General features: G+C 38.8%; 1 protein-coding gene and 1 long non-coding RNA gene across 4 annotated transcripts; one reads left to right on the top strand and one right to left on the bottom strand.

Moving 5' to 3' along the window:
• Window positions 1-9,508: 9,508 nt before the first annotated feature.
• Window positions 9,509-58,381, bottom strand: LOC125267884 (leukemia inhibitory factor receptor). Of its 2 annotated transcripts, XM_048189924.1 has the most exons (16): window positions 58,093-58,381; window positions 57,939-57,974; window positions 57,507-57,563; window positions 55,076-55,178; window positions 54,777-54,940; window positions 54,397-54,545; window positions 52,899-53,031; window positions 52,500-52,597; window positions 44,988-45,198; window positions 44,653-44,832; window positions 18,780-18,908; window positions 17,476-17,622; window positions 12,870-13,013; window positions 12,604-12,697; window positions 12,438-12,519; window positions 9,509-10,781 (listed from the first exon to the last, which is right to left on the bottom strand). In XM_048189924.1, exons 1-16 carry the CDS (start codon window positions 58,127-58,129, stop codon window positions 10,176-10,178), a joined length of 2,370 nt encoding a protein of 789 aa, XP_048045881.1. In that variant the 5' UTR covers window positions 58,130-58,381; the 3' UTR covers window positions 9,509-10,175. The 2 variants fall into 2 exon arrangements, with proteins under 2 accessions (XP_048045881.1, XP_048045882.1); XM_048189925.1 differs by lacking the exons at window positions 55,076-55,178; window positions 57,507-57,563; window positions 57,939-57,974; window positions 58,093-58,381 and having other exon boundaries at window positions 54,782-54,915.
• On the top strand, window positions 14,349-16,461 carry LOC125267886. 2 transcript variants are annotated; one of them, XR_007184731.1, is made up of 7 exons: window positions 14,349-14,472; window positions 14,650-14,773; window positions 15,209-15,338; window positions 15,423-15,589; window positions 15,776-15,869; window positions 15,977-16,066; window positions 16,173-16,461. It is a non-coding gene; the product is annotated as an uncharacterized LOC125267886 (long non-coding RNA). The 2 variants fall into 2 exon arrangements; XR_007184730.1 differs by having other exon boundaries at window positions 14,349-14,773.
• Window positions 58,382-63,511: the final 5,130 nt, after the last annotated feature.

Genomic DNA, 63,511 nt, shown 5'->3' with positions numbered 1-63,511 from the left:
TAACAAATCATGCTATATGATATTCACAAAAAAGAAATTAAATTATGTAACAAGATTGGAATTATATAATGAAAATATAGAAAAAGTTAAAAATTTTAAATATTTGGGATTATGGTTGGATGAAAAATATTCATGGAGGAAGCATATTGAAAATATTGAAACAAAGTGTAAAAAAGTTTTAAATCTTATGAGATGTTTATCTGGCATGGAATGGGGAGCAGAAAGGGAAGCTCTTTTAAGTATATATAGGGCTCTGTTGAGATCAACGTTAGATTATGGATGCATGATATATGGAGCTGCAGCCAAAACTAATTTAGAGAAATTAGATAGAATACAACATAGAGCATTAAGAATTAGTATAGGTACAATGAAAACTACTCCTATTAATGCATTATTGGTGGAATGTAATGAAACTCCTCTAGACCTAAGACGGAATAAATTAGCCCTTGCTTATTGGTTACGAATACAGGATGAGAATCATTTTTCATCTTCAGTGATTAAAAAATGTTGGGAGTATGAGAAGACTATAGGTAAAGGATGCGGTTGGAACATATGTAAGAAAGCTGAAGAGTATGATATTAACAAATTAGAGTTTATTACAGAAAATATTATAAGTAGAATTCCACCATGGATATTTCCAGAGCCCATGGTTAACTTAGAATTAATTAAAAAGAAAAAGGAATGGTTAGAGAATGGAAAGGAAAATATTTGCAATTTAATACAAGACTACATGAGTAAAAAATATTATGGATATTTAGGAATTTTTACAGATGGCTCTAAAGATCCAGGTAATGGGCATGTAGGAGTGGGCATTGATATTCCAGAACTCAAAGTAAAGATCAATAAAAGAATATCCAATCATGTCTCTGTGTATACAGCTGAACTAGTGGCAGTTTCTCTGGGTTTACAATGGGTAGAGGAAGTTAAACCTGACAGAGTGATAATATATTCTGACTCAGCAGCTATATTACAGACTCTTATTACTAGTAAAACAACTAGAGAAGATATTTTAATAGAAATGTATACAGCATTGTTAAATTTAGAAAGATTGCAAATAGATGTTCAGTTTTGTTGGATACCTGCACATATAGGAATTTTAGGTAATGAGGAAGCTGATAAATTAGCAAAAAAAGCTCTAAATCTTACTGACAAAATTGAGATTTCTCTTGGAAAAAATGAAGGTAAAGCTATAATAAAAAGTAATATTGACAGAAAATGGCAAAAAACATGGGATTTAGACAATAAAGGAAGAGAATATTACAGAGTTCAAAAATCAATTAAAGTTAGAACATTTAATAGTAGAAATAGAAGAAAGGAAATAATTTATACGAGACTACGGTTGGGTCACACAAGACTTAATAATACATTATTTCTTATGAGTAAAATAAACTCAGATAAATGTGAGGTATGTAACTGTAAAGAAAATGTATGTTTTAATAAATTGTAGGAAATTTCCGGAAGAAAGGAGTAAATTTAAAGAATGTATTATTAAAATAGGGAGGGAATGGGATATAAGCAGGGGTGGAAATGGGGGGTAACGCGGGGGGACGGCGTCCCCGGAGTGAATTTCAAGGGGGGACGGCGTTCCAGTTCAAATTGGTTCGATTTTTTTTTTTTGTTTTTTTTTTTTAGAAATGAAGGGATTTCTGTATTTATTCACTCAATAGCCTACGAAAACGAAACCGATTCAGAGCAAAAACATAGCGCAATAAAATTGCATTATTAATAAAAAGATCGCAATCTGAATTCAAACACCCACGCGATCTTACTCAGTGCTCAAAGTGGGCCGGTACGCACCGGCACTTCAATCTGTAGCGTACCCACGCTTTGTCTTGCATACCGGCACTTCTCACATGTTGCCGGTACTCGATCTAACCACCACACCGAAACACAGAATCAGGCTGTTAATTAATTGTATATATCGCGCGTTCGGAGCTTTTATAAGCATGAGTGGCGCACCGCACGCGAATCACCGCAGGCGCGTTCACCAGCGCGCTCCAAAAGTGTGATAAGATTTGCGCGAGCCGTTCTTATGATAAAATAGAACGTTCTCAATAGAATTCAAAGGGGTTTCATTTGAATTCTATTCAGAATGTAGTAAAACTTTATGGAGAAAGTCATCATGATCTAAAAACAGCCAGTAAAAAGACTGATAAAAAAGAGGGGAAAACATGATGATGATCTTGCAAGCATTTTAAACTTCTCATGACCACCTTTACTAGAATTTATCACGTTCTATTGTATTTATTGTGGTACATTTTAACTAACTTGCTTGAAGAATTTAAAATATATAATCTATTAAGGCAATAGATTTAAAAAAGAGAGAAAAAAGTTAACATTGCCCTAAGCATGCAACGAGGAGCCATCAATGGTCTAGCTGTAATTATATCCTTATTGTAACAATTACAAGAACTACTTTTTCATAAGGCCAAGTACAAGTTAGAATCATGGATCTTCTTGAAGTATTGACTAAACTTTAGTTTTCCTCATGTGTAAAATGTGTTCTGCTAATATGACAGATATGCCCATTAGGAAAAACCTGGCTGTATTCCAAGAATCAACAAGTTCGGTATAAGAACATTTTAAATAGATAGTTTGACTTCCCATGGCACTTTGTAAACAAGTAATTGTTAACTATAGGCTGTTACTTTATTGCAGTTGTGTTATCAACCAACTTTGCATGTGTGGACCATTTTGCAAAAATAAAGCAACAAACAAATAAATAAACCTCACGAGGGAGCAAACCCAAACTCCTCGCAACCAAGGAAGACAACCAGTCCCCCATCCCAATTGGAAGTGAACAAAATCGAGTAAATTACCCTTTGAAAGTAACTTGATACTTCAAATAAAGATTGCATCAATTACATCGTTACACCAGTAGGTGGTGACAAATGATTGTTAAAAATGTATTCATCATTGAATCATTCATTACAAAGAATTGTTCAAAAACGTTGATTCATCTATGAAACAAGTGACATCTTTATAATCGAGTCATTGAATCATTTATTCAAACCGATTTTTATAAGATAATTCATTCAAAATAATTAATGTTTTTTTGTAAATAGACTGCAGCAGCTAACATGATGTCAGAATCAGTAAATTACATTTTTTTTTTTTTTTTTACATTCAGAATCATGGGAGAATTGTGAACACTGTTTAAAAAAAAATTATTCTCAATTTCCATAATCTTGCAGCTTACTGAGTAAAAATCAGCAGTTGAAATTATTTCAGCGAATATTAGAATAAAACTGCATGTTCAGGTAGCAATGTTTTTTTTGGGGTTTTTTTAAACTTCATGTCTATGGTAACATCCTCAAAAAGTTTTATAAAATGATAAACATCACATTTCAACCCTTTTAACCATTGTTTAAGAAAAGGGATGAGTGAATATTATTATGTTTACATTATTATCCAAATTATTTTGCTTTTTAGAATGCACATCAGCTTCCTTTTGCATTAAAACTGGATTCCCTTTTAAATGTGTAATTGTTGATTTTCAAAGTATACTAAACTGAGTGGTAGCGAAGACTATAGAATAACACTTAAAGGGACTTTGGTGGTAGCCATCCAAAACATTCAGTTTTTAACCTGAGGACAAATGTATTTAAAATGTTTGTGACATGTTCAATTCAGTCTGCACCACATATGCAAATTTCTAGACAATGTATCTTTAATTTGGCCAAAATCAAACAGGTTATTTTCTCCAAGCAAAGATTCTGTTGAATTAACATGTTTGTGCCACACACAATTCATAAATGTTGTTCATTGACCTTTCAATGTGCTTGCTTGATAATTAAGAAAATATTGTTTGAAGGAAACATGAAATAGGCCTGTTTAATGTTAGCATATTATATAATCGTATAATATTTTATATTTAAATATATCTAAAAAAAGTAATTGAAAAAAAATTCTTCCCATATAGAGTCCCCCCAGTGAATCTCAGCCATTTCCAGCCCTGGATATAAGTAGTATTTTAGGTATAGGAAATTCTCAAAGTGAAGTTGTTGAGGCATTAATGAAGTTTATGCAAGAAACAGGTATAGGTAAAAGAATTTAAAAAGATCATTGAAGCCATGAATTTACACACTCCAATATAGTAGGTGGCGGTATGCACCTTAACGATGGTCTGTAACCCGCCATAAAACTGAAAGAAGAAGAAGAAGATCGCCGATTAACTCACGAAGACACACTGAAAATGTCAGAAACCGTTCAGCCTTTTATGTTCAAACCTCAAACCAGAGCCGGACAATTATGGAGAGACTCAAGAAGAGTGGACAACATGTAGAATGCAACAGGACGTTTCTGAACGGTTAGTTGCTTCATTTTTGTAGCTGATGTGGGATACCTTAAAGCAGTGTTTCTCATATTTAACGGCTCTGGTGGGACCGTACTGTTTAAAAGTTTAATAGAGATGGGCACAAAAATGACCAAATTTCCTCCCGTTTGTCGTGCCCCACTTCCACTTGTCATGTCTCTATTCCCCACCAGTGGGGCGCGCCCCACCCTGTGAGAAACGCTGTCTTAAAGTCATTGATGTCATGATAATGTATAAACGTATAAAATCGCTCCCGTGGGAACTGTTGTAAGATGCTTACAGAGCCAGAGAATATATGCTGCATGAAGATAGAACAGGTATAGTTTAGTTTAATTACGGTTATTATAACTTATGTTGACATCTTGCTTTTATGACATGCTATTGCATTTTTGTTATGTGCTGTATTGCAATAACATGGCCTCACCCCTTTGTTGCGTGTTCTCGGAGGCTGGGTTTATAAAAATTTTAGGGTTAGTGATGTCACCAACCCGGGAAGAAGCTTGTTATAGTCCCTACCAGCTGTTTGTTGTAGTCCTTAAACGGAGAATTCTTAAAAGAATTTCTAAAAGAAAATGTCCCCCTTTGCTTTGAACTTTGAGCATCATAACTTTGCAGATGTTGTTTGTGCTCTAACAGCAACATTACACACTAACTCAAAGTGAAATCATAATGAACCACACCTTTCACCTTTTTGGTGAAATCTGAGAGGTTTTTTTTTTTTTTTTATCTCCCATAGAACGCAACATAAATTACCATATTCAAGGTCCAGAAAAGTTAGCCTGACTTCGTCATACTCATATTCTAGGCAGAATGTGAGTCTGATACTGCTCCATTGCACTTGAATTATGGGGCGTGTCTTAACCGAACCAGTAAAAAAAAAAAAACTCTGCACTCAATTGGATAGACCTACAACCAATCAGAGCAACGCAGTAAGTGACGTATGTTGAACTTGTACTTAAACTTTTGCCGAATCCCGTTGGAAGGACGGCAAACACATCTTTCCCATCGACAAATGCCTTGATTGCGGTTCTTTGTTCGTCTTTTAAAATTAATGCGCTGTCGATTTCTTTTATTACAGACGTGATAGCGGAATCTAAACATCTTACTTCTCCAGCTGCAGTCATCGTTGGTGAAAACCAATTCAACCCAAGCGCTCTTTGATGACGTGGGTGGTTACGTAACCGCAGATAGCCTGTCCATCATCGATTAAAGCCCGCCCTGGCAATTTGATTGGCTCGGCCTTCTGGGAGCCGAGCATAATTACTCCACAATGGATCGAGTCCAGACCGAACTTCCCGTCCAAAAAATGTTGTGGGTGGGGTTCGGGCTGGCACCCAGGCTACAGAAAAGTAGTAAAGACCTTGTTAAAATAGTAAACGTGACTACAGTGGTGCATCTTTAAAGTTATGAACTATTTTAACAATGTCTTTACTACTTTTCTGCACCTTGAATGTGGTAATTATGTACAGTAGCTTTCTATGGGGGATAAAAAAAAAAAAAAACTCTTGGATTTCATCAAAAATATCGTAATTTGTGGTCTTACGGGTGTGGAACGACATGAAGGTGAGTAATTCATGACAAACATTTTTGGGTGAACTAACCCTTTAAGTAGTATGTGTAACAGTCCTTATGAATTTAAAATATAAAACATGAAAAACGTGAATGCAGAGAATGATATATTATAAAAATATGTTTATTATACATTCACAGGAAATAAAAGAAAAAAATACATACAGTAAAAGTAAATGAGAATGAGTTTTATGCTCTAAAAAGTGCCATAAAAGTGGTCCATACCACTTGTTTGCTAAATTGCAAGTCATGTAATGGCTTTGTGTAAGAAATGGTCTAAAAGTTGGAATGAAATGGAAATACAATCTCTACTGTAAATACATTATTTTTATTTTATTTTTAACTATTTCATTTATATTACCTTTTTTTTCAAGCTTGCATTAAGATCTGCCTAAATCCAATCAACAACCAACAACCTCGTCCTGCATTTTTTTCTTTACAATAATCTGCTACACTTGATATGTCACAAATTACAATACAGATGAACTGTCACTGCTTCCGTTACATTGCAACTTTATTCACTGAAAATGTTCACATCGCTGATGTTTAAAACAAGACCCAGTGTTTGAATAACGCAACTACAAATAGTCTACAAACACAAGTTTTGAGAGTTATTGTGGAGGGACAGTTTATTTGATATAACTTTAAGTTTTTTTTAAACTGATCATATGGCTTCAGAACACTTAAAATATAATGCACAAGTACTGCAGTATGAACTGCTTTTATGGTGCTTTCTGGCATTTTGAAGTTTCACACTTTCAGGCCCCATTCACTTGCTCTCTATGAGAAAGAATAGCTAAGACATTACTCAAAATATATCTTTTTGTGTTTCACAAAAGGGAATTTTATACAGGTTTGAAACAACATGAAGATGATAAAATGTCAAATGTAGATTTTTGAGGTGAAATAATTTGAACCTCGTTTAGACTGTCAGTCCAAATCCAATTTTTGTGCATAACCTTGTGGAATCCAATCATATTTATCATGTGAACAGTAAAAAAAAACAAAACAAAAAAACACATTAATATGTGGTTTGAAATCCTATTCAAATCACATTTTTATAAGTCTTTAATTCTGACCACTCTTATCGGTTTTCGTAATTCGTATATTTAATTTTTTTTTTTTTGCTTAGGCACTTTGCTTTGTCACTTTCTCACGCCACATTAATACAGTAGCCTATGTCAGATGTTGTTGAAATACACTGAAAGTCGTTACAGAAATAAGGTTGCATTGTTGCGAAGTGCAGGTCGAGTGGAAAAATATATACTGCTAGTCGGCCTGGTGTAGGCCCTACACCTCTGATTTTTTTTAAACCGGCGGAGGCAGTAGCAGGAAATAAAGCCGCTACATTTCTGCTGCTGCCTCATAAGTGGTAGTTTGCTACACATTGTCATGTTGTAAGTTTTCTGTATTGAAAACCCCTCAATGTTGCTATTGTTTTTTGCTGTAGGTCTACCAACGCAACATAGCCATATACACCAAAGCAGATATTCCCAGAAAACGAAAGAGCACCACGGGACAAAAATAGGCAGTGCTGTGTAAATTACAAATTGTAGTCAGTTACTGAATGCAAATTACATGGGAAATTGTAGTTAATAACTTAACCTATTACATCCCAGGTGAAAAAAGTACATTTCTATAATGTACTTAAAGTGCTCTATTTTCGTGCACTAATTTTGTACTTAATATACTAAAAAAGTATAAAAAAGTATAAAAAAAGTATAAAAAGTCTTTAGTACTGCTTAAAGGTGCCATCGAACATTTTTTTACAAGATGTAATATAAGTCTAATGTGTCCCCTGAATGTGTCTGTGAAGTTGCAGCTCAAAATACCCCATAGATTTTTTTTTTTTATTAATTTTTTTAACTGCCTATTTTGAGGCATAATTAGAAATGCGCCGATTCAGGCTGCGGCCCCTTTAATTGCTCGCGCTCTCCGCCCCCTCTCGAGCTCTCGACTCTATCATTGCATAAACAGTTCACACAGCTAATATAACCCTAAAAATGGATCTTCAAAATGTTCGTCATGCAGCATGTCTAATCGAGTAAATATGGTATTTATTTGGATGTTTACATTTGATTCTGAATGAGTTTGATAGTGCTCCGTGGCTAACGGCTAATGCTACACTGTTGGAGAGATTTATAAAGAATGAAGTTGTGTTTATGAATTATACAGACTGCAAGTGTTTAAAAATGAAAATAGTGACGGCTCTTGTCTCCGTGAATACAGTAAGAAACGATGGTAACTTTAACCACATATAACAGTACATTAGCAACATGCTAACGAAACATTTAGAAAGACAATTTACAAATATCACTAAAAATATCATGTTATCATGGATCATGTCAGTTATTATCGCTCCATCTGCCATTTTTCGCTATTTTCCTTGCTTGCTTACCTAGTCTGATGATTCAGCTGTGCACAGATCCAGACGTTAATACTGGCTGCCCTTGTGTAATGGCTTGAACATGGGCTGGTATATGCAAATATTGGGGGCGTACACCCCGACTGTTACGTAACAGTCAGTGTTATGTTGAGATTCGCCTGTTCTTCGGAGGTCTTTTAAGCAAATGAGATTTATATAAGAAGGAGGAAACAATGGAGTTTGAGACTCACTGTATGTCATTTCCATGTACTGAACTCTTGTTATTTGACCATGCCAAGATAAATTAAATTTTCAATTCGATGGCACCTTTAAGATAATCTTAAGAACATCTAAGTGTGCTCAACTGTGCTGTTTTGAGACAGCATGAAATATGAAATAAAATGTGCTTTTAATATACTATCTCTGTATTTAAAAAAATGTATTTAGATACTACTTATAGTACATTTGAACCCATAGTGTACTACAAGTGGTAACTAAATACATTTTTTAAATACAGAGATAGTATATTAAAAGCACATTTAAGTTCATATTTCATGGCGTCTCAAAATAGCACAGTTGAGCACACTTAGATGTTCTTAAGATGATCTTAAGAAGTACTAAAGAAGAATTTTTAGTATATTAAGTACAAAATTAGTGCACGAAAATAGAGCACTTTAAGTACATTATAGAAATTTACTTTTTTTTTCACCTGGGATTACACATTTAAGGTAATATAATCTGATTACTTTTAGATTACTTTTTGGCCCAACTCTTTCATCATTGATTTGAATAGGATAATCTTGTTCCATATTAATATAAAAATACAAAGAGAAAGAAAATGTACTCCATTCCTTATCAACAACATGAAGTGCATAAGATATTTCATCAGGGTTTTCCAAACTGGGGTTTGTGAGGAACTATAGGGGGGTTTGTAAATGATAAAGCTAATAATTAATATTACATAAATTTAAAATAGTTTAATTTTAAATTAAAAGAAGCCTACACTAGTTCACTACGTATGACAACGGTTCAAATTGTTGAATAAAGTTGTTTTGTTTTTGTTTTGTTTTTGTGCACAAAAAGTATTCTCATCACTTCATAACATTAAGGTTGAACCTCTGCAGTCACATTGACTATTTTAACCATGTTTTTAACTACCTTTCTGGACGTCAAAAGGTGCAATGACGTTGCTGCCTATTTTTTAATCAGATACCCTCGGATTTCATCAAAAATATCTTAATTTGTGTTCTGAAGATAAACGGAGGTCTTACGGGTGTGGAATGACATGGGGGTGATTAATTAATGACAGAAATTTCATTTTTGAGTGAACTAACCCTTTAAAAGATAAAAAAAAATGGGAGAATCGATAAATATAAGTATAATTATGAATAATTTATTGACATTTTGTAAATATTATGTAATCAATAAAAAGTAACTGTAGTAATATAGTAAAAGTAATATAATCTAATTACAAGTATTTAATTTTTGGAATCTGATTATGTAATCCAGATTACAAATTATCAGTTACTACCCAGCACTGCAAATAGGATCTGAACAGTTGCAATACACAGTGTGGACAGTCAATCATTTAGATCAGATTCCAATTGGATACACAAATAAATGGATTTGGACTGACAGTGTGAATCTAGCCTTAGATGGAACAGCCCTTTTAAGGTACAGCTAGGGCTGTGTCATTGATGTAGGAGTGTCTGTCATGAACACTGGTGTTTCAGAATTAAAAGCCTTGGGTCCAATCCACTGCCATTAAAAGTGACAAATTCCATCTTTTATTGGAGGCGTTGAGTAGTGGCTAAAGTCAGGAGCAGGACAATGAATGTTGTACCCTTAAACGCAGCTTCACAACTCGGGTTGCAAGAAGAGTGATTGTCTTTGTAACTGTTCTGTAAATCACTGGATAAAAGCATTTCAGAGCACTGTGACTTCTGGGTTCAAAACTCCAGCACCATTACATGCCCCTGATGGGTTATTAGACTGTCTATTTCTTGCAAAACAGGACTGCCGAATATAATCCTTCTCTGGATGTACAGGAACAAATTCCTGATTCACTCTTTGGATGGATGGACTCTGAATCCCAGTCATAGTGACCTGCTGGAAGATCTCCATGGTGGTGTAATCACTCATGAAAACAACAGCAGGTTGGGATGCTGGGATGAAGTCCGATCGTGTCATGTTGGAGATGGTCAGTCTAGGTTCTTTGCTTTCTAAGCTTGTGACGTCATTGTCAACAGAAGTGCTCAGAGTTAAGTCTGTCTTAATGAAGTCCATAGGAAAGGTCTCTGTCGAAACAGACTCTCTGGTGGGGAATTGTGTTGGGGTGTCTAGGGGTGCGATCTCGTCTAGGATGTCCTCATCTTCACTGAGGAGGAGGATGGTGGGCTTAACACTAGTCTGAGAAAAGGGAGGACTGCTGAGAGGAGTCGCCTCCCTTTTGCTCTCAACAACACACACTGTACTGGAATCACATCCCTCACTCTCCTCTAACCTCTGTCTGTTCAGTGGCTCCAGGATACCCTGCAGGGAAAAAAACAGGAGAAAGTGACTAAAGGATGTAACTTGCACTGTTCAAACAGTAAGATTTGTTTTAAACAAAATTGATACTTTTATTCAGATAAAATACATTAATTTGTTCAAAAGTGACAGTAAAATCTTTTACATTGTTTTTACAAAAAAAAAAAAAAAAAACTGTTTAACTATGTTCATCAAAGAATTCTGGGGGGAAAGGTTTCACAGTTCCACAAAACTATTTAGCAGCACAATTATTTTATTAATAAATGTTTTTTGAGCACCATATCAGTATTTAAATAATTTATGAAGGATCATGTGATGGAATAAAATAGAAAAACTTTTTTTTTTAAGGTAATATTTCAAAATATTGCTGGTTTTACTGTATTTTTATCAAAAAAAAAAAAAAAAAAAAAATGCAGCCTTGGTGAGTATAAAAGACTTTTTTTCCCTTTAAATGAATGAAATTCTTGCCAATAAAAGTAGTTTGGCATAATCCTTGAGTATATATATTTTAACAAAACTGCTTCACAGCTTATTTAAACATATCTGTGTTAAAGGAACACTCCACTTTTTTTTTGAAAATAGGCTAATTTTCCAACTCCCCTAGAGTTAAATAGTTGAGTTACCGTTTTCGAATACATTCAGCCGATCTCCGCGTCTGGCGGTACCACTTTTAGCATAGTTCATTGAATCTGGTGAGACCAATAGCATCTTGCTCAAAAATGACCAAAGAGTTTTGATATTTGTCGTGTTCTTAGACCGACGGAAAATGAAAAGTTGCGATTTTCTAGGCCGATATGGCTAGGAACTATTCTCTCATTCCAGCATAGTAATCAAGGAACTTTGCGGCCGTACCATGGGTGCAGCAGGCGCAATGATATTACGCAGTGCCTGTTACCCCCTGCTTGCACGGGGAGCGTGCCTTGCAACCATGGAGATATTTGTGAGAGACGCTGCGTAATATCATACGCATGCGTAATAGCATAATATCAAAACTCTTTGGTCTAATCAGATGCTAACGGTCTAATCAGATTCAATGAACTATGCTAAGCTATGCTAAAAGTGGTACCGCCAGACCCAGAGATCAGATGAATGGTGAATGGTTTACCATTTGAAAGCGGTAAAACTCAACTGTTTAACTCTAGGGGAGTTGGAAAATGAGCCTATTTTAAAAAAAGTGGAGTGTTCCTTTAACATGAAATTTTTTATTAAACCTTTTTAATGAAAAGGTTAATTTAATAATATAATTAAAAATTACTTTTTGAGTTTTTGAAAAAGAATTATAAAACCTTTTTTGAAAATAATCATTAAGATGTGTTCATGTACAATGTATAGCTAAAGGAAATATGTTTTTACTGTTATTCTTTATGATTACACTAAATTATGTTTTTATTGTCATTACATTTAAACTTTTCATTTATAAAAGTTTTTTAAAATCTTGAAACAACATAAATAAAATACTCATTTGTTTGGACATGCATCATGGTAAAACAACATTCTCTGAAGTACCTTGGCATACCATATATAAACCATCCGAGGTCATCACTGTACTATGGTACTGCCTCAGTAGATTTTGTATACTCTATTATTTTTGTATGTACTTTTCCAAGACCGTAAAATATCAAAAAGTATTGTTTCATCATTATATTGTTTCTTGCTTACCAATTCATAGGCAATTTCAATTTTCTGAACAGCATTGCTGTTCTCAGGATTTGGTATGCTGGGCCACATCAGTTTCTTGGCTCTGTAAACATGCACATTGAGTTCTACATTAGTGATTTGTTATACAGTCACAGTCTTTCGGAAAGTGAAATTCATGCGTCTTTACCTGTGCAGAAGCCGACAGCTAAGGTGAACCGCTAGTAAAAGAATGATTATTCCCACAATCACCGCAGCTATAATGCTGCTCAAAGCCATAAATTCTGTCGAAATAAGGCATTTTATCAATACATATGTGACTATTTCAATCTATTTAATTAGAAAACAAACCTACTGACAGACAGACACATTCTCAGACGCATTTACTGAACAGATGTAAGGCAGAAACAGATACAGATGTAATGACAGACACAGTATCTCATGAAAAATATTCACCCGGCGGGTTTGTTTCAAAGTGTTTGAAATCACTGCGCTGTCCTTCTCCAGCTGCTGTAAATGCAGACAGCTGCACGCGGTACGCTCTGTTGCTTTCAAGATTCAGCAGCTCAAATCTGTTTATGCTGGGATCCACTTCCAAGGCTGAAAAAGTTAAACGTGATAGAAAACAGGCAAAAAACAGACTGCAGTTTTTTGTTTGTTTGTTTGTTTGTTTGTTTTAAATAACATTTATAACTGTATTATTGTGTAATTGAAGGGATAGTTCACCCAAAAATGAAAATTATCCCATGATTTGATCATCTGCTGGAAGCTTATTTGAATTGATAAAGTTTTAAATATGGATATATTTCTTACAAAATGCATCGCTTCACTTCAGAAGGCCTTTATCAACCCACTGGAGTAGTATGGATTACTTTTTTTTTTTTATGGATGGATGCATTATTTTTGACTTTAAAACGTGGCCCCCCGTTTACAACCATTATAAACCTTGGAGGACTAAGGCTATTGTTAAATATATCTCCTATTGTGTTCATCTGAAAGAATAATATACACCTAGGATGGCTTGAGGGTGAGTAAATCATTGGATAATTTTCATTTTTGGGTAAACTATCCCTTTAACTGATTCTCAAGAACTGGAAAAAAATTGATTGATTTGATTGATTGATTGATTGATTGATCTACCTCTCTTAAAGCATGGACTAATAAACCATGCTTTGGTACAATTCCAATTGCAATCACACATTTCATCAAAACATTTTCCAAATGATAATCAGTGAGCTGTTAACTTTGGAATCGCTGCAACCATATTGGCAGATCCTGTTATTGCGTTCAACTCATTGCAGCAGTTGAAGATACTTCTTACTTTGTGTTTCTTACAAAAAATAATAGCATACTACATCCCCATTTCCAGAAAGGTTGGGACATTTTGTAAAATATAATAAAATCAAGAATCTGTGATTTGTTCATTCCCTTAAACCAGGGGTCTCAGACTCAAATTGGCTGGGGGCCATTTCTGTGATTGACACCTCATAGGAGCGCCATTTTATCATTCAAGCGCAAGAAAGCGCAAATTTTCTGAAAATGTACTTTCCTTTGCATTATTTCTCATTTACTTCAAATTTCATTAGGCCTACTAAAGTATTTTCTATACCTATATTGATACTTAAACTGCTGTTTACATTTACCATACTAAATGTAAACAGTAGTGTCTCTCTCATTGTTACATACAGGATTAGTTTTTAACAGTTAGTGCAAATTTTTCCCTTACTTTATTTTAGCTTAAATAACATCAAAATCTTGCACTGAACAACACTGTACTGAACAAATGCAATCCCTGAATACATTTGTATGATATATGTATAATATCAAATCTATTTATAAGTAATGTAGCAATTCATTATTTTATACACTTTAAAACGCGCTTCACTGTGCGCGCTCAGGTGATTCATTCATGTTCACGTGCGTGGTGGTGGGAGGGGTCTCGTACCTGTGGTAGTGGGTGATATCCGCCATGTTTTTGCGGTTTGAAGCGGACGCGAGCAAAACAATGGATTATTTACCAAGAGATATTAATGTTTGAGGTCATTTAGACAACATTCTGGTAAGCATCGATACACATTTACATTTAGTATTTTACTTAGCAGACGCTTATAAAGGAACTTGCTAAAGTTAACTTCACGTGACTTCCGCGAACACGGCTTTCTTGGCTTGCCTGAAAACTTTCGGTATGCCACTACAGCTAATAAATGGACGAAATTGTTTTCATCTTTGATCCAAGCATTGTTATGTGGATCTCGAGTGTTTACTCTGCACTAAACTTTGACGAGCAACACTCCAATCTGCAAACAAAGATCTGAGGAAGAGGATGATGGCGGTCCTGCATTCACGAGGATAAAGAGCAGGTTTGTTTGTTTTTAGTTTCCACGCTCATATATTTATATAAATGCAATTGTAATAAGCAACAGTTGTTTTATTCCATGTTTCATCAAGAAGGTGAGTGAAGAGGATGTTTATACTGTCATAGAAGATCATTGTTTTCAAATAACCTCAATTAACTAAATACAAAAGCTAGTTACATAAGCTAGCTTCACTGATTTTTTTATGATGAGAATGTACTGCAATCCTGTGCATTATTATGTCTTAGATCATCTTCAGATGCTAAATGTAAGCGGATTTTACATTTACAGATGCTCATGACTGCTAAAACATGGACAACACAGTCACAGCTTTTGTTGCTACTAGCTGCTGCTTCACTCAGAATGTTAAGACGCACAGGAATTAGTGATTATTTCTCATAACATGCCATGAATTGCTATTAATATTTCTCTGTTTTGTAGTAATCAAGAGTGTTATCGCTGAAGAAATGGCAGATTTTAATTCTCAGACACCGAACAGTGCAATAACACCATGGACATCATCTTCTCTGACTGAACTAGCAAGGAGCTGTTGGAGCCAATGAGAAAGCTGGTAAGTTCAAGTAAAGTTTGGCACATTCAGTTAGACCATGTAACCTTTATTAATAGATACTTGTATACTATTTGCTCTTTACAGGTGGAATGTAAACCTGAGTAAATGCCACTACTTTAATGATTATTTCTAAGTTTACTGAGCGATGTAAACTGCTGTCATCCACATCACATCATTGCTCTGACCGATGTTACCTGAAGAATCCTTTCAGCGTGGCAGATATTCACAAGCGTCTGGAGCCAACTTAAAATGTAAGTAAAGCAAAACATTTTCTTTATTTTTTTTATTTTTTTATTTGATTTTGTAAGGATATGGTAACTTCTATTGAGTTGAAATGCAAGTTGCGTTATGTCTCCTCAGATAACTGCACTCAGACTTGACTTTCTCTTTTCTACATCCACTGTTGGTTATACACTTGTGTGTTTTTGGTTTTCTAGGTTTGTGCAAAGTTGCACCATATCACTGAAAACGGCACGCATCAACGAGATTTCAGAGACTCTGCGTGACATTTTAAATGTTTATGATCTTCAGGTGAGTTGAAATTTGTCAACACTAACTTCCTCCATCACTGTCTTCACTGTATATACAATTAAGTTGGCTTGCTTGTTTAACGTGTTAATTTTTGCTTGACTCTGAAGGGTGTGCATGATGTCAGCATGAAATGTAGCCCTCCGTGCTCTTCAGTGTACCTGTGTGAGGAGGACCCGCAATTCTTCAGGACTTGAAATGTAAGTATTCAATGCATTAACAGAATTGCTAGTTTTAGTGAATGTGTCTGTCAACTTTTAGTCTACTGAGTGAAACTTACAGTTGGACCCTCTATGCTTATTTCAGGAAGCGTTGGGAGAGCCAGACATAACTGATTTTGTCATTGTGGTCAACGAAAGCACAAGTCCATCAAGCACTGCAGTTGTGATAGAAGATGATCTTCAGTTTTATAATAAAAGACTAGTCTTCAAAAAAATATTCAATTATACAGCTAAAGGTCTATTTAATTAATTTATTTTTTAAGCTGTTGTTGTATAATTTTTCAAAATGTGGTAAATATTTACAATAATTGTATAACAACTGCTGTTATTTGATGTAATATAGTTTTGTAATTGTTTTGTAAATAAAATCTTTTCATGCCAACCAGATCAACTGAGTTCTTTACAAATGGACATATAATTGCTTTTCATAATAATGTGATGTTTGTATAGATTTAAGTAATGTTATTTATGTATTATAATTTATATAATTAAAATGTAAGTAAGCGTTTTGGCTGAGTATCAAATTTAAATTCTAGTCTGAAAATTTAGTCTTAACCCTATTCCTACCCCTAAACCTAACCCTACCCATAAGTTATCCCAAAAATCTGAGGGAAATGATCGATGAATAACTGATGTAGAAGCACCAATTCATGATTTTAAGCCTAAACTCAACATAATCTGTAAACTTGTCCCTCAAATCTGATTGGTTGATTTAAATGTTGTTCCAGGATCAACAAAAATGTTGACCCAGGAACATGTTGAACTCAGCAATATCAGGTTATGCGCGAGGGCACACAGGCATCCGGCCCGATCACAGCAGAAAGAAACGGGCCGAGTGGTAAGTCTCTGGCAGGCAAGAATCTAACAGGAACTGGCCCGAGTGTATTTTGCTATCTGGGAAGGCTTAGCTATATTGTTATTATTTGTTGCTAATTTAACAAGTTTTCTAATGGGTGATGAATTTGCGTGCCTTCAGATGCGTCACGCACTCGATGACTTGGTGTGTTTAGGTATGATTTGTGATATTCGCTGCTGCAGCACATATTTGGGAATGAATGGATAGTAAAATGTGGCGTTTCGTGCCATCGTGTGGGGTAGTAAATAGAGAACGTAATCGGGAATGTCACGCCAAAAGACTGTATTTTTCACAAGTCTCTGTCTTCAAGTCCAAGTCAAGTCTCGGGTATTTGTTCACGAGTCCAAGTCAAGTCTTGAGTCGTTTATTTTTGCGACTTAAGTGCGACTCGAGTCCAAGTTGCAGACTCGAGTTTCCATCTCTGCCATTAACCATTCAGACTGAATAGGCAGGCAAACCTGTGAACAAGTTCTCAAGAATCTCAGATAAGCATTTTATGATGGTGAATTATATAAAGCTGACTTCTACTCACGTATTTCATTATTGTCCTCTGTGTAGTAGATGTAGTAGCCTAATAAGAATCCTCGCAAGTCTTCCTCAGACACAGGACTCCACGTGATCACTGAGGAATGCTGGGTAATATTCAAAATGCTCACATTCCCAGGAGCACTAATAGGACCTGAAAGCCCAAAGTGCTTCAGTTCAGTCAGACATAAAGATACATCTGTTATCTAGAGCAGACCAGTTAAAAATGTAGATATTCTGCTGTGAATTTTCAGCACTTTAGCTTAATTTTTAGCTTGCACGTATTTCAGTAACACATATTTCTCAGCCAGAGAATTCACTGACTTCTTTTAGACTACAGATTAATGCTTTTCAAATAAACAATATTATTGCTTTTTAGATGTTAGCTTCTTAAAGGGTCATGAAACCCTAAACCAAATTTTCTGAGATTTTAACAGAGTTACGTGTGTTGTGGAACATCATAGAAGTCATAGAATGTTACTATCAGTTAGTTTCGAATTTAGGAGAAAAGTAGTTGATTTTAAACCTTTTTGTGCTATTTTCAACTTCCACAAAATGTGACGTTTTCTGGTACTATAGTACAGTGTGACTCATGACTGCGTATTCTTATCCTATAAGAAGATAAGTCACGACAGCGCACGCTTAATTATTCATGACAGCACATGTTGATTTCCTCTGACAGGCTTCAAACAGTGAGATCACATACAATAAGCATGAGATGCATTAATGGATTAAAAAAAAGTGTTTTAGCTTTTTAAGAGTTTCTGTATCACATAAGTTTTCTTCAATATCTGTCTTCGACACAAATGCGATTCATCCACACTGTGAGTGTAACCGGTCTTTATGGCTCTTTAACTGATCAAACGGCTTATGAAAACACTGCAAAATTATTCACAAAACTTATCAAAGATGCAACAGCGTGTTCATGTATGTATTCGATGCAGAGAACAAAATGCGAAGTGCTGTGTGTGAGAGAGAAATAAAACTGTCTGAATCAGAAGCCGTGTTGCTGTGTTGTCAGTCTCCCCTCATCCCCCTCCACTCCGCAGCTTAACCACGCCCACTTCTGTAGCATTTTTCAAAACTCTGGTGAGAAGTGACTGCTGCTGAAACAGGGGGTTTCATGACCCTTTAATTAGCATAACCAGCACAAAGTCCTTTGTCAATCAGATTAATAGGGATGTTTTGCTAGTGAACAGCACAGATATCCTGGTCAATCAACTACACTACCAGCTCTTACCAGTATATATCAGGCTGGATAAGTATTAGAAGTTCTATATTATTAGTAGTTTTATGAATATTTGGACTCACTTCCTTCACTCAAATAAGCTTGGGCTGTGCCATATGTCATCTCACTGTTGTTCACATTCTTCATGTTGCAGGTGTCCGCGTCTGGTCTGGTGTGCAGGAAGAAATAATATCTCGTATAGGGCTGAAAAACTACATTCAAAGAAAGACAAAAAATAATACAAATTAAGAACATTCTTGCAATTCGTAATGCTGTTAAAAAATAAAGCTCTTATTCACCCTCTTAATAAAGTTCTTTTTCAAAGCTCTTACAACAAATATGAAAGTATCTAATATGCTGGTAGTTGCCAAAAGTGATGTCCGGCCTAGGTAAATTGACATCTTCACCCTTTATTAAAACATTATTATAAATTTGTTAAAGATTTTGTAATCATATTATGCAGTTGTGCTTGGAGTCAATTGTTTTATTTGTGAAAACGCAATGAAACATGCCAAATTGTGCGGACATAATTTTTGGTCAAGGCTATCATGTTGTAGTAAATGTATGGTTTTCCTTTTTCTATGCATTTTTTTGTTTGTTTGCTTGTTTTTTGCCATATAATTTTGTCAGATAAATACTTTAACCAAGTTTAGTGTTTTGTTTTTTCTTCACATTTAAAAAAAAAAAAAATGCTTATTATATTAAAATATTTTGATGGTATAATCAGGGTCATAAAAAAACAAATATCCCCTCCGGACATCACTTCTGACCACTACTGTATATGTTGTAACACTCATTTGTGTCCAGACCAATACATTTATTAAAAAAGAATAATACGTATGAATTAATGTTAAATCTCTTCTATAAGGAATAAAATATTTTTTAATGTTATTTTTGGGGCTTATAATATCTTGGGGAAAAAGATTATGTAGTTTAGCATAATCAGTCTTTTATTATTTTATAATTATTACTATTATTATTGTTGATGATGATGCTGTTGTTTTAACAAATCAATGTTGTTCTTGGATATTAATATTTGATTTATTTTTTCACCCAATCTGTCACCAAATCTTCTCCTCTGCCAGTTCTGCCAGTCCTGTCTTTGTTTGTGTTGTGCTTGAGCACTTGTCCCTGTCTGTGTTTGTTTTGGCCATGTGCTCCTCTGTTCCTGCCTCCTTCTTTCCAATAGAGGGTATGCACGTGACGTCACCATCGACCCTTATGACTGCGGTCACGCCCACTGAGTGGCACAAAGACTGAGCGGCAGCATTGGTTTTCAGTGTGAATGCCACGAAAAACACACACAACACATCCAAAACGGGAAAGAGCTTTGACACAAAACCTGAGGTATATATTTAAAGACTGCCGAAAGTACAGAAAAAAAGAAGCAAATGGATCACTGCAATTCACAGAAACAGCTGGACTCCAGCAGAGAAACGTGTATTTGCCGTTATCATTTTGTGTCAAATTGTTGGATTTTGAGGTAAAATCATACTGTATATATTGTATTGCTATATATTGTGTTGACAACTCATCAATTAAATATTTACCATCTTATATTCTGCATAATTTGGTGTTTGTAAATAAACACTGACAAAAACTATACAAGTTTTAGGGCTGGACAATATGACGATATATATAACATTGATATATGTGATTACACGGATTTAAACCTACCTATATTGTAGTTATATAAAATATTCACAGGCAGATTTGCTTTATGTATTTCCCAGGCGTCAAAATCAGGCACATATAAATGTCAGGAAACACGATTCCTGGCTGCGTGTCAATATCCATGGATTAGGTTTATTTGACAAGTTGTAAGTAACACTTTTGAGTCCAACCTTTAGAGTAATCGTTAGATTTACTCAAGTTTTCGCAGTTTCCCTTATTAAATCCATTCATGCAGCAAGTTCTTTTAACACTCAGTCCAGTTGAGGGAGCGCGTTCCGGCGGGAAAATGATGTCGATGCATACCCTCTATTGCCAAGCCCTCTTGTTTAGTTGTTGATCTGTCCTCGTTAGTCTGAGTGTTGTCACCTGTTCCTCATGTTCTTTGCTCCCTTTATATTGTGCTCTCTTTCCCTCATGTTTTGCCAGTTTGTTACTCTTTATACTTTGTGCCACTTTGTACTTCGTAGTAGATATCTTGCTGCTAATGATGGTTCACAAGTGGTGATGCAAGTGGTTCACAAAAGGGTTAATTTCTCGAGGCTTCATTTGCTCACAATACCACCTGGTGGTCAAAGAGTGTAAAACAAGCAGATACATTACAGATAACCTGATGTGATCACATGATACACTCTATTTTGCGCCAGTTAAGACTTAGAAATAACGAAGAAAAAATCTATTTCCACATAGACTAATATATTTATTTGAATGTAATGTGTATTTTCTGGTTGTATATAATGATTGTATAACATAACTGTGTAATAAACGTATTGGCTTCAAATGAATGGGGCTATCAAATGTGTGTAAACAAATTCTTCGGTCATAATAGGCAGGAGGGGTGATATTATTATTCTAAAACCATTTTGAGGGGATCCCATGTGCTTATATATCTGTCAAAATTGAACCGCATCCTGAACCAGTCAGGCAGAAGTGAGGCTTCGAACGTAATCAATGACATCACTGATCTAAAACGATACAAGCCTCAATACGCACTTCACTTAAAGCTTCCGATTTCTCAACACACGCTCCGAAGCCTCGGCTCAGACCGTAACATCACTACTTGCTGCTAAAGTCTGTCGTGTTTATTGTAGAAGTTACTTATAGCTTTTATAATTGTAGTCGTGTCTTGATCTGCCTTGTTCCTGACCATCTGCTGTCTGCCTTGTCGTGTCTTGTCTTGCTGTGTCTCAAGTTTTGTCTAGTCCTGCCCAGCAAGCTGAGCTACCCTGGGGTGTGTTTTCCGAAAGCATTGTTAGCCAACTATGGTCGTAAGTCCCATTGAACTCTATTGGTAACGACGGAACTTGCGACCATAGTTCGCTTTGACCTGTGTAGTGCCTGTGAGACCACAAGTGACTATCTTGAGCTGTGTGTTCCTGCCTGGGCTAGGTTGTTTCTCTCCAGTCTTGCACTGCCTAACCATCTCTGCTCCCCGACCAGTGTTGCCAATTTAGCGATTTTCGTCAATAGATTTAGTGACTTCCCCGCCCCTTTGAGACTTTTTTTTTTTTTTTTTTTTCAAAAATCTAGGGACAAATCTAGCAACTTCTTGGACAAACCTTATCTAGATTCTTATTTTGCCCACTGATCTTCATATTTATATAGATCAATGTAGATCAATTTGCCATTATGATGTCATCTAGTGACATTTAGCTACCAGTTTTAGCTACTTTTAATTGAAAGCAGTTGGCAACACTGTCCCCAACCACGGCCATCCTGGGTTGGACTCAGCGGCTGCTGTCTCTCAGCCTGCCTGTCATCGTGCTTCATCCCTACCTACTGTTTGGACTGTGTTCGCTACCTCTCCCTCAATATCTTGTCTAACGTATTGTCTTGTCAATAAACCGCCCTCATAGGTCCCCTGACCAAATCAAAGTCACTTTGGTGTTGTCTTTAGCCCAGAACACACCGATTTTCTCAGTGTGTTCCACACCGTCAGCTGAAGTTGGTCCTTAACTGCTTTTTTCGCCTAATTCGACATGTTGAATCGGTGTCGGAGCTCGTCGGTCAGTCGGGCTGTCTGATCATTCTGATTGACTGTTCAGCTACTGCCACTTGCTGGTACGAAAAGGCATTTGTTCTTACGCAGGCGCAGAACAGACGTGCTACTTGGCTGTCGGGTGTCAAGCATCAGTTTGGTGTGTCAGGGCAATTTTGGTCTCTGTGTCCTTGGTTGCTATGGTGTCTTATTAGTTGATTGATACTTCCCACTTGTGCCTTATTTTAGCACTCAATATCTTGTAAATTTATGGGTAACCTGTGCCTATAGACTGAACACATAATACCCATACAAAAAAAATAAATAAATAATAAAAAAAAAAATATATATATATACATATAATGTTATATCTAGGTTCCAATGTAGTATTTAAACTGAAAAAAATGTATGTACATTTTGTTTTACATTTTGAGGTAAAGATGATGACATTCTAAGGATATCAAATCAGGCAGCCCAGGTGTCTGAGACATTAACCATTTGTCTTTATGCACTTCCTGACCATTGGGCAGGTTCCCAAGTTAAAGGTGAATGCTAAGCTCAAGGCACAGCTGTGCTTTTGTCTCTATGATAATGTGAATGTATGGGCGTTACTGTCAGGCTGATTGGATTAGCACCTATGCATTTGAATGACACTGTTATGCTGATGAGATCAGGGCTGGAGAAATTCCGGTAACAGGCTGATTCCTGTACTGCATTTGCATGCTGTACTGCATTTGCAAGGTATAAACTCTACTGTGCTGAGTTATAGTCAGACTTGGATGACTGCAGCGACGCACAGCGAGTCCTCAATGAAGAGTAATTTCTGTAAGAAAGAGCTCAACGTCTCCTGGTCTCTGCTTCGACGTGGAAAAAGGTTCCTACAGTTTTGGTGCCATGACCTGGATAGAGCTCCTCACCTGAATCCAGACTGAAATTTCAAGCTCAACAAAGATCTTACTTCTTCCAGACAGAATTTTTCTATACAACCAAGGGTTGGTGAGTGCCAGTCTATTCAAAAAGAAGAAAGCCTTTAAGGCCAGTACAAATTTGTTATCCTCTGCGCTGTCAGAGAAGAGTAAACAGACAGCTGTAGGGTTTGGTTAACTAAGTTATCCTCTAATACATTTTCTTTTAGAGATGAAGGTTATCCTCTGTTCAGGCAGGGAAGATTAGCATTACATGCTAATATTTGTTATCTTCTGTTACGGCAGGGAAGAATTGGTTATCCTCTGTTCAGGCAGGGAAGATTAACATTACCCTCTGTTTATGCAGAGAAGAATTGGTTACCCTCTGTTTCGGCAGGGAAGCTTGGTGTAAAGTACTAGTAATTTGTGTTATCCTCTGCTTTACCAAGGAAAGTTAACAATAGTTGATCTGTGATAAGTGTACCCACTGTTGATAAGAGAAGTTTTAGTGTTTTGATTGTGTGGTAACAAAGAAACTCGCAAAATGTTTAGAAAGAATGCTAGATTGATACCCACAACCAAAAAAAGTTGGTCTTGCGACTCCTTTGAGGTCAGATAGCGAATTCAAATCACTGTTAGGAGTGCAAATCACCCTAATAGTCACTGAGAAAGTTAGACAAGAACTAACTCAGAAATATGAGATCCATCCAGACAAGACTTGGTCTGTAGATGAGTGTAAAAAGATACTAGGAGCATGTATTCGCAAGAACAATGTGAAAGGCATTATCTGCTGCCACAGAGAATTTGGTTTAGTGCTAGCTACACAACAGTCTCAGTGTAACTCAGAGCTAGAGGAACAGACAAAGAGCTCTGTCCTAGAGTATCCTCTTTGACTGAGAAATGGAACCGCATCAAAGCTGCAGCAGAAACTGATGTGGATGAAGTTGGTCAGCCTGATAACACTTATCCTGACTTACAAGCATTCTTTGAAACAGTTTGAAACAGCCATCCAATCAGTAACTGATGTGCCTGTAGATTCAGCAAAGGTATGTGGTGCTAGGAGATCTCAGGGAATTGAGGGAATTGAAAGTGTTCCTCCCAACTCTTCTGTTGTCCAAGTACAAACTGTTGCCAAAACGCTAGGACCTAAAGATATAGAGAGACTATCCCAGAGCTTACCCTCAGCACACACACATTTTTGTGAATTTAGAAGAGCACTGATCAGCAAAATGCGTCTCTACGTCATGTCGTTAGCAGAAGTCACATAGCTGATGTCTCTAACTGAATCTGAATTCAGCAGTTTTGAGTCTGCCGTTACTTCTGAATTAAAACATGCCAGTAAAGGCAATTTGAGAGAAGGTGTTTTGAAAATTCTAAACGATATCATGGGACCCAAAATAATCTGGTCCAGAATCACTAACTGTGCAAAGGAAAGAAGAAACTGTGAGGGAATACACTAGATGACAAGGGACCCCTAGTCCGCATCTGGTCAGATGGCCTTGTAGCCGAGTACAGAAAAGCCTTACCATTCCTAGATCTAACTTGGTCTAACAGAACTCTCAGAAGTAACCTAGACAGGTTAGCTACACAGGATCGAGCTGCTTCAGTCCAAGCTATACCTCTGCCTACTAACATTAAAACACTCCGATCATTTTAGGAACAGCAGGTTACTGTGGACCTTAGATTGAAAACTATGCCTCGATTGCTCAGCTGCTCTATGACTTCTTGAAAGGCTAGGTTAAAGATTCTGATACTGTTTGTATGGAAAAAAATTAATCTCAAAGCTTTTAATGATTTGAAGAGAGCACTATGTCAAGCACCAGCATTAGGAATTGCACAATCTGATAGGCCTTTTGTGCTTTATGTCCATGAACACTTAGGCTTTATGACTGCATGTCTAATGCAAGATCACGGGGGAAGTTTACACCCAATTCATTACTATTCTGGTAAACTTGACAGAGTCACTCAAGGTATGGGCCCATGTCTTAGAGCAGTGCAGGCAGTTCATTTAGCTCTTCAGGCTTCATCAGGAATGGTGTTAGGACAGACTGTAAACATGAGATGCCCTCATGCAGTGTCCGCATTAATGAATCAAGTCACTTATGACACCTCCTCATGTTGGGGAAATTGGTTAACAACCCTCACAGCCCTGAACATTGTTTTACACCATGCATCAGTCACGAACCCATCCTCATGTATGATGTCTGCAATGACTGAAGTTGTGTTAGAGGATGAAGGAGAAATGACTTACGATTGTGTTACACTTACATACGTACTGTAGCATATGCACACGTATCAGGATAATCAATAAACTTTGGAATGTTCAGAACGCTTTTAGCATCCTGGACTGGGTTGTAAAACCTCATCGCGGCTCTGAACAGATCTGCCAAAGATGAGCCCACTTGACACTTTTGTGGACCTGCGAGGGTAAACAGAAAAGTGCAACTTCCTCACTTTGGTGACTTCAAAAGGAGCAGCCCCCCCAGAGACTGACCAGATCCACATTCCAACACCCCACACACACAGGGACACACAAAAACACACACAGAGACACATACAGAAACACACAAACACAGCTTAATGACTGTATATGTAAAATACCACTATGCCAACGGATACCCATCCTGTATTTTGAAGCGTATGCATGTTTCCTAGTGTTTAAATGAGTGTATTTGTGCTAGTGTGCATTTTAATTATAGTATTTTTGTCTGTAAACCATAACTTCTTTTCTTTGTCTTTCTGACCTATCGAGTTTGATCTCGTTTTAAAGCTCCGGACTCGAGCTATTCATTGAGACATGTCACAAAACGGACAAATGCATTTTTCTATGTGTTTAATGATCCTGTGAAGAACGTACTACATCTCGAAATCCGATCTGCTAGCCATTAAGTATGCAAATTCAGCTAGGAGACCAAACAAAGGAACTTTGCCCGCCAAATAGTGCTGCACATCTATTGGTCGCTACAATTCAGGAGGTATGTTAGCTTGGGTTTCCATAAAAACAACGACACACACCTTCCTCTTCGCTTCTTCTCTCTTCTCCTGGTGTGTTCCCGACGGCCCTGAATCATTCGTGGGGTTCTCCCGATTGTCTCACTCGTCTCTCTCGGTTCGCCTCCGGTGACCACGCGCTGCCATCGCGCTCAGCTTCGGGACCGCCAGCTTCCAGCGAAACTCACTCTCAAGTCCTCAGTTCAAACCTTCCCACGGAACGGAAGAAGCCAACGAACTGCACCAGCGCTAAACTGAAATTCGACACGCCCAACCAATGCAAGTATACTGCCGTTTCTCAATCTTAGATGATGAAACTGATTTCCGTGCTGGCCTCAAGGACTGTTTTGTAAGTTTGCTACTTGCCTTCTCTCTTTCCTTCTCTACGTCCACTCTTGTACATATGTGTGTATATTCTTGTATATATATTTAGACGTATAACCTCAGTATTCGTAGTTTGCATATATTAAACACTTAATTCATGCTCGATTGTTCTGTTTGTTCTTTCAACTGAAGACCAAGTCACTTTAACGTTTTCCGATCGTTTTATGCTTTGATGCTATAATAGGAATATTCTCTTCGCCAGAGAATAACTCAGTTTATAATATTCTGTGAGGGGCTTAGTTTGCTGGACAAACGAACAGTTTCTCTAAATAATTATTAAACCAGAACTAATCATATATGTAATTGATTATAATTCGTTGTAATTGATTCACAATATATGTTTAATTCCCCGTTGGGTCGATATAGGAATCATAATTTATTCATAAAGCTTTATGAATTATTATATTCATATTTCATCCATAAATTGATTAATAACTGTACGAACCGCTACATTCGTTACATTTATTTGGTGGAGAATTCGCGAGCAACGTTTTAAACTTGGTTTTTGGTAAAAGAGCAATGTAGAATAATTTGTGTGTGATTTAATGTACATGCGCGCTTTAATTAGTGAGAAGACGCACGGGTCCTCACTCTACGCACCGTTAACAAGCTGCTGTTTGTGTCTAAAAACACTGCAGGCCTAGCCTTGGTTGACCGTGAAATAACTGCAGTTCATTAATATTCAGACTCGTATGCAAGAGGGCGACAGTCTTTTGCAAATACAGTTTAATATTAATTTCCGCTTGAATAAACGAATTGAATCGTGTTCAGCGAGTTTTGAGAGTCGTGGCGAGATTCCTGCGATCCCTCTTTCAAGGCCTTATTAATCTGCCACTATTAAATCTGAATTACTTGTGTCGTCCAAATAATTCACAATAGTTGGCGCTCCTTGGTACATGCGTTGGTTTAGCTACCCAACCCACGTGACCGTTACAAATCTAATCGGAAAAGCAGTTCATCTGATTTATCGATTGATGTGTAAAATTTGGAGCTATATCAACATCCTGATCCAATGTTGATTTGTAACCCGCGGCGAAGGAATCCCGCAAGCGTTACATGTTCGTGTGCACTAAGTCTGCACAAAACTTTGGGACTGATTCCCAAAGTTGTGTACTCGCGATAAGGAGTGCATGTTTAGTGTCCAGTGAATTGGCACCAAAGAATCCGCGAGATTCTATAGTGTAATCGTGATCGTGCAGTTAAAACAGCATAAGGGTCAGAACCCCACAAGCGCGTTGGTTTTTATATCACGAATTAAAGAAAGGGGATGCAGTAACTCTGACCTGACGCCAGAGGGCAGTCCGCTCAGGTTTGGCACCCCTCCCTACTTATTGGTTGTGTGGACTCATGGACGCCACCGCGTGGACGTTCTGAGTTAAAGCCGCTCCATACTTTGAACTGAAATTATCTCCAAATTATCTTTTGCTTCTCTATACTGCGGGGAGTTGTAAAGGTAATTTGCTTTTGGTGGTTATGCTTTCCAATCGTTGTTGGAATGTGTTTTACTGATTTAAATTTAATTTAAACACATTTAAATTTTTAATTTAAATTAAGTTTCCCTTCCAACAAGAGAATTCACTTTCTGAGAGTGCGCCCCCTGGTGGACACTGCCAGATAAGTCAATTCTCTTTTCCCTTGTATTCTTTTCCTGTATTCACAGATCTACTCTATTTTATTTTATTTTATTTTATTCTACTTTGTTTTATTTCATCTATTCCCTTTTTGTCTTTTCTCTCTCTTTCTCTCAAGTTATTTCGTTATTTTTACTTTGGAAATTCATTCCCTTTTATTAATTAATGTTTTATTTTATTCACTCTTAGTTCTGGGTCCTGTTTGTTATTGGCTGGCAATAACATTCACGCACACCCAAGCCTCCCCTATTTCATACACTTATTTTAAATTTAATTAAATAACATTTAATTGAATTTTAAAATTAAGTAGTGTCAATCAGTTGGCATTTTGCTCATCAACAAGCAATTCTCTTTAGGAAAAATCACAAATAGGGAAGGCTTTCTCCTTTCTTTTTTTTCCCATTCTGTTATTCTATGCACTCATTTAAATTTGATTGAAAAAGATTTCATTCAAATTTGAATCAAGTGCATCTGAATTATCCTCGTTGCTTTCTCTTTTCCCATTCTGCTATTCTGCGCACTCGTTTAATGCAAATTTGAATCAAGTGCATCTGAACTATTTTGTTTTTCTTTACCCCCTTTTGCTCATTTCATTTCTAGTTTAACTAGTTCATTCTGACTGTCATTTTAGGCTCATTTTCTTTCGTCATACACACTTAATTATTTAAATTTGGTTTAAACAAGATTTAAACTGAGATTTAAATTTACAATTAAGCTGTGTTTGGGTGACCACTTGTGTATTTGCAGATAAGGCCCTTCACCGCCTGGTGGTGAGTTGACGGTCGCCCCAGTGAGTTCCAGTGAGTGGAGCTGCCTGGCCTGGCGGATCTTGCACTAACTGTGTGTGAATCGGGGACATTCTGACCTCGTATCACGGGCAACACGCAAGGACATCAGCGAGTTGTGTATCAGGTACAGGGAGGCAACGAGCCCAGATTGACTACAAACGGCAATTTTGTTTAATTTCCCTGCTCAGGCTTCTGCACGACAGAACCGCCCGTTTGGAGTAACTGCCCGTAAAGGGGACAGACTCTGAGTTCAGGGAAAACTCAATTCTGACCGGTCACGCTGGCCGTTGGCGCAATTACCTTACCGAAGTGCGCAATTGTGCTGATGTTCCCTGTTTGAGAGGTTGCACCGTGTTACAAAGGGGACAGGTGGCCACGGACACCGCAGTCGAGTGTTTGAACGTCGAGGAAAGGTTGTCTGCCATTGAGTTCTTGTCTGAGCACCCACAATTCACCTAGGCCTAAATTAGTGACATACAGTCACTTCACCTAATTGAAAGCCACAGAATATTACATATTCTTCGATTATTCAGGTGCGGGCCAACCCCTATACTCTTGATCCATACCATCCCTCTAGGTTTTATGACACAACAGTGCACTCGCCTGGCCCCGTCATAAACCCAGCTGTGATAGGAAGTTTAAGTTCACTTCTCCCCTCTAGCCTTCCTGTTTTATTTTATTGTTTTATCCTCTCTATTTGTTTACCGGTCTATTTCATTTAACTGCATCCATCCTGTTCTGTTCTGTTTTGCTTTTCTACTGTGTTTGTTTCTTTCAGTTCATGTAAAAGCAGAGCCTGTGAGAGCCATCACGGAAAACTGAGTAATAGATAGACGACCGAGCAGCGAGAGTCATCAAAGGACTCTTAGGGCTACCGCCTGTCAAATTCTTTGTTTAAATCCGGCACTCACCCACACAAATTGACCCGCGTGGTCCTTTTGGCTATTGACAATTAAGGGTCTAGCCTACATTCCACTAACTGTCTGCACCAGTGAACTGGAACCAAACCAAAGAATTATATAATCATGCATTATTATAAGTCGTTAGTTCTGCGCGTGCTTGCATTGGTTCTGTTTGTGCTGTCTTTCTCTCGCCAACAGCAAGCTAACGTGTTCAGAGCAGCCAGCCCCAGCACCCACGGGGACCGACTCAAGACCTGGTTGGACTCCCTGACAGCACGTTTCTGCCCAACGCCGCTGTGGATCCCCAGCACCCAAGCAACGAGCAGCTGGACGACAACCTGAAACGACTGATGGCCCACGATCCGACGCCGAGCTACAAAGAATGGGCGACAGTCATCCGAGCCATCGCCCACAACCTCAAGCTCCAGGCGGAGGACGCCCGGAGGAATCAGGCCCAGATTCATCGTCACCATGATCAGCGACTCGTCGAGACCCAGGACCAGCGTTGGACAGCGGATGAATCCAAACCCGAGCTGCAGGAGGAGCTGCAAAGACTTCAAAAAGCCCTTGCAGAGCTCCACCTGGAGGTGGAGCATAGAGAACTGACTGAAAAACTCCAACACAGCGAAGCTCCCCTAGCCAAAGCAGAGACTAAGCCGAAAGACAGACACACTAAATCCCTGACCTGTGAAAATCATCGTAAACAGGCCCAGAAAGGAGTTATGGCTCCGAAACAACAAAGAGACTATGTGAATGAACTTGACACTGGTTACAGAGAGCTGAAAAGTGGCATGGGAGGGGAAACACACATCACCGGGTTTCCCCTAACCAGTCAAGAAGCCCTAATTCCAAATGGGGTTAAAAGTCCACTGCCCAAAACGTCCAGCGGCCAGGAAACTTTGCCAGCAGCTGTCACATCCAACTGCCAGCACCTGCAACAGGCTCTGATCCAAAAGCTTTCTGACCCTGCATCAGATCAAGGGCTCCCTGCTGCCACGGACCTAAAACGGGGCAGACTGAAAAACCCATACACTTGCTACAGCCGACTGCAAATGGCCTACTTCAGAGCACGTGGTCAGCCAGCAATGGAGGAAGATTTCACCTTCAACACTCTGTTTCTCCGAGAACTGCACCCTGCGGTGAGTGATCATCTGGCAGCCTTGGCCTGCTCACGCAGTATGTCTACTCAGCAGCTGCAAAACTGGGTCGATGAAGCTCACTCCAAGCAGAACCCTGCTCCTGAAAAGACTGTAGAAAATCCAACCAGCTACACAGTCTCCGATCACTGCCCAGGAACCTGTCCTTACCCTTTTGAAAGACTGAGAAATGAAGCTGAAAGACAAAATCTGAGCTGAAGGTGCAGTCGCACAGTCCAAATGAGGTCCACCTTGAACACACAGCTCCCACGCACCACACCATTGGTCGAGTGAGCCTGGTACCTCCTGTGTGCGTAGCGCAAATGGACACGTTTCTCTGTTTCACCCACAAAGACCCGCTAGACTGTTTTGAGCCCTTATTGAATGCCAGACCGCTGAAAATCTGGGCTCAAGTGTGTGAACTTCTGCCTTCCCAGTTTTCCAGACCACCTGAGCCAGATGGTCAGGTCACAGAGGTCGTGGGAAATCTCCCAGCTAACCGCGGGAACCCTGTCTCAGAGCACAGTTCAAGTTCGCTGCCCGGCATACTTCAACTCACCATAGACTGTAACTCCCTCTGCTCCAAGGTCACGACAGACTCACAGCTGAATGCTGTAACTACAACAGACATTATTCTCACACTGTGGGCAGACAACTCAGCCTTCAGCCACACGCTGTTAAGTGCTCTCATTGAAGGAACACCGGACCTCCCATTTGTCAACATGCAAACATGCTTCCCATTGGACTTTCGTCTGTCAACCATGATGACTGTCAAGGACATCTGCGTTGTGAACTTCAAGTGGAACAACCGGCATTTAACCCATCACTTCCTGGTCCTTCCAGACCTCCTGATGCACTCTAATGCTCATACGGACAGTGCAAATGAGTTGTTGTGGGCCCCAATGACTGTACAGCTTCCTGTTGTTCCTGTCAACACTGCCAACTTCCTGTCAGGCCAGACCACCCAAGAGGTCTGCATCCTGATCCACATACAGGAAACTGTAGTACCACCTTACACCAAAGGGGGTGCTGTTTGGCTCAACAGGCAATGTGGTCAAACCCTAAGCCACATGCTGGGCTCCTTCACACTTTCACCTGAAGGTGTGGAACTTGGACTCACTCTAAAAGCCACACCCCTAACTGAAGTGTCATCCTATGTAGTCCACAGTTGGCTCAACGAATGCATGGTCACAGACATCAGCATTCCCAAAGCCTACCATCTAGAGTGGATAATGGACCACGGCCCCTATGACTTTGAACTGAGGTTAACGGTCATTAACTTAATACCAGCTGCAATGGTCCCAGAAGGAAGCTCAGACAACGCAAGGTTCACAGCATCCTTGAAGAGCATCTCCATCACTTCCATCAAACTGGTACCCGCAGAACAGGTGTGCAGAACGGAGCTGATGGAGGACCAACACCTCGCTGTACCCACAGTCGCTAACCAGGCTGCCTGTGAAACTCAGGAAAGTGCTGCACCTCTGATAGCCAATCTGACAGCTAACGCCACAACAGAGGAGCCATTCCCCAGGTTTGAGTCTAAAGGCCAACAGATTCATAAAGATGCAAATGCTCTAAAGAATGATGCAGACTGTCAAAAACTCAGACAGGTCCTGAACAACTTCAAAGTGACATTTGCCAAAGATCTTTTAGACTGTGGTCACACTAAAACTCACACGGTATACATGGCAACACACCCAAATGCTCCTCCCACCTTCGTCAGGCAGTACAAAGGTCACATCGCCCCACATGAACCAGTGCAGGAGATTGTTCGTTCAACAGAAGGAAAAGGTGCTACCTGCCCATGCAACAGCACCTATTCAGTCCCCACCTGGTCCATCGTCAAACCAGACAGCAAGTGGCGACCCACCAGCGACTTCAGGAAGCTAAACCAGCAAGTGCCACTGCCACGACGTGCCAGAAAGCACAAGTCTGCACGGAGCGGAGATTCAGCTGCCTGCCAAAACTGCTGTAACAGCATGCCAGCGTTGACACTTAAGATAAAGGTACCCCAACAACAGCAACCAACCTGTCACAGGTACCTCAAAGAGAATGCGTGCCAAGGAATGCCCACGACCTACGTCGATGGACGTTCCTACAGCCATGAGGGCATCCTACAGGCAAGTGCAGGGGCACGATGGTTAAACAACCAACCCTGCCAACCACAGAACAGCAGGGGGGGTCCCCAATCATGTCAGTATGGTGAAGCAGCAGCTACCCTCAAAACCCTCCATGTCTCCTCTGTCCATAACATAAGAGAACTCATGTGCACAGACTCACACTATGCCAGACATGGTTTCACGTGCCATCGTCCGAGCTGGAAACAGACTGGTTTCAAAACTGAACACATGCCGGTGAAACATCAACACATGTTCCAGACACGTGATCACCTCACCCAAGCACACGACACGATCACTTACGGGGAAAAGGTGAAAAGACGCTTAAAGCAACCAGGGCGTGACAAAGGCGTGAACGACCAAACTAATGCCCTGGCCAAGACTGGCACCCTGCATAACAAGCTATGGTCACACCCACCCCATTCACCCACCCTTAGTGTGGCAACAACAACCCGCAGCCAGCGGACTGTTCCTGCAACATTTCCCACCTTACTGCCACTGCCACTGACAACCAAACTTGCCAACACTTCCATGCGAAATGCTTTGCACCACCACTCATACCCCTCCAACCTCCCGTTCACGGCATCTGGTCCCACGACGGCCCCTGGCCACAAACAACTACATGAGACCAACCACATGCTGCGTGTGGGAGTGAACTTTCTAAAATATGTCCCTGATGCCCTCACAGCGCCAAAGCTTGTACTGCCACAGGGCCAAAAGGGGGTGAACGGCTATACACCCACGACACACCATGTGCCAAACACCATGGCACCAGAACTATTTATGAGACTTTGAAACAAGTGGCGTACTGGCCCAGCATGCAGAAAGATGTGGCAGAGTATGTCAGAGAATGTCAGGTTTGCTGTCAAGTCCAAACTGCAAACCCAAATCACAGAGCTCCACTGCAACGCAGAGGAGTCACGTTTCCATGGTCAGTCAACCAAAAAGACTGGACTGTAAAACCTCCTCTGATGCTCATGGCCATCACAGACACCATACAGGAGTCAACTCAGGTGTTCCCCACGGAACTACTGATGGCACGGCAGGTGCCACTGCCGTTGCACCTGTACCAACCAGGAGACTCGAGTCTCATCACAGCCTGCTCCCCTCATCAGTATTGCAGCAAGCTCCGCCTACAACTGAGAGAACCACTCGCAACACAGAGCCAAACCCTGCAAACCATCTGCAAAACCTGGAAAGGTATTGTGGTGGTCCTCTGTACTCACAGTTTCCTGCTGATCCAAACGGCGAACTCAATGAAGCAGCTGTTCACAGTCTTCCAAAAATGACTTTGCCCAAAATCAGCCAGTCATAGCTCTGATGACAGACCTGCTGCGAGAAGTCCGCTTCTCAATGGACAGAGTGGCTATGAATAGGATCCCTCAGTATCCTACACAAACTGTGCTGGACTTTGCTACTGGCAGACCCACCAGGTCTGTTCCAGCCCACCTCGCTGACTCCCTGGGTGCTGCCATCCTACTGCATGTCGACCCCGAGCAGAATGAGGTGGCTGTCCTTCTCAATCCACCCAGCGGTGAACAAGATAACATCTCCAGACCCAAGGACAAGGTCAATGTCAGGTGGTGGCAACGTAACACCCATGCCAAGAAATACACCTCAGTTGTGGTAGCCTACCATAACAGCAACCCACGGCTGTGTCTGGCTCCCCACTTTCGCAGGTGTGGTTTCACCAAAGACTTGCAGTACTTCTGCCCAAACCAGCTCTTCCTCAGAAACCACACTGAAGGAATGGGCCGGTTGCAGCTTATGACCAGCAACACACGCTGCCCTGCCGAGGCCAAGCCTCGCACCCCAGTCAGCAGAGCACAAGCCGAGATTGTGGGTGATCAACTGCTCATCCACACCCCCACTCATGCTGCCACCCTAACCTACAATCAGCACAGCACCGCCACTCGTGTCAACCTGCCCAATCCAAGTAAGTGGATCCAGGTACCCCTGGGTTCCATCCTTCATCGCAGCCATCTGGCAGTGTACTGTCTCTCAAGCAAAGAGGACCAGTCAGAACTCGAAATCCCATCCTCCTCCAGGAATCACCATCACACCTTAGATCCAGGACTGGAACTGAGGATTGACAAAGGGGGGTCCCAGCTAAGTGACAGTACTCCCATCGATGCAGCCCTCCAAGCACTGCCTGTCCTGACCAGCTCACCTAAAGCCCAAGCTTGGACTGCTGCCAACACAGTCCGTCGCTTCTCCATGGCAATCAAGTACACACTCGCCCTGGGCCTGGCCTTCATCCTATCCCAAGAGATCAAAGGGATGCAAGAGTCCATGAACAAGTGCTTATCTGCCCTCCCTCAAGGACCAGTAGGAACCATCTGCTGCGTGACCATCCGGATCCATGTGCTATCGAACTTGGTTACCGTCCAACGAAGTCCGCACAGGAACTTCGTTGGCCGAAAGGGGGAATCTGTAGCATATGCACACGTATCAGGATAATCAATAAACTTTGGAATGTTCAGAACGCTTTTAGCATCCTGGACTGGGTTGTAAAACCTCATCGCGGCTCTGAACAGATCTGCCAAAGATGAGCCCACTTGACACTTTTGTGGACCTGCGAGGGTAAACAGAAAAGTGCAACTTCCTCACTTTGGTGACTTCAAAAGGAGCACCCCCCCCAGAGACTGACCAGATCCACATTCCAACACCCCACACACACAGGGACACACAAAAACACACACAGAGACACATACAGAAACACACAAACACAGCTTAATGACTGTATATGTAAAACACTATGCCAACGGATACCCATCCTGTATTTTGAAGCGTATGCATGTTTCCTAGTGTTTAAATGAGTGTATTTGTGCTAGTGTGCATTTTAATGATAGTATTTTTGTCTGTAAACCATAACTTCTTTTCTTTGTCTTTCTGACCTATCGAGTTTGATCTCGTTTTAAAGCTCCGGACTCGAGCTATTCATTGAGACATGTCACAAAACGGACAAATGCATTTTTCTATGTGTTTAATGATCCTGTGAAGAACGTACTACATCTCGAAATCCGATCTGCTAGCCATTAAGTATGCAAATTCAGCTAGGAGACCAAACAAAGGAACTTTTCCCGCCAAATAGTGCTGCGCATCTATTGGTCGCTACAATTCAGGAGGTGTGTTAGCTTGGGTTTCCATAAAAACAACGACACACACCTTCCTCTTCGCTTCTTCTCTCTTCTCCTGGTGTGTTCCCGACGGCCCTGAATCATTCGTGGGGTTCTCCCGATTGTCTCACTCGTCTCTCCCGGTACGCCTCCGGTGACCACGCGCTGCCATCGCGCTCAGCTTCGGGACCGCCAGCTTCCAGCGAAACTCACTCTGAAGTCCTTAGTTCAAACCTTCCCACGGAACGGAAGAAGCCAACGAACTGCACCAGCGCTAAACTGAAATTCGACACGCCCAACCAATGCAAGTATACTGCCGTTTCTCAATCTTAGATGATGAAACTGATTTCCGCGCTGGCCTCAAGGACTGTTTTGTAAGTTTGCTACTTGCCTTCTCTCTTTCCTTCTCTACGTCCACTCTTGTACATATGTGTGTATATTCTTGTATATATATTTAGACGTATAACCTCAGTATTCGTAGTTTGCATATATTAAACACTTAATTCATGCTCGATTGTTCTGTTTGTTCTTTCAACTGAAGACCAAGTCACTTTAACGTTTTCCGATCGTTTTATGCTTTGATGCTATAATAGGAATATTCTCTTCGCCAGAGAATAACTCCGTTTATAATATTCTGTGAGGGGCTTAGTTTGCTGGACAAACGAACAGTTTCTCTAAATAATTATTAAACCAGAACTAATCATATATGTAATTGATTATAATTCGTTGTAATTGATTCACAATATATGTTTAATTCCCCGTTGGAATCATAATTTATTCATAAAGCTTTATGAATTATTATATTCATATTTCATCCATAAATTAATAACTGTACGAACCGCTACATTCGTTACAGTACCTACGAGTGAAGTAACAGAATCTCCCATAGAGAATGCAGAATTGGAGTTGTTTGTTGATGGTTCAGCTCAAATCATTGAAGGTAACAGATGAGAAGGTTATGCAGTCACTTCCACCACTGAAGTGGTAGCTTCAGGTCGTTCAGCTCAAGCTGCAGAACTAGTAGCCTTAACTAAAGCATGCACGTTAGCTTCAGGATCGGTTGCAAATAGGATTCCAAGTATGCCTTTGGGGTAATTCATGATTTTGGTGTCTTTTGGCAAAGTAGACAGTTTCTAAGTTCTGCTGGTTCCCCCATCAAGCATGCTGGATTAGTAAAAGATCTAATGTTTGCCATGAAACTTCCAAAGAAATTAACGATGATCAAAGTGAAAGCACATCTCACAACTAATACTACAGAAGCTAAAAGTAATGCTCTTGCTGATGTAGCTGCTAAACAAGCTTGTTCCTATGCAACCGTACAAGTGTGTTCAGGTAGTACAGCACAGAAGACAATTCTGCCTCCTGAATCAATCATTGATCTGTACAAATACGTTCCTCTATATCGGTGGTTCCCAACCTTTTTTAGGACAAGGCCCACTTTCTTTTCGAATCAACACTGTGAGGCCCACCAACCCCCTCAACCCCCATTTTTTTAAAGAAGAAAATTAAGATTTAAACCCTCATTATTTTTTCAAACATACTTTGCAGACATTCTTACCAACTTAAAACTACTGGATCTGTCTGCTGCTTTTGATACCGTTAACCATCAGATTGTCCTGTCAACCCTCATGTCAAAGGGCATCTCGGGAACTGCACTCCAGTGGTTCAAGTCTTACCTCTCAGGTAGGTCCTTCAGGGTATTTTGGAGAGGTGAGGAGTCCAAGTTACATCATTTTGCTAGTGGGGTACCTCAGGGCTCCGTGCTTGGACCACTTCTCTTGTCCATCTACATGTCATCACTAGGATCTGTCATTCAGGAACATGGTTTCTCCTATCACTGTTATGCTGATGACAGACAACTCTACCTCTCATTCCAACCAGATGATCTGATGGTTGCTGGTCGCATCGCAGCCTGCCTAACAGCCATTTCTGCCTGGATGAAGGACCACCACCTTCAACTCAACACCTTGCAAAAACTGAACTGCTTGTGGTCGGTGCCAACCAAACACTTCATCATAACCTTTCATTTCAACTTGGGTCGTCAACCATTACTGCTTCCAGTACAGCCAGGAACCTTGGAGTGGTGATGGATTATTGTTTAAGCTTCACAGATCATACTGCTACAACGGCCCGGTCCTGCAGATTTGCCTTGTACAACATCAGGAAAATTAGACCCTTCCTATCGGAGCATTCCACACAAATTCTTGTCCAAGCTCTTGTTCTATCCAGACTGGACTATTGTAATGCTTTCTTGGCTGGCCTTCCAGCATGCACTGTCAAGCCTCTACAACTGATCCAGAATGCTGCAGCAAGACTGGTCTTTAACGAACCGAAGAGAGCGCATGTCACACCTCTCTTCATCAGTCTGCAATGGCTGCCAATAGCTGGTCGCATTCAATTCAAGGCTCTGATGTTTGCCTACAGAACGACCGCTGGCTCTGCACCGCTATACCTTAACTCACTACTTCAGACTTATGCGCCCTCCAGAAACGTGCGTTCTGCAAGTGAACGGCGCCTTGTGGTGCTATCACAAAGGGGCACAAAATCACTCTCACGAACCTTCTCCGGGTCTATTCCTGGCTGGTGGAATGACCTGCCACGCTCTATCCAACCAGCTGAGTCTTTAGCCATTTTCAAAAAATGCTATAGGCTTATCTTTTTTGTCAGCACTTGACCCAGTAATAGTAGCACTTACTTTGATTTCTATTCTTTATAAATGCATGGGAACTCAGCGATCTGAAGGTGGGTCAGTGTCATCAGTGAATAGTTCCTCTGTCAGAACAAGCAATCACATCTGATGTCCATCTGTACATAAACACAACTGATCCTCACACATTTCTCCAGAACATGCTTGTTCGGCGAGCATCCGTTATAAAACACTCATGTTAGTACATTAATTTAGAAAACTACATAAATATATTGAACTGTGTTCATGCAGAAATACGATGTTATAGCGATCAGTCAAGTTGAGTCGAGAATGCAAATGTGCGTTTTGTTTGCTCATCAATAATAACGGACTCATGCACGCATAAAGTACGACTGCTGTATGTCAAACTGTAATCGTCTTTACAATCGCCATCCATCAAAACCTTTTAGCGACACTGGTTTTCTTTTTCCAACTGAGTGAGTTTAGTTTGCGTTCTGAGCCACCGTTCAATCAGTATTTCACAGTAGTAAAAAATAAAAAAAATGGCCTGGATTAATCCGAAACAATTGCAGAATACATACGAAAGAGGTGGTGCTTTGTTTTAAATGTATTTTTTAATTTATTTAATTTATCTATTCTGATGTAACATATTCATAATAAATGTAATTAATTATATTAATATATTTAAATTAATATTAAGTTATCTCGCAGCCCACCCAGAGGATCACTGAGGCCCCCTAGTGGGCTGCGGACCACAGGTTGAAAACCACTGCTCTATATGAAGCATGGACATGGTGAGACAAAGCAGCCACAGTGGATTCATCTGGCTGCTGGACCAAAGGGGGAAAGTATGTCGCTCCAGATTCACTGCTGCCATATGTAACGATATTTATTAGCTCAAAAGGGGAAATATCAATAATTGGCATGGACCACATCAAGTGATGTTGATTACAGCAGCTGCAGTGCTGTGTCAGGGAAGGAAAACCTGGACTCATGTGTCACACTGTAAAGTTGTTCCACCACCTACAGGGATAGGATAGGACACATGGACAAGTGAGGAGCCCAGGGAAGAACCGAATGCAACAGGCTTCAGGGGCCAACCCTGCGGTGAAGACTCCCTCATAGGCCTTCCCCATCCACTAGTGATTGGCGGTAAATGTCCATCACCTGCTTTCAAATGGAGCGGCACTTAATATACAGAGCCATAGTTCGCGGACAAGCTACGCAATATCGCGTTCATAACCGCAGATGAATCGCCTTCGATTATGAACGCGATATTGCGTAGCTTGTTCGCGAACTACGGCTCTGTATATTAAGCGCTGATCCATTTGGAAGCAGGTGATGGACATTTACCGCTAATCACAGAACCGGCTTTACTGATGAGACACGCGTGACAATCGCATGCGATTAATCGTGCAGCCCTAATTCTAAGGAGATTTTTGTTTGGATTATTAAAGTATCATTTGTGCTTAGATCCTCGACTTTACTCTCTATCCTTTGTAATTAGCAATGGCAGGTATAACCATCTATATACAGTACAGGGAGTGCAGAATTATTAGGCAAGTTGATTTTCTGATCATATTTTTTTCCCAAGCACATTTTACCAATTCCAATCCACATCAATCTTAATAACTACTATTAATATTGTTTTTAATCATTTATAAGTGATATATAATTGTTCATGAAGGCTGGAAATGAAAAATGCCTTATATTCAGGTGTGCAGAATTATTAGGCAAGTTTTCTTTTACAGGCAAAATGAGCCAAAAAAGAGATTTAACTCAGACTGAAAAGTCAAAAATTATTAAATACTCATGAGAAGGACGCAATACTAATGCAATACTAGAAATTGCAAAGTTAAAGCATGACCAAGGGACAGCAAAATGCTCATTGGGTCAGCGGGGTCATACAAAAACAGCTGGAAAAGAAAAGACACGTTAACAGCAAAATAATTAAGAATTAAGGTGAAGAATTAAGTGTGAAACCATCAGGAACCCTTTAGTCTCCAGCGCCACCATTTTCCAGAGCTGCAACCTACCTGGAGTCTCCAGAAGTGCAAGGTGTCAGGATCTCAGAGACTTAGGTTAGCTAAAGAATCCTAAAAAATGACCCGCACTTGATAAGAATCACAAGCTGAAGTGTTATAAAATACATGAAGACTGGGTTTTTATAGGCCTTATAAACAGACAGCTTGAGAGTGACTCCTGAAGGACCAGCACCACATCCTCTTGTACCACTGTTTGAAGAATTTATCTTCCAGAATCTGGCAGTAAGTTTTGGAAGATCATTTTTAGTCCATCTCTGCAAGACAGACATTTCAGGATAAGAGATGGACTAAAAGTGAACTCAAACACCTTACTGCCAGATTCTGGATAAATTCTTCAAACAGTGGTACAAGAGGATGTGGTGCTGGTCCATCAGAAGTCATTCTCAAGCTGTCTGTCTATAAGCCCTATTAAAACCCAGTCTTCATGTATTTTATAACACTTCAGCTTGTGATTCTTATCAAGTGCAGGTCATTTTTTAGGATTCTTTAGCTAACCTAAGTCTCTGAGATCCTGAGACCTTGCACTTCTGGAGACTCCAGGTAGGTTGCAGCTCTGGAAAATGGTGGCGCTGGAGACTAAAGGGTTCCTGATGGTTTCACACTTAATTCTTCACCTTAATTCTTAATTATTTTGCAGTTAACATGTGTCTTTTCTTTTCCACCTGTTTTTGTCTGACCCCGCTGACCCAATGAGCATTTTGCTGTCCCTTGGTCATGCTTTAACTTTGCAATTTCTAGTATTGCATTAGTATTGCGTCCTTCTCATGAGTATTTAATAATTTTTGACTTTTCAGTCTGAGTTAAATCTCTTTTTTGGCTCATTTTGCCTGTAAAAGAAAACTTGCCTAATAATTCTGCACACCTGAATATAAGGCATTTTTCATTTCCAGCCTTCATGAACAATTATATATCACTTATAAATGATTAAAAACAATATTAATAGTAGTTATTAAGATTGATGTGGATTGGAATTGGTAAAATGTGCTTGGGAAAAAAATATGATCAGAAAATCAACTTGCCTAATAATTCTGCACTCCCTGTACAGTCCAAAAGTTTGGAACCACTAAGATTTTTAATGTTTTTAAAAGAAGTTTCGTCTGCTCACCAAGGCTACATTTATTTAATTAAAAATACAGTAAAAAACAGTAATATTGTGAAATATTATTACAATTTAAAATAACTGTTTGCTATTTGAATATATTTCACAAAGAAAGGTATTCCTGTGATGGCAAAGCTGAATTTTCAGCATCATTACTCCAGTCTTCAGTGTCACATGATCCTTAAGAAATCATTCTAATATGTCAATTTGCTGCTCAAGAAACATTTAATGTGTACAATTGTACAAAATATTTGTGTACAATATTTTTTTTCAGGATTATTTGATGAATAGAAAGTTCAAAAGAACAGTGTTTATCTGAAATCTAATCTTTTGTAACATTATAAATGTCTTTACTGCCACTTTTGATTGATTTAATGCATCCTTGCTGAATAAAAGTATTAATTTCTTTAATTTCTTTTCAAAAAAATAAAAATAAAAATTCTTACTGACCCCAAACTTTTGAACGGTAGTGTATAATGCTACAGAAGCTTTGTATTTCAGATAAATGCTGTTCTTTTGAACTTTCTATTCATCAAGGAATCCTGAAAAAAAAAGTACACAACTGTTTTCAACATTGAAAATAATCATAAATGTTTATTGAGCAGCAAATCAGCATATTAGAATGATTTCTGAAAGATCATGTGACACTGAAGACTGGAGTAACGATGCTGAAAATTCAGCTTTGCATCACAGGTATAAATTACTTTGTCAAATATATTTAAATAGTACACAGTTATTTTAAATTGTAATAATATTTCACAATATTACTATGTAATATGTAAATGTAGCCTTGGTGAGCAGACGAAACTTCTTTTAAAAACATTAAAAATCTTAGTGGTTCCAAACTTTTGGACTGTACTGTATATATATATATATATATATATATATATATATATATATATATATATATATTAGGGCTGTCAAAATAACATGTTAATTTCGATTAATTAATCTGAGAAAAAAATAATGCGTTAAAAAAAATAACGCAGATTAATCCATTCCGTATTGACCTTTGAACCTGGAGCTGTTCTCGTGCGCGCAAGCTCTCCAGGTTCAAAGCGAGCTGTCTTCAAAGTAAGCACCGTCTTTGCACTCTCTCTACCTCACACATAATAATCTAAATCAACTGACACAATGCTAAAAGTTTGTAAGACCGAATCCATGTTTCACGAGGCGCATTCGGAGAATGTTTTTCCTGAATAACCGTTGTGAATAGTGCTCAAAAGAACGTCACCTCATCTTCTCTGACAGGTGCCCTGCACGTGCAGCGGACATAAACCACACTTTCAGTAAACAAAAAGAAAATCCTATCCAGTGGTGAAGTGTTTTCTGTGTTGACAAATCTTTTGCGATGTCCTAATGATTCGCACGCAACGCGTCAATGTCCGCTAATGTCCAATTCACGACCTAATGACTCATTTGAACAGATTCATTTTAATGAATCATGACAACAACTGATCGGTCCACACGGTCTATAATGAATCATTTACTCGAACAACTCTGAAATGAGAACACAAGTGTGCTTACCCGATTTAGCAAGAGTGGTTAGTAGTAAATTAGGCCTACCTATAAAATCAGTTAGTTTAGACTGAGGTGAAACCAGAACAAAGCAAGTTGTTGTTAACTAGGTGCATTCAATTGTATATGGTAGAAATTATATTATTAGTTAATATAACTTCTAAATGCTACTTTTTAATACTTTTCAGGTTTAGCAAAAAATCATCTTCTCTTGCAAAGCTATAAAATCACTTTTGTTTTTATGTTTTTTGTTTTTTTTGCAAAGAGGGCAAGAACGAATTACAGTGAGAGTGATGGGTACTTTATTGTCAGTATCGGGCTCACAGATCACATGGGTGGGGCACTTTTTACTGTTTGTGTGGATGACCATGTCTGTCACCACCGAAGACCATTTTTGACCCAGGAAAAACCCTGCATTGATTAATTTGAATTGAAATATTTAATACTTTCACAGCAAAAATTATGTATGCGATTAATTTAGATTAATTAATCACAGAGTATGTAATTAATTAGATTAAAATTTTTAATCGATTGACAGCCCTAATATATATATATATATATATATATATATATATATATATATATATATATATATATAGGAATAAGTGTCACAGAGAGAAATCCTGTAGATAATCATGACTGTGTGTCAAAGTCAGCAAGTCTTTTACAAATATAAAAAATTTACTGTAAGAAAGACAAGTTTAGGTCAAAAGGATCTTAAATTAATAATTAAAAACACTTTTTAACCTTGAGAAATATATTTGGAAATTTACTAAAATAATGATTAAGAAATATACATTATCTTGTATTAAAATATTGATTACTTCTTACAAGATATTTATACACTCTTGTTTATACCATAGCACGTTTTAGAGTTATCAAATCAATGATTACAACATAAAAACTAAAATTACATTCCTAAGAACTTTTTTCATCATTTTGGACATCCTTAGTGTCCTATTATACAAATATACTGTTATAAAGTTATTTCACCCTATTTATAGGAGAGTAAAAGGGAACAGTACTGCTCTCAGTTATGTCAGTTATTTCTCTGTGCGCCCGCTTCTCATAGAATGGTCGGAAAGCTGGTATCTGTCCTTTGGCCCACCACTCCACAGAATAACACACGCTAGAGACAGAGCTGCTCCAGGAGAGACTGAAACTGTTGTTTCTGGTTATGTTAACACTGAGCAGTCCAAATGAATCTAAAAAAAGAAAAGAAAAAAAGGTAAATAATACACAGCATTTTCAGCAGCTTGGCAAATACCCTCATAAAATATTCAAATATACAGCATTTACTCATTGGACATAGAGCAAACTTAACCAGAGTAGCATGCAGCAAAATATGAAAGCAATGTACCTCTCCACTCATCCATTTTCTCAATGGCTATGCTGGAAATGGGAGACGATCCAGCACTGTTTAAAGCCCTGACACTGATGCTGTATGCGGAGTAAGACAGGATCAGGTTGAGAGATGTATCTTTAATGTTGAAACTGTTCTGATTAATGGGTTCCCCGGATACTTTCCTTACTGTCACATTGTAGTCAGCCACAGCCTCACTGTTTGCATACTGGAAGAAAAGATGATCACCCTTGACAAATAATCATTATATGTACAGGATTCCATATGGGAAGTTTTTTTTTTTTTTTTTTTTGGAACCAATCTTAAAGGATCTTGGTAAAACTTTAGAATTTAGTTCCATTATTAATGAGTAACTGCACAGGAACAAATGTTTAAAGCATTATCAACATTCTAACATGGGCTTGTATTTTACTTAATATTTTTTAATAATATTTTCAACTCTAAAGTAAATATGCATATAATGTAGTTATTTTAATACATTTTAAATTGTTATTTTGTAAAAAAATAAAATAAAATAAAATAAATCAAAACCGACTTCCTAACCAAAATAAAATCAGATGCAGATGCCAATGCTGATGCCATGCTTGGTGACACCGGACAATCTCATAAAGAATGTTTTGTTGTAGCGGCTCTTGCATTTATGTCAGGAAGAGGACCATTTACATCTAAATGTAATTTAATTTGCACAGTACAAAACTTAAACATAGATTCCCTTTCGATACTGTTCACTCGCACTGCGTCAGTTCGCTGACGCTATGGGGAAAACTTTTTTCTCTGAATCCTAAAGCCTGATTGGTTCACATCTGTGCAACTGCACAGACAAATGGCATTTCAGACCGCCAGAAAAGGCAGGGTTGACTGCCTATAAAAGTCATGCAGAAATGCCATATCATCAGAATCTTTCTCCTTCAGCTCAAAGATCATCTCCTTGCTGACTCCGAAGACAACACAGAAGCCTTTTTACTGCAGCGGACTAACAGAGCTCACAGCTGACTCTCCCCTGCAGCTTAACGGCAAAAGCACAGAAAGAGCAATTTCTGTCTAAAAGAGAAGCGACGTTTGATGCAAAATTTTGTGTCCTGACTGTAGCTCGGACGAGCACCCCGAGTGCATCGCTTGCGGTGAAGCACCCACACCGTGGCGCTCACTGAGACCAGCTGCTCACACTGAGAACAAGAACTGCGCTGACAGCTCTGCAGCTGAGAATGACGCTTTTCCCTTGCGACTCTCAGGTGAGACTAATAGCATAGCATATTTCTAGAGCATCTTTTCACCAGAGTTTGTTTCAAAATGCCACAGTTTTGCCTCACTTTGCTTGCGGACCGCTTTCTTTAAGGCTGCCTCAGCACTACATAAAATGGCAGTGCTTCAAGTTCATCAGGCTAAGCTTCTCCATGACATGGATGAGTCTACCAAAGCCATCGCTGAGATTAAGGATGCTGATAGGTGAAGAGAGCCAGCTACTTCATTGCCTCCAGTCACTTTAAGGTGTCCCTGTCAACTCAACAGCGACCCAGGTCAGCCTCAGCGCCCATCCAGCCCCAGTTGAAAGTGGAGCCCGAAGTCAAGCCATGCCTCCACCCAGCCAAGACTGGACCCCGTGCAGCCAAAGCAGTCATGATGCCTCAGGACAGAGGAGGAAGCTGTTAAGTCCTACAGAGGCCGAACTACCCTCAAAGTGTGCCTGTCTTCCAGTCTCCTCTTAAGCTCAGGGTGCTTGAGACGATGTGTTTGTTGCCGGTTCTGGGCCCGCCCCAACAGTCTGCACATCCAAACCCCTTCTCACTGTTATAGTGAACCACACAAAATTTCTCCTCCTCTTAATGCTTTAACAGGCACCGTTCTCCTGTTTCAGCACAAGATGCAGCCTGTAGTACTTCAACCATTTGCCACTCGACTCCAGGCGTGGGAGCCCATTCCCAGAGTGTCAACCTGGATTTTGGTGATAACAGAACAAGGCTACTAGCTCCAATTTCGCTCACAGACCACCCAGCTTCATGAGTGTGATTCACACTTCAGTCTCAGCCAACAGCTGAGAAGAGCCAAAGTTCAGTCTCTGCAGGAAAAAGGCTTTGTGGAGAGAGTTCCCACAGAATGCAACAAGTCAGATTTTTACAGCTGCTATTTCCTTGTCCCCAAGAAGGATGGCGGCCCATCCTCAATCTGAATCATGCCCTCATGAGACATCTTTTCAGAATGCTAACTATAAAACAAATCCTCGTGCAGAATTCGCCCCGGGGATTGGTTTATATCAGTGGATCTGAAAGACGCATACTTTCATATCCAGATAGCCCCCATATAACAGGCTGTTCTTGAGATTCGCATTTGAGGGGGTCAAGTACCAATATACAGTCCTTCCATTCAGACTCTCTCTAGCACCGCATACTTTTACGAAGTGTGTAGATCTATGTATGTAGCTCTTTCCCCACTGAGATGGGAATCTGCATACTCAACTACATTGACGATTGACAGCTTATAGCCCAATCTGAATGAGAGCTATGCACCCACAGGTACCTGCTCCTCAGCCATCTGGAGAACCTGGGATTCAGGGTCAACTTTGGCAAGATCTCACTGCTCCCCAACCAACAAATTTCGTTCTTGGGGGCAGTTTTCGACTGGAGGCTAGGCTCTCTCAGGAGAGCGCCTTGAGAATCAGGAGCATGGTGGCTTCATTTGAGGCAGGGTCTCTTCTCCCCCTCAACAGGTTTCAGGAACTGTTGGACCTCATGACGGCAGCTTCTTCAGTCATTCCACTAGGCCTGCTCCACATGCCAACACAGCAGCTATGGTTCAAGGTCCATGTCCCACCTCGTGCGTGGTGTGCAGGCCAACACATTCTCAAGGAGACCCATGGCTGCGTCAAGGCCTTGGTCCTTTGGAAATCACACTGCTTTTATCAGAACAGGATAACGCTGGGTTCGATGGTCATGACAAATACCTCCAAAATGGGCTGGGACGACCCATGTTGGAATGGCACATCAACCACCTAGAAATGATCACAGTGATTCTGGCCTTCAAGGAGTTCCAGTAGGAACTCAGGGGTCATCATGTCCCAGTCCTCTCAGACAACAGGATGGGGATTGCTTTTATAAACCACCAAGGAGATTTCAGGTCTTGCCCTCTCCACAGACTGGCAAACTGTCTTCTCCTATGGGCACAGATGAACCTCTGCTCGGTGAGAGGGGTTCAGGTGCTGGGCTCCTCAAACATAGGAGCAGACATGCTGTCATGTGGCGGACCGGCCCCAGGGAACGGAGACTCCACCCCCAGGCGGTCAACATGGTCAGACAGATGTGGAGCTCTTCACAATGGAAGATAACTCCCGCTGCTAGATATAGTTTTCAAAGGAAATGGACGCGCTGGACCAGAAGTGGCCTCATCTGCACCTTAATGCGTCTCCTGTAGCCTTGCTGTAGCCCTGCGCCACCTGTAACCCTGCTCCCACAGGTTATCAGTAGGATCAGGGAAGACGTATGTTCAGTTCTTCTGGTGGCACCACACTTGGCCACCTTGGTTCCCAGAAATGGTCCAGCTGCTGTCAGCAGCCCCAAGGCCCATACCGAGAGAGACCTTCTCTCCCAGGCGAGACGGACAATTTGGCACCCCCAACCGGAGTTGTGGAACCTGTGTGTTTGGCCCCTTGACGAGAGCCACCAGGCCTTTCCCAGGGGGTCATGAGAACAATCTTGGAGGCAAGGGCCCCTTCCGCAAGGTGCCTTTACGCCCAGAAATGGTTTATTTTCTCAAGCTGTAGCTTTGCTTGGATACTTGACCCTACTAAATGTGATATTGTGTCACTTCTCATGTTTCAGCAGGAGATGCAGGATGGTGGGTGCGCCCCCTCCACACTAAAGGTGTATGTGGCAGCCATTGCGGCGAATCATGCTCTGATTGCTGGCCAATCGATTGGGAAACACGACCTGGTTATTAAGTTTCTCAGAGGGGCTAGGAGGATGAATTCTCCCCGTCCTTGTTTGGTCCCGTCATGAGACCTCTCCACAGTTCTTAGGGCACTTCAGTGCCCTCCCTTTTTTGCCACTCGAATCGATTGACCTCTATTCCCTCTCGCTTAAGACTGCCCTCTTGCTGACTTTACAGCAAGCTGGTGATCCACAGGCTCTATCTGTGGAACCATCCTGCCTTGAGTTTGGTCCTAACAACAGTAAAGTGGTCCTTAGGCCAAGAAAGTGTTGAAAGTGGTTTCTACCCCGCTCAGAACACAGGTGTTAGCACTATCAGAGCCAGGCACCTCATCCACTCTGTCCTGCCAGGGCCCTTAGAATGTATACCAAGCACTCTAGCCAATTTTGGCAGTCAGAGCAGCTGTTTGTTAGCTTCGGAGGTTGCAATAAATGCTGCCAGTTTCGAAGCAAAGGATTTCCATATGAATCGTAGTTGCAATAGCGCTGGCATACAAGTCCATTGACTTGTTGTGGCCCTTAGTCAGCGAACTGAAGTAATGCGAGTGAACTGTTTCGAAAGGGATAGTTAAGTATGTGCAATCCCAGGGATTGCACATACTCAGATACAAATGTATAGTATAATGCAATGTAAGTCGCTTTGGATAAAAGCGTCTGCCAAATGCATAAATGTAAATGTAAGGTTACTCACGTAACCCTAGTTCCCTGAGATAATGGGAATGAGCATTGCGTAGCTTGCTATGCTACTACACTGCACAGTGAGTCATTCTAGCCACTCCTCATATCTGAAGATATGGCACTTCTGCTTGACTTTTATAGGCAGTCAACCTTGCCTTTTCTGGCAGCCTTCCCCATAGTTTTCCCCATAGCGTCAGTGTACTGCCGCAATGCCCGTTCCTGTTATCTCAGGGAACCAGGGTTACGTGAGTAACCTTAAACATTTTAGAATATAAACTGCTTAATCTGCCATTTTCAGTAAGACTTACTAAATATGAAGAGTTTGTGTCCCTTCTATTGTGAGTTTAACTTTAATCATGCCCAACAGATACCTGTTTTAAAGCAGTGGGTGAGAAATTCACTACTTAATTTGCTTCATAAAAGCCTACTTTGAGATTCTGTTGACAAACATGTTTATAGTGCATTATTTTCAACGTGTTTATTGCTAGCCCTGCAAAAAATAGACATAGCGCAAGTAATTCATGTGCGATGTATCTGGTTGCCACGACAACCTTGTGCTTGCTGTTGCTCTATGCAATCAGTAAAGCCACTTGAATGGTACAGAGTATGAATTTGTAAGTTTACTATAGAAAAACTAAAATGTATTTAAATGTATGACTGACCAAATCGACTCAAATGTCAAGCTACACCTATTCATTCTAACAACTAATATTAACAAACAAGAAACTCTGATTAGTTATTTATTTATTTATTTATTCATTTGTTTGCTTTTACAATTGCTAGGACACATTTCTCAAAACTTGGGTTTCTTTTTCAAAACTCTTCACACAGCACAACAGCAGTAAATGTGAGCTAAACTGTGGGTAATTTATCATTTATCTTTGGCACAAAATGCATTTCAAATGGCATGACGTAATTTCTCACTCAGACACGGACACCACCAAAACTCTTCTCACAGTTCTCTTTAGTACAGTTTTCTTTCAGCTTGGCACAGCAATACATTTCACATTCAAAAGACACTAAAACTACCAAAACACTTTAACTCCTCCATAACAACAATCACACTTTTTTTCCCCACCCAACAATCACACTTTGTCACTAAAGACACTAAAAACACTAACAACAGGTAGCAGGAATCATTTTGTTCTGCAATGTTAATGTAACATATTCTTAAGTGATTTCTGATAAACTGTAGACAGGTGTCATTCTTGTTTTGTAAAGAAATTTTTACAAAAGCAGAAATAATTAGTGGAGCTTGTGTAGCAAGCATCACTATTATTATCTCATATACTTCTTTTTATTCTTCTTCTTGTTCTTCCGTACATATTATGGCATCTAACTCATCCTGCACTGTTTGTCGCAGACCATGAATGAGGTGTGAAATCATGCTGCTTATTGAGGACAACACTGCTATGACTTATAAGCAATCAGGCGTATGATGTTCATCCAGTGGGAGAAAAATCACATAGAATTAACATTGTACAAAAGTTCCTGACATCATATCTCCACATCAGAATTTCATAGAGACTTGTAGGTGAAATCATTTACCCAGCAAGCAGCCAATAAGCAGTGACATATAAAATTACATAGCCACGCCCTAACAACCAGTTACAGCACCCAAGCAACCACCCCATAGACTTAGATTGAAAAAGGGTGAGAGGGTTATCTGTGGATCAGAACATCATAGAGACAAATGGGTGACCTCTTTTCACACAGACTGGCAAGTAGTCTTTAAATATCACCCTGGAAACTTTCTAGCCACGCCATAGCAAACATTTAGAGCACCATGGCAACTGTATGGCAGCATGAATAAGCTATGTCTTAGCACCAGAACATCATACAGACACAGGGATTGGCTTTTTTCATTCAGACACACATCCATTCTATTACTTTTAACCTTGTAACAATCTAGGCACACTCTAGCAACCATTTACAGAACCCAGGAACTGTATGGAAGCATGGTTGTAAACCAGACTGTAGGTATCCCAATAGTAACTGCATAGTCACACCATAGCAACCACTTAGAGCAAGCTAGCAACCATCTACTGTAGCAACATAAACACACCATATCTCAGCATCAGAACATTGCACAGACTTGGGAGTTAGATTTCTAGCAATCATGCAAAAGATCCTAGTAACTGCCTAGTGCAGAATTTTGCAAGCACCTCTCAAATTTTCTTCAGAAAATATACATGTCTAGTTGTGTAGTGCTATTTTTTTTTTTTTTGGTCATTATTTTATGAGTGTCAAAGTGTGTTTGTTAGGTGAAAACCTTTGGGTCCAAGCATTTGTAAAAATAATAGTAATAGCACTGTTTTATGTAGTTCACTACTAGCTAACCAGTAACTACTTTTTCATACCTACCCAAGAACTACTAAGAAACTATATACACTTTCATTTCATTTCATTTCATTTCAATTAATGTGAAAATCAATAACATAGAGGACAGATTAAAATTTTAACCAGTACTTCAATTAATATTTAACCACTTACATAATATAATAGTAGACTTATGATTTGGGTAAGTTGTTAATGAATAGTACATTGTATCAGTTCTGTTATAGAACTATTTAACTTTGGATAATAATTGGCTCTAATTATACAATGGATAGTTGCCTGCAGTTTTCAAGACTTTAGTCGCATGGCCAATTTTCCATCATTCCTCTGAACTTTCCTTAGTCCCTTTTCTATTGTTAACATTATGTCACAGTGTGTAGTTCTTTGTTTTCGCTGGTATTCATTAAAAGTTATTTTAATCATCTTCTTGAGTTGATCGTCTTCTTGAGAGCAAAATATCTTGTCACACATTAAGCAATTTGAAAAAACAAACAAACAAAAAAAGCTGTTTGACCAGCATCTAAAATATACATTGACACCATAGATGGCCTTGGGAAATTAAATATCTTAGTACCTCCCACATCACGACCACTTTTCTCTGTCCTGCAGATATTAAATGCTTTTGTATATCGTCTTGAATTTCCCATTTGATTGATGGTGCATCTGTGAGCTCTGGAGAGGAAAGTCATTAAAAATACAGTGGTCAATTAAATATAAAAGTTAAAGTATGCATTTTTCTCTGCCACCAGCAGCACAAAATAGAATTGTTTGTTTGAGCGAAGCAGATGGGAACAACACTGTTTAATTAAACAATGGAAGATTTGTGTTTGAAGTGTTTGTAAATTGATCTGTTTCATAACCAAATTACACATTTCACTATTAAAAAAAAGTATACATTTTCAATAAAATACTGAAATCAGTAAATACACACATTTGTATTTAGCCACTTTGTAAACCCCTGTCATCAACTCACCCTGTGGGACCACGATGACCTCACTGAGAGGACACTGTGCACAGTTTGCATTGTGAACACAATGTATTTGCAACTCGTAGGACAGAGAAGTCAAATTCCATATAATAAATTCTCTGTTGTTTTTAGACACTTGCTGCAGAGAACAGAAGTACAAAATTAGGAGAAACAAGCATTTACATCTCTAGTGTCAGTTGCCAGTAGCAAATTTTAATATAAGCCCTATATAGTGTAAAAGGTTTGAGGGTTTAAAGGATGGATGGATGGATGATGGATGGATGGATGTGCAATGTACTAGCTGAAGGCCCTTGGGCCTAATGTATAAATGTTTTCTATGCATAAAATTACCATCTATACACACATTTCAACTGAGGTGTGTGACTCCAGTGACCAAGTAATAAACATACCGAATGCTATTTTCTAAAAACAGTATACAAAAATGTGGCAGTCTAATCAAGTCATGAATAATGAGAGATTTCATTTCAGTCGTCACTCTTAAAACAAAGGCAAAGCACATTACATTGTAGGTTGTAGTCTGTTTGTATACTGCTTATTTTGGCAAATATAGTAGGTTGTGGAGGTATTTCATAAATATAAAATGTAGCTCATAGATGGAAATAGATATAAATTCAGATCAGAACTGATCCAGGTGTAATATTCCTTATAACTAAATGAAAAAAATATAAGATACTCATATTGTATAGTTTGTGCTTACGCATTCTTTTGGGGTTTAAACCCAGACAAAGGTTTGTAAAAGTGGCCCCAGATCTTTAACCACAAAGCCACACCACACCCTAGTATACAGTGCTTTCTCAGCTCTACACTGGCCCACACTCTATTACTGTAATCTTCAGGATCAGGGCTTAACCAGTGCTGAGAACAAACACACCCAAGATATTCATAAGTGTGAGGTCAAAAAAAAATCATCATTTTGCACTCATCTGACATAAGGACGGGTAAATTATTTAATGTGTGCTAGCTAAGATACAATTGTAATTGATTTGATTTTATAGATATGTATAATTATTCATAATGAAAATTTACTAATTTACACATGGATGTCACAATGTGTGCTATTTGTTTAGGAAATAATATGCTCTTATTAAGGTAATAAATGTCCTTGAAAATTAATTCCACAATGTGAATATTGTTCCCCCGGGCTATTAAGTTGACAAAATAAGTTGCACATGAGCTTATTTTAAATATGTGGATATGCAGGATAAAATAAAGTGACATAATGATTGTAGCAAGTGCATCCTGAAATACTCTGAAATGGCAGGGTGCAATTATCAAAACAATCTCACGAGAAAACGTAAATAGGTGTCGATTTTGTATCAATTTGTACAAAAACACACAATTATTAGAAAAAAGTAAGCATGAAGGCCCACCACTAATCCCACCCCTAAACATACCCGTCACTGGAGCGTAAGCAGATTAGCCACCAATTCACCAAAATGTAAAACAGTAAAATTGCCATAAGATTGTGTTAGTTGTTACTGACCTCTTTCCACATTGTAGCGCTGAATTCTCTATATTTTACAAAGAATTTTTCAATATATGTTCTTTCATCTCCCCAGTCCACTTCAACAGACAAATGGCCTGAGCTTCTTTTAAAAGTTACGTTCTGTTTTGAAGGAGGACCACACCTTGCTGAAATGAAAGAAAACATAAAATATTCTAATTCGGAATCACATACGAACCTGTGGAAATTTCTGTCTGGTAACAGAATTGTCAATCAGTTTTTTACTACTATTAACATTTCTAGTAATTTCCGAGTAACTTTAAGCAATCAATCAAATCTACTTAAGATCAGAGGTTAGAAATCTTATAAAATCTTAATAAATTGAAAATTATTTATATTAATATTGTTGAATAACATACTCAACTGTGATGAATTTCCACTGAAGTATTTGTAGCTGCACCTGCTCTGATCTTCAGTGTTTGCAATTACGTGAGCTATTAATTTCCCACCTATCACATCAAAGGTATCGGAAATCCATGCATTTGCATTCTTCTTATGTACAGTTACACATCTGCATTTCCTCCTTCAAAGGAAACAAACAGTGTGGGTTATCGGGTGGAGAAGTTGTACATTACCTTTCACATTTGATATTAGGAAGTATCTAACAATATCTAGAAAGTAGATATCATCTTATTTCTCACTTCTTAAATACACTTACTGTAGTGCATAGAGTGTTGATATGTTTCCTTCATTTTTCCATTCACAGATGTACACACCATCAGATTTAGTATGTTTCATGAAGCATGTCAAATCATAGACTCCTAATAAATGAGAAATATTCACTGATAATATAAACAAAAATGAATGTCACTTTCTACAGATACTTGTACAACAAATACTCTTAAAAAATGAAACAAAGAAGTGCTTAACTTTTGGAAAATATTGTTCATCCAACAGTGGTTTTATTTTCTATTCATTTTCTAGATTTGCATTTTTCCCCAAAAAAATAAAACAAAACAAACAAACACTGTAACTCAGCAGAGGATAATTATATTGACAGCAAATGTTTCGTTTGTAGTTACTTATACAGGTGCTGGTCATATAATTAGAATATCATCAAAAAGTTGATTTATTTCACTAATTCCATTCAAAAAGTGAAACTTGTATATTATATTCATTCATTACACACAGACTGATCTATTTCAAATGTTTACTTCTTTTAATTTAGATAATTTTAACTGACAACTAAGGAAAATCCCAAATTCAGTATCTCAGAAAATTAGAATATTGTGAAAAGGTTCAATATTGAAGACACCTGGTGCCACACTCTAATCAGCTATTTAACTCAAAACATCTACAAAGGCCTTTAAATGGTCTCTCAGTCTATTTCTGTAGGCTACACAATCATGGGGAAGACTGCTGACTAGACAGTTGTCCAAAAGACGACCACTGACACCTTGCACAAGGAGGGCAAGACACAAAAGGTCATTGCAAAAGAGGCTGGCTGTTCACAGAGCTCTGTGTCCAAGCACATTAATAGAGAGGTGAAGGGAAGGAAAATAGGTGGTAGAAAAAAGTGTACAAGCAATAGGGATAACCGCACCCTAGAGAGGATTGTGAAACAAAACCCATTAAAAAATGTGGGGGAGATTCACAAAGAGTAGACTGCAGCTGGAGTCAGTGCTTCAAGAACCACTACGCACAGACGTATGCAAGACATGGGTTTCAGCTGTCGCATTCCTTGTGTCAAGCCACTCTTGAACAACAGACAGCATCAGAAGCGTCTCGCCTGGGCTAAAGACAAAAAGGACTGGACTGCTGCTGAGTGGTCCAAAGTTATGTTCTCTGATGAAAGTAAATTTTGCATTTCCTTTGGAAATCAGGGTCCCAGAGTCTGGAGGAAGAGAGGAGAGGCACACAATCCATGTTGCTTGAGGTCCAGTGTAAAGTTTCCACAGTCAGTGATGGTTTGGGGTGCCATGTCATCTGCTGGTGTTGGTCCAATGTGTTTTCTGAGGTCCAAGGTCAACACCGCCATATACCAGGAAGTTTTAGAGCACTTCATGCTTCCTGCTGCTTACCAACTTTATGGGGATGCAGATTTCATTTTCCAACAGGACTTGGCACCTGCACACAGTGCCAAAGCTGCCAGTACCTGGTTTAAGGACCATGATATCCCTGTTCTTAATTGGCCAGCAAACTCGCCTGACCTTAACCCCATAGAAAATCTATGGGGTATTGTGAAGAGGAAGATGCGATATGTCAGACCCAACAATGCAGAAGAGCTGAAGGCCACTATCAGAGCAACCTGGGCTCTCATAACACCTGAGCAGTGCCACAGACTGATCGACTCCATGCCACGCCACACTGATGCAGTAATTCAGGCAAAAGGAGCCCCAACTAAGTATTGAGTGCTGTACATGCTCATACTTTTCATGTTCATACTTTTCAGTTGGCCAAGATTTCTAAAAATCCTTTCTTTGTATTGGTCTTATTTAATATTATAATTTTCTGAGATACTGAATTTGGGATTTTCCTTAGTTGTCAGTTATAATCATCAAAATTAAAAGAAATAAACATTTGAAATATATCAGTCTGTGTGTAATGAATGAATATAATATACAAGTTTCACTTTTTGAATGGAATTAGTGAAATAAATTTCAACTTTTTGATGATATTCTAATTATATGACCAGCACCTGTATTTTCCATTGATTAAAATCAAAATATTTAACAGTCAAATTTGTCATTTGGGTTTATTTTGTCATTTCATCTGGCTCAATCAGACAATGGTGTGTGGAGTTAGCGTAAATAGCAAGACAGGCTATTTGCCCTTAGTGTAAACAGACACTCTACAGAAAAAAACAGTGATCCTTCAATTGTGGCAACTTAAACTATGCCTCATCCAAAGAACAGTTGAATATGTTTTATTGAAACACTGGCCTTTAAAATGTTTGCTTTGCCATGTTTCCAAACTCACAACATTTTCTCCAACAATTTAGTGGGGATATAAAACCAAAAGACGAGTCATTGTACACTTATTAGAAATAAAGTAACATTTATGTTATACCAAGAACAAGTATTCTAGTTTTCGGCCTACTGAATAAAAAGACATAGCTTACATCATTTGTGGAAATGGTAATTTCTTACCTTCTGTGTTGTTACATTTATCTTTCAATAAGTTCACGTTTTGGCAGTCACAGGATGCTGTTAAGTTTAAATGAAAAGCTGTGTTTGTCATTTATCTTCTGGACAATGACTATAAATGAGAATATTTGAAGTTCCACAGATTGTTTTTTTAATGTTGCAAACTCCACATGTTTGTGTAATCCAGCATGTTTTGAAATGTTTTAAAGATCATATTTTAAAGATCATATTGGGCTTAAATGGAAAAAAAGAAAATCTGTACAAAGATACGTATCTCTGTTTTATTTCTAAAAACAGAATGTGTAGTTCTTTTTTTTTTTTTTTTTTTTTTTTTTTTTACAGGTTTAAGCAGGAAAAAAAGCAATGTGTGGGATCAATGTGGTCTCGAACTCAAACCCAGTATAAACACACAACACTAATGTCCAACTTACTGACCTGTTGACGCTTCGGTTGTACAGAGAGATATGAAACCTGAAATATTAATAAACCTACTGAAATAACATCACTTTAGCAATAATATCAATGAAATGATATACTACGACATATTTTCGTATAAATACTTGCTTGAAATTATAGCTAAAGCACATACCCAGAGTGAAGTAAAATGCAGCTGAGCACTTGCGCATTGTCGGAGCCGCTTGACAGTCTGCTCATCGTACTTACGCATAACTAACGGAAGAGTGAGGGGTATTCCCATCACTCAAGAAACTACAGCGCAACAGGTCCTCTTGAACTCTCATAGGCTGTTTCAGAAGTTAGAACCTAGTGAACTGCCTACCTAGACAGCATATCTGGACAACGTTTAGACGCGCGAGGAATTTTGGCCATTATAGGCGCCAACCAATGCTGGCACCCGGCAGAAACTCAGCTGATTCACCACAGAGTTCATCCGCTTATGTGGTCGTGCTAATGTGCTCTTTTAAGTACGTCACAGAACCAGAATAAATGTCACCAATATATATATATATATATATATATATATATATATATATATATATATATATATATATATATATGTGTGTGTGTGTGTGTGTGTGTGTGTGTGTGTGTGTGTGTGTGTGTGTGTGTGTGAAATTGTGAAATTGATGACATTATTCTGGTTCTGGTTGATATATAGCCTATATATATATGTGTGTGTGTGTGTGTGTGTGTGTGTATGTATGTATGTATGTATGTATACACACACAATGAAAGTCACTGACAAATTCTACAAAAAATGTATGAAACATTTCTGACATATATAGCTTGTACAGAAAAACAGTTTCACTTCTGCAAACTCAGAATAGAAGTAACATTTTGAACTTTAGATGCATGTAACTTGACACTTGAAATCACTTGAGAACTTTCCTTTTAATTTTCTCACTAAACTGTGGATTTGTCAACCCTAAATCACATTTTACAGCATTTTTATAACAAATGTTGACTGGTATCACTTGAAACAAAAGGTATAGAATTATACAGACTGATGTTTATTTTTTTGGTATGGGAAGACCTGATGAGTGTTGTGCCACAAGTCTGTGTGTGTGTGTGTGTGTGTGTGTGTGTGTGTGTGTGTGTGTGTATGTGTGTGCGTGCATACGTGTGGTTCAGGTATACCCTATGTTAAGGGGACAAAATGTCCCCACAAATATGGTATTATCCAAAATCCTTGTCCTTGAAAATTTAAAAATGCAGAAAGTTTTTTTTTTGTGATGGGTAGCTTTATGGTTAGGGGATAGAATATACAGATTGTTCAGTATGTCTATGGAATGTCCCCATGAAGCATGAAAACCATCACTACAGATCTGGGCCAAATATATACCTATTAACTTCATTATTTCAGAACTTCATTTTTAATGTTTATACGTTTATAGTTCCCAATTTGTTTACAGTACCCACCAAATAACCAATAAGTAGAGACTATTAAATAGTTAAATGGGACATACGTCTGTTAAATAGTTAAATGGGACATATTTATATATATAATCTCATGGAAAAAGTTCAGTTGTTGTTTACTATGTTCACCGTTGTGAACAAGCAACATAACAAGTGTGTGGTGGGAACTTGTTTTTTTAAGGGAACAAGCACTTTTCTTAGATTACTCTAAGGCCCTTGAACCTTTTGAGAAATGAGTGAACGGTTTCACATGACAGATCTAAGACGAACTGTGAAGTTCACTTCTTTGCTTCTGTAAGAGCTTTCAAGGAAACATATTTTCAGTTTGATGTTAGAAATCCTAATGTTGACTAAAGATCTTATGCCTTTCTATATTTAAAAGTCAATGTTTCTATATAAAAAAAAAAAAACTGCATATGTGAAGTGAATATAGACCTATTTCAAGCTTATTAATATTAGTTAATATCATTAATAATAAAATTAAAATCAGAAGAACATATTCTTACAAAAACAAATCCAGTCTATAAAACAGCACAAAATCAGGATGAACAAACAGTTCTTTCTAAATAATGCATTTGGCAGTTATACAGTTACTAGATACTGTACTAGAGAACATGTGGTATGGGAACTGTGAGATGTTAAATATCTCTCTTTCTCCAACATGCACACACACACACACACACACACACACACATACAGGAAGAGACATGTTCACACTTCAGAGACTTCAACGTTGGGAGGCCCGACGTAGGAAACACATTGCAGTGTAACACTTAATGCTTGTGACTTCTTAACAGTATCTACACATTTCAGTTACTAACACCGAAAAGACATCCAGGCAAAACTTGATGTCCATGACATCTACACATGTTTCACAATTTCTGTTAGATACATTGTGCAGAAGTTGGGGACTTCTAACTGCCTGCAATGTTGTTTATATATAAAAGTTACCCATTACAGGAGTCAAGAGAGTTTTTACCCAACTTGTTGCTAAGAGCTCATGGAACATGTGACAGCGCGAACAACGCCAACCACACGATGATCAAGGAGTTTGATAAAAATGTGTAGAAACCATGAACATCCTTTCATATTGTTTACATGGCACACTTCATTCTGAGAAATGAATGTGAGCAAGATTGAAATATTAAATTTCCTTTGCATATTCCAAGTTTGTTCCGACGTCTTGGTATAACATCAAAATGTGAGTCAGCCATTTGTGTTAGTCTGCTTGACAAAAACATATAGTTCAGTCAAAGGGACATTTACAGGAAACTGGTCATATATTGAGAGTGGTGTACAGCACAGTTTTAAAATCCCCCACCTGTATGTTTATCTATATTTTTACTACTCATCTCTTTGATCACCTGACGAATGGAAGACGATGGTCTTGATCCCTGTCTTAGATAAGAGTGTGTGGGCTGTTTTTCTCTGTGTGATGTGTGTTTAGCTGATTTCAGTTGATTTCATTTTTGGTAAAGGTCGAGGCTGAATCAACATCTTTTCAGAATAGTACAATGATTGTGAGATGATAATGAAAGTGAAAAAAATTCTGAAAGTATTCAGACCGGTACATTTTCAGTAAATTTGCAGTTATCAAAAATTTGGTTTTTACTTTGTCATTATGGGGTATGAAGTGTAGATTGACTTTTTTTTTGTTTTGTTTTTTTGTTTTTTTTTTCATGCATTTTAGCATAAGGCTGCATCAACATTAACAGCTTTCTGAATCCACTCTAAATATGCTGTGCACTCAAACTGCTTCAGATATATCTCATAAGTTAAATCAATTGTTTTTAATAAACCCTAACTGCTAACCCTAAACCAATGCAAAAAAAAAAAAAAAAACCATTTAAATTGCACACCACTGTGTAAATTCAATGTTTTCCCCCAGTGTTTTATATCCTTATCAAAAAGTTGGACTTTAGATCATATTATTTGGAATAGCACAAGCCATTACAGTCATATAATCAAACTATTGTAGATGAGCGCCATCTGTTGTGAAGTAAGTGTAACAAACTAGCTATTGTACTTTTGTAGTGTAAAATGTCACAGTATACAGTTGCATCCTTTGAATTTAATGTGCATAATGTTGGCAGTTTTTGCCCTATATAATGTTCCTATTTTTTATACTATTAAGACTATCTGATTTTAACTGTGAACCCAAATAAAGTATTTAAGTATATTTTAATCCAAATAAAGTATTTAAATGTGAGTTTTATGTCTTGGCATGTGATTGACAGAGCTACAGAGTCAATCTATAAATCTTTCAGTGATTTATAAGTTTTAGTTAGTAATTTCAGGTGTGGTACAGCTGCCTGATGAATATTAGACCAAACACTTGCTGATTAATAGATCACAGAGCACCTCCCATTGCTTTTTAAAATGTATAAGGGACTTGGTTCTCTTAATACTGTGGGGATATTAAATCAAAGAAGATGATAGGATATGATAGAGCAAAAAAGAAAAAGAAAAAAGTTTTGACAACAATTTTACATTTTTTTATTTGTTTTTTACAATTACCTTGTGGTTTTACAAACCCGATTCCAAAAAAGTTGGGACACTGTACAAATTGTGAATAAAAAAGGAATGCAATAGTTTACAAATCTCATAAACTTAAATGTTATTCACAATAGTATATATATAACATATCAAATGTTGAAAGTGAGACATTTTGAAATGTCATGCCAAATATTGGCTCATTTTGGATTTCATGAGAGCTACACATTCCAAAAAAGTTGTGACAGGTAGCAATAAGAGGCCGGAAAAGTTAAATGTACATATAAGGAACAGCTGGAGGACCAGTTTGCAACTTATTAGGTCAATTGGCAACATGATTGGGTATAAAAAGAGCCTCTCAGAGTGGCAGTGTCTCTCAGAAGTCAAGATGGGCAGAGGATCACCAATTCCCCCAATGCTGCAGTGAAATATAGTGGAGCAATATTAGAAAGGAGTTTCTCAGAGAAAAATTGAGTCTGAAGTTATCATGATCTACAGTGCATAATATCATCCAAAGATTCAGAGAATCTGGAACAATCTCTGTGCGTAAGGGTCAAGTTCGGAAAACCATACTGGATGCCCGTGATCTTCGGGCCCTTAGACGGCACTGCATCACATACAGGAATGCTACTTTAATGGAAATCACAACATGGGCTCAGGAATACTTCCAGAAAACATTGTTGGTGAGCACAATCCACCGTGCTATTTGCCGTTGCCGGCTAAAACTCTATAGGTCAAAAAAGAAGCCATATCTAAACATGATCCAGAAGTACAGGCGTTTTCTCTGGGCCAAGGCTCATTTAAAATGGACTGTGGCAAAGTGGAAAACGGTTCTGTGGTCAGACGAATCAAAATTTGAAGTTCTTTTTGGAAAACTGGGATGCCATGTCATCCAGACTAAAGAGGACAAGGACAACCCAAGTTGTTATCAGCGCTCAGTTCAGAAGCCTGCATCTCCGATGGTATGGGGTTGCATGAGTGCTTGTGGCATGGGCAGCTTGCACATCTGGAAAGGCACCATCAATGCTGAAAGGTATATTCAAGTTCTAGAACAACATATGCTCCCATCCAGACGTCGTCTCTTTCAGTGAAGACCTTGCATTTTCCAACATGACAATGCCAGACCACATACTGCATCAATTACAACATCATGGCAGCGTAGAAGAAGGATCCGGGTACTGAAATGGCCAGCCTGCAGTCCAGATCTTTCACCCATAGAAAACACCCATGGCACATCATAAAGAGGAAGATGCGACAAAGAAGACCTAAGTCAGTTTTGTCACGTTGTAACTGTCTTTTTACTCAAAAAAAAAAAAAAAAAAAAAAACAGCATGTGGCATATGTGCAAGAGAGTTAATACAACTGTATACAATTTACACAATAACTGAATGCACATAGCTTGCTGATCAAAACTGATGAGTTGATTCTCAGTGAAGTTGCCACACTCTTTACAACTTCTAAACATTCTTTTTGTACTATTGACTTTTCAAGTTTTACCTACCATTGAAATCTGTATCTAAAATATATATATATATTTTCAATAATATATATATATATATATATATATAGTACAGTCCAAAAGTTTGGAACCACTAAGATTTTTAATGTTTTTAAAAGACGTTTCGTCTGCTCACCAAGGC

This window comes from Megalobrama amblycephala, linkage group LG4 (assembly GCF_018812025.1).
Source record: "Megalobrama amblycephala isolate DHTTF-2021 linkage group LG4, ASM1881202v1, whole genome shotgun sequence".
Taxonomy (NCBI): domain Eukaryota; kingdom Metazoa; phylum Chordata; class Actinopteri; order Cypriniformes; family Xenocyprididae; genus Megalobrama; species Megalobrama amblycephala.
Note: the sequence above shows the minus strand (reverse complement) of the source record. Positions and strands in the feature narration are given on the sequence as shown.

Bases quoted from the DNA above. Each gene is read 5' to 3' on its own strand.
- LOC125267884 (XM_048189924.1), bottom strand. From the start codon at position 58,129: ATGCGCAAGTGCTCAGCTGCATTTTACTTCACTCTGG. The intron at 57,564-57,938 runs GTCAGTAAGTTG...TAAACTTAACAG, and splicing joins TACAACCGAAGCGTCAACAG to CATCCTGTGACTGCCAAAAC. The intron at 10,782-12,437 runs GTAAGCAAGAAA...TTTTCCCTGCAG, and splicing joins TTGAAATTGCCTATGAATTG to GGTATCCTGGAGCCACTGAA.